Below are 63,410 nucleotides of genomic sequence, written 5' to 3'. Positions count from 1 at the left end.
AGATCTGGGTAACCCAGCGGCAACTGAGTGGTTTCCTGGGGAAACTTTTCAGGCCAGAACTTGCCTGGTTCTTACCCATTTGTTCCAGGACTAGGGCCCTCGCTTGGCCGGCTGCCTGCCTCCTCTCCTGGCTTCCATGACCAGGCCTCTCCAGATTCCACATGCTCATCTCCTGCCCCAATCTCCCATCCAAGTCACAGGTCCATGATGCCAACTGTCACCTGCCTGCGGAACCTTTCCCCTTGACTATTCTACCATCAACTAAACTCTACCTGCCCTACCGAACCTGCTGTGTGCTTGGCTTTCTTCACCACATTGGATCATCATTGACCCTTCCCGTCCCTCACCCCACCCTGATCAGGTGCCAAGCCTTGCCAGTCCCACGTCCCCCACGTCTTCTGCCTCGAGCATCTTCTCTGCACTCAGGAAGCTGGATGGGAGAGGGCTCACAGACACACAGACACACAGACACACACACACACGTACATACACAGACCTGGCTTCCCCTTGCAGGGCGTGCTCTTTCCCTGGTCTGGAGCCCCATCAGTAGGACAGGTGTCTGTGGGCATGACCCTGCCTGGCCCTGTTCCCACATACTCACTCTCTTTACAGGTACCTGAAAACCTACCTGCTGCCTGACAGCTCTCAATGGGACAAAAGGCCAACATGGGTAAAGAAGAGACCTGTGAACGCTATGTACAAAGAAATGCTAAAGGTGAGAAGTGGGCCCCAGTGGCTCTAGCTGAGGAATTGGCTCTCCCCCTGGCTGGGGTCCAGCCCTGTTAGCTGGAGCCAGCCTCCCACTGTCCCCCCACCAGGGAGGTGTCCCAGATGGGCAGGGCGGGTGCCAGCAGCCAGTCCCTCCCAAGGTGGCCTTAGAAAGCGCTGGTCGTCTCCACACAGTCAGGTGTGCTCTGGCCTGACTGCCAGGGTTCCCTTCCCATTTAACAGAGGAGGGGGCTGAGATCCAGAGAGAACAAGGACTGACTGGCTCCAGGCCACCGACACAGCTGGGACGTGTGGGAGCCCTGCTCAACTGGGTGCAGGTTTTCTGGTGCCAAGTCCAGTGGAGGCTTTTCCACCACACCATGGTGCCTCTGAGGGCCACCATAACCTATTATAGGTGATGCTCCATCTCTTTTTCTTCCCACTAGGAGTGGAATTTCCTCTGCCTTCGCAACTGTCTGGTTAGGATTGGCCCTGAGCTGCATCCTCTTTCGTGAAGGGTGACCTGGGGCAAGTCTCTCCCTCCCCTGAATGGGCTTCAGCTTGCCCCTCTGCAAAATGGGGCTGCTCTCCTGATATTAGTGTGCCAGGCACTCCCCTCCAAAGGTGGCTGTGGTTTCCCAAAGTTGCTAAGGACCAGCTGTCAGTGTGAGCTGCCTGCTCTGAGTGCTGGCTGGCTGGCTGGCTGGCTGGCTGGGGGCTGGCTTACTTGGAAGACCAGCCCATTGGCACTGTGGGCCTGCCCTGACAGTAGGGAGCTGAGCCTCCTGGGCTGGCTGTCCCTTGGGCAGCAGCCTCTGGATGCTTGGCATCCAGCCCAGGGTGGCTTTCTTTGTGGTACCTCCACACCCTGCCCCAAAGGGCTCCAGAGGGGGGAGAGCCCCAACCAACCCCCTCCTTTCCCTGGGCTGCCTCAGCATCCCCTTTCCAGGCCTGGGTCCAGCTCCTTCTTTGTCCTTTGACATTGGTCTCTAGTTTGGGGCAGTAGCTTTGGCTTGCACATGCTGGGGGGCCTTTCCCCAGCTGGGGCCTGGCCAGGGAACTTTGCCTTAGAACAAAGGGAAGCAAGGGAGAGTTCAGGAGAACCAACTGACCCTTCCCAGGACTCCACAGCACATGCACCGCCCCTCCCTGCCTGGGTTCTATGGGAACTCTACACCTCCCCTCCCTTGTTTGTGTGGAAAGGAATGGGTTTAGTGAATGGGGGGCAGTGTGGGCATGCAGTTCCAAACCCTGCTTCTTGGTAGAGCCACAGCCATCCTTCAAGCTGCAGGCTTCCCTTCTCTACCCCCAAGCTTGGAGGTGTGGGGGTGGCCTGGGTGGGAGGTGTGCCAGGGCCCCAGCTCAGCCCCTAGCTGTATGGCAACAACCCATCCCTGGCAGGAGGCAGGCCATGGCCTTGTGATGCCATTTCCCTGCCTGGAGAGGCCAAGACACAGAAGATTTATCACACCCAGATGGGAATAGTGGCCTGGCAAGGTCACATGGGTGACTAACGACCTACTGTCAGACTTGGGCCAAGACCCAGACCTCTGGCAGGCTTTCCCCTGCACTGAACTGCCTCACTGCAAAGAATGCTCCCCAGGTAGCCATAGGAGGTGGCAGATGACCCCCACATTTGCCTCTCCCCTCTCCTTGCTCCTTGCTGGCTCTAAGGTCCCTTGGCAATAGCCAACGACTGGTTGGAGCTGGGGAATTGGCACCAGCAGCCCCCACCTGGTGGGTGACAAGGAGGAGTGCTGGTGGGAGAAGTCATCAGTAGTCAAAATGGTCTTGAGGGTGAGTTCCTATCAGCCATCTGGTTGGGAGAATCCTGGGGAAGGCCATCATCCTCACAGCCATCAGCACAACGGAGTTCAAGAAGTCCCTGTTCTGTCTAAGGCAGGACCAGTATAGAAAATCAGGATTAGGAGGGGTTACCCAAGTATTGGAGAGTCCCATTGCACTGAGCCATAAGGTAGAGGGGTTCATTTTGTTTACACTCTTCTGTCTCCTAATGTCCAGAGATTTCAACCATATGCAGGTCCTTCTAGTGTGGACACTAGGGGTGGTTGTTACTGACTTGGTGGTGGATCAATGGAGTCTTCTAGGAAGTTTTGGGGGATCCATCTGAGGAGCCAGGCTGGGCAGAGTAGGAACCATGGTTAGTGACAGGAGAGCAGTCAAAGTTCTCCGTTGTCCTCATCCCCTCCATTTTTTGAGCAGGGAGGCAGAATGTCTCCAAGTCCTTGTATTGAGAAGTTGAGAAGACCATGCTAAAATAACTGGGTTCCCACTTAGAGCTATCTAGGCATTGGTTAATGCCATCACCCAAATGCGGCAAGGTACTAAAGAGGAAGTCCACAAATGTGTTTCTGCCCTTTACAATCCAGATGTCTAAGTCCAAAGATAAACCATATGTTTATCTTTCTGCTGTATACACTGTCTGTGACAGTATATCCTGGCCCTGCCTTAAAGTGGGTGGGTCTCTTGTCTCATGAGGCTTAGGAGGCTTGGGGCAGGTGTGAAGGTTGCTGTTGAATTATCACCTAATACGTCAGAAATTTGGGCTTTCCCTGGACTGATCAAGGTTGACGGTACCAAAGGCCAGAGCAGCAGTTTTCTGGTCCCACAGGTACAGTCTCAGGGTATTGTGTTATGGGGCCTGTGTGGGTCCTGTGGCCATGGCCCACCACCTTACCACCTCTCTCATGTGAGCCCTCGCTTGGAAGCAAGGGCCCATCCCACGGGTGTTTGCTCCAGTGCACGGTGAGAGCCGAATCACTCGTTCATAGCATCAGGGACATTCTGGAGCTTGGGGTCCCTCAGGGCACAGTAGCAGTTGTCCACCACAAGAGCCAGAGCACCAGCAGCAATAATAAGAGAGCAATGGCAATCTAGTCTTTAAAAGGGGGAGCCTGCAGCAGGTATCCGTGGTGTCCTCCATACAGGATGACCAATCCTGCGGACCCCAGAGGCTGTGGGCTATTTGAGCAGAGAGGTGAGCTGTGGCTCTAGAAACTCCTCTAGTCATAAGTGTGGAGGAGTCAGCAGGTACTGGTTGAGTGCCCTCCCTCCCTTGGTACATTGCCCACAGCCTGGTTCCAGGGCCTTCCACTTTGGTATCTGTAAGAGAACCACCAGATCCAGGTTTGTGCCATAACATTTTACTAAAAGGAAGAAAGCTCTCTTTCAAGGGTGAAGTTTCTGGTTGCCATTTCATATAGTTGGGTGGCTATGGAAAGGTGATGAAAAGCGGATCATATGTTCTACATGTCCATCCCTTGGTCCATGGGGGCTAATCAGAAGGGGTATTCATAGCCCTTCTCAGTCTCTGGGACCAGTGGTATCTGAGGGTGGCCATCCTGGTAGGTGGGCCATGGGCCTTTGGGCAAATGAGCAACAATCCAGGGTGTGCCCTCTCAGGTATTCCATTCAAGTATGACACTCCAGGGGGTAAAGAGTGGGCAGAGGCATAGGCCATATGGGTAGGAGTTAGCATAACCAGAGCAGTAGAGACAAGTTTAGTCCATGCAGGCTTCTATGCCCCATTGAATAATTTCAGCAGAAGGTTCTTCAAGAGCTCATTATGGCCCTTGATCAGGCCAGTGGCCTGAGAGCAATAGACTAAGTGAAATGTCCATGTACTAGCCCAGCCCTGAGTGTGCCTTGGTTGCTCTGGATGACCTCTAGAGGGCTGAAAGGCACAACTATGGCAGACTGCAAGGCAGCAGAGGTCAAGGCCTGGGCAGGCCATCAAGAAACAGGTAAAAGTATCTATTGCTGTAAGTACCTATGTGATGGCACCAGAGGACAGAGGGCTGATGTACCCTACCTGCCAATTGCTGTGTGACCAGTCATCAAGCCATATATGGCCTTTGAGGAAATGGCTCCATGGGTGGGAATGAATGCACAGGGGACAACTGATTGCCCCTCAGATGATTAGGTCTGGGGAAGCCAGACCACATTGCCTCAGCCAGAGTTGGTTTGTGGCTAGGTGGCTGGAGGTCTCATGGACTCAGCCCAGGAGAGGTTCTTAGGCCCATTGGGAGCTGATGGGGGCTGATGGGGGCTAATGGTGGTGGTAGAATTAGCAAGGCAATAGGCCTTGGCATTAAACCTAGCCTCTGGCAATTCTCAGTTGGTGTGGGTGGATACATGATACACAGATAGTCTGGAGCTGGTTTTAGTCAGGGCAATCCAAGAAGTTCTTGGGCCCAGATCAAGTGGCCTTGGATGAGTCATGTGCCTTCCACTGGCCAGATCAGATGGTCAATTCATTAGCCAATACCCAAGGGTCTGTATACAAGCAGCAGATCTTTAGGTCCAAGGATGCAGTGTGGTCTGCAGCTAACAGAAAAGCTCAAGCCCATGGTGCTGACTGGCAGGTTTCTTCCAGGCACTGGTGAGTATTTGATACTGGGTGAAATGCAGCTATAACTCATCATTAGGATGGGTCTGTTCCTCAGTAGGACCTGATGGTGAAATAGATCTTGGACAGGGACACTCAATTCATCACGAGCCAATGGGCTCAGGATGGGGCGCTTGGGTGGGGAGAATCTGCTGTGGGATGAGGGGAACTGAGCAACATCTTCACGCAGTCACAATGGGTGGGGTAGGCTTTGTCCCTGTAGTTACCATTGTTGCTTTAAGAAGGAGACATCTAGGGGCAGCTAGGTGGCGCAGTGGATAGAGCACTGGCCCTGAAGTCAAGAGGACCTGAGTTCAAATCCGGCCTCAGATACTAGCTGTGTGACTCCGGGCAAGTCACTTAACCCCAATTGCCTAAAAAAAATAAAAAATAAAAAAAAAGAGAAGGAGACACCTGTAGTCTGGTCCAAATGATGGAGATCATTCTTGCACACACAGGCCATAATTGTAAGCTCTGTACTAATTTGTCCAGGTTCACTGCCTGTCAAGAGCTTGGTCTCAATGAGTACCAGCTGGGCAACCGGCAGCTGGTGCTCAAGGGGAGAGTGGCAGGCTGTGGGTTTAGGCAATCTTTTACTCCAGAAATCCTTGGGGAAGTTGTGGCCATGATGCAATGTTCATAAGGTCTATGAGGTACAGGTGGAGGTTACTGAAGTCTCAACCTTGAACCCATCCCTTCTTGGCACAAGGGGAAGGGCAAAGGAGATGCCCACTATGTGGCATTGAATGGCATCCTGCTTGGGGCCGCAGTGGAAGGTAGATTTTTGTGTGACTTATCTACAGAGATGGGTTATGGGAGTAGTAGTAGCTGTGGAATGTGCTGCCTCTGAAGCCAAAGAGGCCAACCAAATGCCAGGCCTCCTTCACAGTGGTTGCTGGTTGGAGAGCCGAGAGTTTTCATGGACAGGATGAGGGATGTTATGTCATTCTTTTTTAAATTTTTTTAAATTTTTTTTTTAGGCAATTGGGGTTAAGTGACTTGCCCAGGGTCACACAGCTAGTAAGTGTCAAGTGTGGTCTGAGGCCGGATTTGAACTCAGGTCCTCCTGACTTCAGGGCCAGTGCTCTATCCACTGCGCCACCTAGCTGCCCCTATGTTATGCCATTCTTAAGCCTAGTTCTTGACTCTAACTTTTTACACTTTAAAATTTCCCAGTCTCCATAGGTCCTTGAACCTTGAATGGAAACACAATTTACCCATAGTCAGTGAGATAGGACCCCAGGGCTGTTGTAACCTCTTGTGTGGGGCGCTGGATCCACATAGTGGATCCATATAGTCCACTGGCCAGTGAAAAAGTTCCAAGTCCTGTCTACACAAACCATGAGTAATAGAGGGGGTAATAAAATAACCCATAGGGAGGTGGGTGAAAAGTAGAAAGCAGAGTGGGGCCAGTTGGCATCAGGAATAGTGACAGAAGCAAACATGTTGCCAAGGTGAGTGACAGCATACCAGCTCTGCCCTGTCCTGGCCTGAATGTCTGCAGTAAGAGCAGTGATGTCTGGAGGGGCATGATGCCCGAAGGAGAGGAACCAAAGAGTTCAGTGAGCAATGGTCCACAGTGAGTTACCACTCTTGCCCACCAGCTTTGAAGATGGTCCAACCAGGAGTCCAAGAGGGAAATGGTGCATACTAATACAACTGAGTCTAAGAGGGTCTTCATGACTGGATGCAAAACCTCAGTCCCTTGCTGCAGGTGGCGTTGGGGAATGTCAGTCACCCACTGGAGAGTGAGCAGGTCCACCAAATCCCAGCAGGCCTTTCTCACGACTCGGGAAAAGTTCTTTTTCCCCCTCATTTTATTTTTTTCTCATTTTATTTGCTTTTAGTTCCCAACATTCACTTCTATAAGATTTTGAGTTCTAAATTTTCTCCCCCTCCCTCCACTCCCCCTTCCCCAAGATGGCATGCAATCTGATATAGGCTATACATGTACAATGATATTAAACATATTTCAACATTATCATATTGTAAAGAATAAATTAGAACCAAAGGGAAAAACCACAAGAAAGAAGAAAGGTAAGAAAGAGAGAGGGAGCAAATAGTATGCTTCGATCTGTATTCAAACTCCATAGTTCTTTCTCTGGATGTGGATACCATTTTCCATCATGAGACTTTTGGAGATGTCTTAGATCCTTAAATTGCTGAGAAGAGCTAAGTCTATCAGAGTTAGCCATAGCACAATGTGGCTGTTACTGTGTACAATGTTCTCCTGGTTCTGCTCACTTCATCAGTTCATATAAGTCTTTCCAGGTTTTTTTGAAGTCTGTCTGCTCATCATTTCTTATAGCACATTAGTGTTCCATTACATTCATATACCACAACTTACTCAGCCATTCCCCAATTGATGGGCATCCCCTCAATTTCTAATTCTTTGCCACCATAAAAAGAGCTGCTATAAATATTTTTGTACATGTGGATCCTTTTCCCATTATGATCTCTTTGGGATGCAGACCTAGAAGTGGTATTGCTGGGTCAAAGAGTATGCACAGTTTTAGAGCCCTTTGGGCATAGTTCTAAATTGCTCTCCAGAATGGTTGGATCAATTCACAACTCCACCAACAATGCATTAGTGTTCTAATTTTCCCACATCTTCTCCAACATTTATCTTTTTCCTGTTTTGTCACGTTAGCCAATCTGATAGGTGTGGTGTGGTACCTCAGAGTTGTTTTAATTTGCATTTCTCTAATCAATAGTGATTTAGAGCATTTTTTCATATGATTATAGATAGCTTTAATTTTTTTATCTGAAAACTGCCTGTTCATATCCTTTGACCATTTATCAATTGGAGAATGACTTTATTCTTATAGATTTAACTCAGTTTTCTATATATTTTGGAAATGAGGGCTTTATCAGAGACACTGGCTGTAAAAAGTGTTTCCCAGCTTTCTGTTTCCCTTCTAATCTTGGTTGCATTTACTTTGTTTATACAAAAACTTTTTAATTTAATGTAATCAAAATTATCCATTTTGTAATTCATAATGTTCTCTATCACTTCTTTGGTCATAAATTCTTCCATTCTCCATAGATCTGAAAGGTAAACTATTCCTTGCTCTCCTAGTTTGCTTATAGTATCACTCTTTATGTCTAAATCATGTGCCCATTTTGACCTTATCTTGGTATGTTGTGTAAGATGTTGGCCTATGCCTAATTTCTGCCATATCATTTTCCAGTTTTCCCAACAGTTTTTGTTAAGTAGTGATTTCTTATCCCAGAAGCTGGAGTCTTTGGGTTTATGAAATAATAGATTACCATAGTCATTGACTACTGTGTCTTGTGTACCGAATCTATTCCACTGATCCACCACTCTGTTTCTTAGCCAGTACCAAGTAGTTTTGATGATTGCTGCTTTATAATACAATTTAAGTTCTGGTATGGCTAGGCCACCTTCCCTTGCCTTTCTACTCATTAATTCCCTTGATATTCTTGACCTTTTATTCTTTCAGATGAATTTCGTTATTTTTTCTAGCTCTATAAAATAATTTTTGGTAGTTTGATAGGTATGGCACTAAATAAGTAAATTAATTTAGGTAGGATTGTCATTTTTATTATATTAGTTCGGCCTACCCATGAACAACTGATATTTTTCCAATTATTTAGATCTGACTTTGTGTGAAAAGTGTTTTGTAATTGAGTTCATATAGTTCCTGGGTTTGTCTTGGCAAGTAGGGAAAAGTTCTTAGGCTTGTTCCTAATGATGATTTGCCAGGCAAGGATATCCATATCAATGATGGGGCAGGGGACAGATCTAGGGTATAGTTATACAGGGGGTGGCAGTGATATAGATCACACCCCTCTGCAGGTCTAATTGAGTGACCACTCCTCCTCTCAGCCCTTCAATTCTACTGGGTCATCCTGGGTGGCACTCAGGGTTCCCAGCAATTGTAGTATCACCATGAATTTTTGGATGTTGCACGTGTCCCAGAGAACTTCCAGGAGGAGACCCTCACATCAGAGAACCTCCTAACTAACCCCTGTTGACAGCATGGGGACTGCCACTCCTATAGGTTGGGGGTGGGAAGGTTACAGGGGCCACTTCCTTTAATGAATGTTCAAGCTGCTAGGGGGCCAAAATGAGCCGGGTGTGGATGCCCTTCTCCTGCAGGCACCAGTAGAATTGTGCTTGATTGCTCATCCTGGTCCTCTGGTGGACCTCTGACCCGACTTTGCCCTAGATTTTATTGTGCCAGTCATGGCATCAGCATCATTGTGGGAGGGCCAGGGACCCTGAGAAGTAAAAACCTTGGACGCTATTTCCTCATTGTTCTCAATGAGGTCCAGACAGTCTAAAAGGTACTGGATGGTGTCAGTCTAGGCCATCATGGGGAGGACTCACTGGTACTCTGTAGGATGGCTCGAAGGAAAACCATCCTGGCTTCTTCATGCAGGGCAGCTGACTTGGGCTCTGCCAGCAGACCTCCCATGGAGTTAACTGGTTTCATGATAGCCCTACAACATCATTCCTATTGCTCAAGTCAGAGCATGCTCCTCATCAAGGGTGACCCAAGAGGCTTTTGTACATGCACTGATGGCCAATAGGGTGGGATGGGCCAGGCACCATGCCACAAATGCCCATTGCAGAAGGAAAGGCATACGGTTTCCTCCCCTGGGTGCTGGGCAGACATGGGGAGGAGGGTTGGGGGCTTTTTTTAGGTAAGCTGTTACTTTAGTATCCTGGCCCAGGGCAGATAACTGTGAGAGTTCCCCTGGGCTAAGCTGGAGCCTATCTTTGGTAAGAAACAAATGGGATAGCCAGAGAGCAGCTTTTTCTTCATCTTTTCTTTAACAGGGCCTTGAGTTCTGGCTTGGTCATGGGCCAGTTCTCATGAGTTGCAATAACCTGGGAAGGAGAGGGACCAGTGGCATTATCAGCACCTCACCCACCACCGCACATTACTGGGAAGGCTGTCAGACCTCAGTCATCCAGACACTTCTTCCTCAGAAAGAGGAAGGGCCTCCACCTCCCAATCCTTCTCCTCGGGGCTTGAGATGGTAGTGTACCCTGATTGTTTGTGGGGAGTGAGGAAGGCCCACCAATGGGGGAGGTGGAGGCTTTGGGCCAGGGCCACAGACTTCTGGTAGTCCTGGGAGGCAGTTATTTGAAGGAGGAGCCAGCAGGCAGCCTGGGCACTGGGAAAGTGCCTTTACTTTCCCAGGGTTGCAAGAGGGAATTGGAACAAGATGCTCCTTTTGACATTTTCCCAAGAGAATTCTGGCCAGACTGTACCAGGGATGAGTAGGCAGGCCAGTAGCCAGATGGACTAGCAGAGCAAGGTGGACAATGGGGGAGGCAAAGGGAGCAGCAGCAGGCTGTCTGTTTCACCCAAGCCCCTGCAAATGAGGCCACCCAGAGGTTCTCCACTGTGTGCTCATCTGATAAAAGAGGTGACACATACTTCATTAGCATGCGATGCACCAAGGGACCACCCTTCTCACCCCTAAAGCCATCCTAGACCAGGCTGTCCCCTGTCTTGGTGGGTTCTTTCCAAGGACACAGGGAATTCCTCACACCAGTGTGGGAAATCATCACTGCACAGAGCCCTGCGTTACATTGCCTTTCACACTATACCCAGATCTTAGGAAAACCCATTGCCAGCAAATCAAGCCCAAAAGACGGCCAAACCACTCTGGCTCACGAACTGTGAGCTGTAACTTTCTTTGGGATTCCTAGTGAGGAGCCCCTGAAGAGCCTAGGCCCAAGAGACCTCTCTGCTTGCACCAAGCGGGTGACTGTGGCGGGTGGGTGACTGTGAGCTGCACATTCTTACCCTTGTCAGTTCCATTTGTCAGGTGTTTCTGGGTTCCTCCCTGGGGTCTGATTGGCAGCTGTAGGAATTTTCCACGTTGGAGAGGATGACCACTGACAGAAGTGAGGAGCCCATCATCATCCCAGATTCCTTGGAATTGTCCAGGCTACCCCATGTGATGATTCCTGGCCTCATCTATGGTGGGCCAGGAGTAATGACACACCTGGTTGACCAGTAGCAGCCCTGACACAGGCAATGGAGTTAGGCCTCAGCAAAGTGCCTGTCTGCATAGCAGATGGGATCAGGCCCAGAGATGGAGGTACGGTCACGATCTAGCAATAGCTCCTCCCAAGCACTGGGGATGGGGGGATGGGAGGGGAGGAGGCTGTGCCCTAGCAGAAGGGGCCCAGAGTCATGCTTACATATAAGGGGAAAGAGTCCCACCTCAGTAGTGGCAGTACCACAATGCTACTGCCCAGGGTGGGCAGGGGTGAGTAGGGGTGGGTGGAGCAGTGGCAACATGGACCCATGGGCAACTCTCTACCTAGGCACAGGGAGGTAGAGGTAGGTCCTAGAAGTAGTGCCAACAGTGATGCCATCCTGGCACGGGGGCAGTGGTAGTGCAGGCCTGAGGCAACACTCCACCCCATCATGAGTAGGGGGATTGGAAGAGAGGTGGGAGAGTGAGGCCCACACACAAGGGAATAACACTTCCTCCAGCATAAGAGGACAAAGTAAGGACTGGCATGGGAAGATGAGGGGGGGTGAGGATAGAGTCAGGCCTAAGCAGTGATGGCACAACAGCACTCAGACCTATACCAGCTCTCTGTCCCAGCATAGGGGGCAGGGTTAGGCTCCCAGCATAGGCCAATAGGAAGGAAGGAAGCTGGAAGGAAGGAAGGAAGGAAGGAAGGAAAGAAGGAAGGAAGGAAGGAAGGAGGGAGGGAGGGAGGAAGGAAGAAGTGAAGGAAAGAAAAGGAGAGGGAGAAAGAAAGAAAGGAAGGAAGGTAATGAAGGAAGAAAGGAAGGAAAAAGAAATAAATGAAAGAAGAGAGGAAGGGAAGAAGGGAAGAAGGAAAGGAAGGAAAGAAAGAAGAGTGGGAGGGTATGAAGAAGGAAGGAAACAAGCCTTTATATAGCACCTACTTTAAAATTCTCATCTCATTTGATCCTTACAACAACCCTGGGAGGTAGGAGCTGTTATGACACCACATTTTATAGGTAAGTAAACTGAGGCAGAGATTAAATGGCTTGCCCAGAGTCACATAGCTAATTGGGTTGAATTAGAACTCGGGTCTTCCTGACTCCAGGCCCAGCACTCTATCCACTGGACTGCCTAGCTACCTCTAGTCAGATTTGGCATAGGGCAGGTAATGCTTGGCCTAGCATAGGGGAACAGAGCTCAGTAGCCACAATTTTCCTGTCTTGTGATAGGATGGCCGTCACAGCACTTAGAAAGTCACACGGGGTAACGATTGACCCTGGAAGAGTAGGCAATCGGTCAGGTGCCAGCAATAGTAGCAGTGGGTCCCAGGGGCAGAGGCAGCGTACTGGCCTCAACAGCAATGATAGCCCAGTGGGTACAGAGTGGGCAGAGTGCCCCAGTATAGTGGGCACTGGCATGAACAGTGGCAAAGGCTGTCCCACTGTAGCCCTTTGCTTACAGTAATCTAGAGATTATTGGCCCCTCTACATTACTGCTAGTAATAATAATAATAGCTACCATTTCTATTGTGCTTACTCTGTGCCAGGCATTGTGCTAAGTACTTTACAATTATCTCATTTGAGCCTCACAACAACCCTGAGGGGTAGAGGCTGTTATTATCTCTGTTTCATAGATGAAGAAACTGAGGCAAATGGGTTGGAGTGCTCAGAGTGACACAGCTATTAAATGTCTGAGGCTGGATTTGAACTCAGGTCTCCCTGACTTGAGGCCCAGTGCTCTATCCAGTGGGCCACCTAGCTGGCCCTAGTACCATACCTAGTGGTCATTGGATAAGTCTTCCCCAGGGAAGGCTTGGAGGACCAAGGGGTGGCATTTTAGGGAGGTGGCTTGTTCTCTGGAAACAAAGGGAAAATGATGAGCAGGATAGTTTTAAATAAATCTGAGAAGTCTTCTATGAACTGATGAAAGTGTCTATCCAGCCTCCAACAAAAGAAGTAGGGCGTTCATTCAGACATTTCTATTTAGAAAAATTTTTGGTATTTCCCTCCTTTCCCCCCCCGGCTCCCTGCCATGAGATTCCCAAGGAGAGAGACATCCTGGCTGATGAAACAAGGAGCACTATGAAGGTTGTAGTTCTCCCTGATTCACGAAGGCAGAAATGCCTTCATCTTCTTTCACTCATTTCACTTCATTCACTCATTTCAGTCGTGTCCGACTCTCCACGATTCTATTTGGGATTTTCTTGGCACAGATACTGGAGTGGTTTGTCATTTCCTTCTCCAGCTCATTTTACAGATGAGGAAACTGAGGCAAACAGGGTTAAATAACTTGCCCAGAGTCACACAGCTAGTCAGTGTCTGAGGCCAGATTTGAACTCAGGAAGATGTTTTCCTGACTCCAGACCAGCAGACTATCCATTGCAACACCACCTATCTGCCCCAATACATATGTACATAGTCTGGCAAAACAAATTCCCACATTAGCCATGTCTGAAAACATATGTCTTTCTCTGTCAGGAGGTGAGTGGTATGTTTCATCTTCATCCTTTTAACTTTATCACTGCCTGGATCAGAGTTCCAAAATCTTTCAAAGTTGTTTGTCTTTTCAGTATTACTGCTATTGTCTAAATTGTTCTGGTTCTGCAAACCGCTCTGCATCAGTTGATAGAAGACTTCTCAGGTTTTTTTTTTGAAGTCATCCTGCTCATCATTTCTTATAGCACAATCATATACCACAACTTGTTCAGCCATTCCTCAATTGTCACCATGATTGTCACCATGAAAAGAATTGATATATATGTATATATATACATATATATACATATACACACAGAGAGATATATATACACATATATATACATATACACACAGATATATATATATATAGTACATACAAGTCCTTTTCTTTTATTTTTTTGGATTATAGGCTTAGTATTATATAGTTGGATCAAAAGATATGCACAGTTTGATAACTTTCTGCGGATAATTCCAAATTGCTTTCCAGAATGTCTGGACCAATTTATAGCTTCATCAACAGTGCATGAGTGTACCTGTTTTCCCATAGCCCCTTCAACATTTATAATTTTCTTCTTTTGGCATCTTGGTCAGTCTGATAGATATGAAATTGAATCTCAAAGTTTCTTTAATTTGTATTTCTCTAGTTATTAGTAATTTGAAGTATTTTAAATTTAGCATTTGTGAGGGAAACTGAGGAAGATCTTCCCCAGCCCCTCATGAAACCGCCTCATGACCTGACACAAAGAATGTAAATTGGAGTTATGCATGGCTGAGGTTACCATGGAAACAGAACATTAAGTAACCAACAAACTATGTTACCTGGGAAAGCAATTCTTATCTCAAGGAACATTTTTCTTGAAAGAAGTGTTTAACTGTCCAAGGACTTGATCCCTCCTTGGACATTTACCCAACGAACAGGTATTTGGGGCTCTGAACAAGCTCCCACCTTTGTTAGAATGTGTGCGTATCCAGGACCTGAGCTCACCAAGGATACATACACAAACCAGTATATTAAGATTGTTTTTGCCTAGTTTATGTAGATATAAAAGGGGCAACTGAAAGGGGATTTTTTAGAGTACTTTAATGTCAGAGATAGGGACACCCGAATCTCTGTTGGTGTTCAAGGCGCGTGCACAGCCCTTGATGAGTAGGAGCAGGATGCTGCTCCTTTGGCCTCCTGACTAGACCTCTTGATCATCTCCAGTCTCCCCGGTCTTGTAGGTATTTGAGCTCGCCTGGTCAGGGAGTGTGTATCCTTTTTTTTCTTATTCTTCCGTTCCTTGATTTTGATTATTACTTATTGCATTGAATGTTATTCTTACCTTTATATGCTTGTGTTGTGTTAATCATTATTAATCATTGTACAATAAATGTGATTGTTAAATTTATACTAAGTACGTGTCATTATATCTTGAGATCTGAACCTAAAGTGAAAGTACTTTGCAGTCCATAAGGCTTTCGATTACAGCATTTTTTCATTAAGGGCTTAGATTTCTTCCATTGAGGGCTGCCTGTTCATATCCTTCGACCATTTATCTATTGGGGAACAGCTCTTAATCTTATGAATTTGAATCAGTTCCTAATATATCTTAGAAATGAAACCTTTATCAGAGACATGTGCTACAAAGATTTTCCCCCACCTACCTGTTTCACTTCTAATTTTAACTATATTAGATTTGTTTGTGCAAAAACTTAATTTATATAATCAAAATAGTTCACTTTATTTTGTGTGTTCCTATCACTTTTGTCATGAACTCCTCTTTTATTCATACATCTGAAAGGTAATTTCTTCCTTGTTCCTGTAATTTGTTTATGATGTGATTTAAGTCATGTGTTAATTTAGAGCTTATCTTGGTAGCTTATCTAAATCAAATTTCTACTAGATGGCTGTCCAGTTTTCCTAAAAGTTTTTGCCAAATAGTGAGTTCTTTCCCAAGTAGCTGGGGTCTTTGGATTTACTGAACACTATGCTACTGTATTTGTTTTCTTACATGCATTATATATATATATATATATATATATATATATATATATATATATATATGTTACACACATAAATCTGTTCCGCTTTTTGACCTCTATGTTAACTAGTCCCAAATTGTCTTAATGATTACTGCTTTGTAGTACTGTTTGAGATCTGGTATTGAGAAGTCACCTTCCCACTTTTTTCTATTATTACTCTTGAGAATCTCGACCATATGAATTTCATTATTTTTCCAGCTCTATGAAATATTCTTTTGGGAGTTTGAGTGGTATAAGACTCAATAAGTAAATCAATTAAGGTGGTATAATTTTGATGATATTAGGTGGACCTCATGAGCAACTAATGTTTCACCAATTATTTAAGCTTGTCTTTATTTATGCAAAAAATGTTTTATAGATACATTTTTATTCATATAGTTTTGGGGTAAATCTTGGAAGAAACTTTTCCAAGTATTTTATAATTTCTGTAGTTATGTTGAATTGAATTTCTCTTTCTAGTTCATCTTTCTGGTTTTGTTGGTCATATATAAGATGCTGATGATTTATATGGAATTATCTTTTATTCTGCAACTTTGCTAAAGTTTTTATTTCAATCAATTTTTAATTGACTTTCTAAGGTTCTCCACGTATATCATCATAGTATCCGCAAAAAGCAATAATTTTGTTTCTCCTCCTTGCTTATGTTTATTCCCTCATATTTCTTTTTTCTTATCTTGTTATGGTTAGCATTTCTAGCACTATGTGAAATGATATTGGTAATAATGAGCATCCTTGTTTTATCCCTAATCTTATTGAGAAAGCTTCTAACTTTTCTGTATTATAACGTATATGAAGATGATGGGGAAGAAGCATTAGAGTCTAGCTTTCCCACCATACATCTTCAACAAAAATATGGAAAATGTACCTTACTGAATTTTGATCAGGAAGGTCAAGAAAAAGTCATAGTAAGTCATTTTTCTAGCCCAGGGTAGCTTAGGGAGATAGAGAGGTTTGTGGGCAGATATTGGGGACAGAGGCTAGATATGAGCAGTGGAGATCATTCTAGCACCTAGGAACAGAAAGAAGGTCAAGAAGGGCACCAGAGTAGAAAGTGCCAGGGCACAAAGACATCCCAGGGTATCTCTGAGTAAACACTCTGTATGGGAATGTGGGCCATTTGTCATCTTTGTTGCCCACTACTTAGGGCTGAGTCACAGGTGCAGGTTGGAGAGAAGCAGTTGTAAACATTGGCCCAAGCTCTGGATTGAACATGGAACAAGTTCCAGGAAGCAAACAATAGTTGTATGGGTAGTACAGGAGCAGAACAAAGTACCCCAGACCAAACGGGAGTTAGAAGTTCAGTTTCTCTGAACATGCAGAGCCGCCTAGCAGGCTAAAGTCCTGGAGAAGAAGTAATGTCTTGCTTATTTATTTGTATCCCCAGAACTTGGCACAATTTTTCATATAGAGTTAATAAATGCTTTTTCATTCATTCATACCATCCTTTGTTAAACTCTATCTCAGTTTCCTCTGCTGTAATAAATAGCATTCACCTCCCCGGATAGTTGTGAGGATCAAATGAGATAATATTTGTAAAGCCCTCAGCACAGTGCCTGGTACATAGTAGGTGCTTAATAAACGCTTGTTTTCTTCCTTCTTATCTATACTTCTTAGTTTCCTCTGCTAGATCTTTGTCTAGGCTCTGTCCTGGGCCTTTTTCGCTTCTCCCTCTACATATACTGTCTTGTTTGGTGATTTCATCAGCTCCTCTGGTTTCAATTGTCATGTCTATTCAGATGATTTCCAAGTCGGTTTATCCAGCCCTGACTACCTTTTGGACTCCTTGAATTGGACATCTCATATGTCTTTCAAACTCAACATGTCCAAAACAGAATTTTCTCCACAAACTGTCCTCTCTCCCAAACTTCCCCATTACTGTCAAGGTCTTCATCACGCTTCCAGTTAACTGTACCTGAAAACTGGGTGTCATCCTTGACTATCCACTTGCATTCAACCCTCATTAATAGTCTCTTGCCCCAAACTCTGCTGATCTCTAGTCTTACATTTCTGTCATTCAGACGTTTTGAACTGGATGTCCAGCAGACAAACCTAACAAACAGTTATGTCCAAAACAGAATTCATTTTCTTTCCCCCTAAATCCTCCCCCTGTCCTACCTTCCTTATTACTGGAGAAGGCAACACCATCCTCTCCATGCCTCAGGCTCCCAACTTTGGAGTCATCCGGAACTACTCACTCTCTCTCATCCCTCATATCCAAGCTGTTGCTAAGGCTTGTTGACTTCACCTTTGCAACATCTTTTGAATACACCCCCTTCTCTCTTCTGACACCACTACCCCACCCTAGTACAGGCCCTCATCACCTCATACCTGAACTACTGCAGTAGCTGCTGGTGGGTCTGCCTGACTCAGGTCTCTCCTCACTCTAATCCATCTTCCATTCAGCCACCCAAAGGATCTCAAAACAAAGGTCTGATCATGTCACTCCCCTACTCAATCAACTCCAGTGGCTCCCTATGGTCTCTAAGGAGCAAGATCCTCTGGCTTTTAAGGCCTTTCATCACCTAGCCACTACTTCACCTACCTTTCCAATCACCTTACATCTTACTCTTCTCCATGCATTCTTCGGTGCAGCCACACTGGTCTCTCGACTGTTCCATCTTCAGACTCCATTCTCTTTCACTGGATCTCTTTCATGCCTGGACTCCTCTCCCTCCTCACCTCTCTCCCTTTGCTCTCCTGGATTCCTTCAAGACTCAACTCTAATCTTTCCCTGTGTAGAAGGCCTTTTTTGGTCCCTGACTGCCAGTGATCTAGGTTTCTCCTTTTACCTGGTATATGTCACATTTGCAGTGGTTTGCATGTTATATCTCCCATTAGAATGTGAACTCCTTGAGGCCACAGGTTTTGTTTTTGCCTTTATTTTTATCCCTAGCACTTAGCACAGTGCCTGGCACACAGTAAATACTTAATAAATGTTTGCAAAATGATTGGAAACTAACTGTATGAACTGACATTTCCTCTGTTAACTCTTGAAGAGTACTTAGCTAGACTTGCCTCTAGTCATGAGGGGAATAGAGATAACTAATAACAAGGTTGTGACTGAGACATGAAATACTTTTCTAGCTTATCCCCATTACATATAATGCTTGCTGATGGTTTTTGATGGATGCTCTCTATCATTTTAAGGAAGACTTCATTTGCTCCTATCCTCTCTAGTATTTTTAATAGGAATGGGTGTTGTACTTTGTCAGAAGCTTTTTCTGCATCTATTGAGATGATCATGTGGTTTCTGTTAGTTTTGTTGTTGATATGGTCAATTATGCTGATAGTTTTCCTAATATTGAACCAGCCCTGCATTCCTGGTATAAATCCCACCTGGTCATAGCGTATTATCCTTGAGATAAGTTGTTGTAATCTCTTTGCTAATATTTTATTTAAAATTTTTGCATCTGTATTGATTAGGGAGATTGGTCTATAATTTTCTTTCTCTGTTTTGGCTGTTCCTGGTTTAGGTATCAGCACCATATTTGTATCATAAAAAGAATTTGATAGGACTCCTTCTTCACCTATTTTCCCAAATAATTTATATAGTATTGGGATTAGTTGTTCTTGAAATGTTTGATAGAATTCACTTGTAAATCTGTCTGGCCCTGGAGATGTTTCCTTAGGGAGTTCACTGATGGCTTGTTCAATTTCTTTTTCTGAAATGGGGTTAAGTATTTTATTTGCTCTTACATTAATCTGGACAATTTATATTTTTGTAAATATTCATCTATTTCACTAAGATTGTCAAATTTATTGCCATACAGTTGGGCAAAATAGCTCTTCATTATTGTTTTGATTTCTTCTTTATTGGTGGTGAATTCAATCTTTTCATTTTTGATGCTGATAATTTGGTTTTCTTCTTTCTTTTTTTAATCAAATTAACCAAAGGTTTATCTATTTTATTGTTTTTTCATAAAACCAGCTCTTAGTTTTATTTATTAGTTCAATAGTTTTCTTAATTTCAATTTTATTAATCTCTCCTTTGGTTTTCAGAATTTCTAATTTGGTATTTAATTGGAGATTTTTAATTTGTTCTTTTTCTAGCTTTTTTAGTTGCATGCCCAATTCATTAATCTCTTCTTTCTCTATTTTATTCATGTGAGCATTTAGAGACATAAAGCTTCCCCTATGGACCACTTTTGCTGCATCCCGTAAGTTTTGATATGTGGTCTTATTATTGTCATTCTCTTGGATGAAGTTATTGTTTGTTTCTATGGTTTGTTGTTTGACTCATTCATTCTTTATGATTAGATTATTTAGTTTCCAATTAATTTTTAGTCTATCTTCCCATGACCCTTTATTACATATAATTTTTATTGCATCATGATCTGAAATGGTGCATTTAATATTTCTGCCTTTCTGCATTGGATTGTGAGGTTTTTATGCCCTAGTACATGGTCAATTTTTGTGTAGGTGCCATGTACCTGCCAAGAAAAGGTATATTCCTTTCTGTCCCCATTCAGTTTTCTCCAGAGGTCAGCCATATTTAGCTTTTCTAAAATTCTATTCATCTCCTTAACTTCTTTCTTGTTTATTTTGTGGTTAGATTTATCTAATTCTGAGAGGGAGAGGTTGAGGTCCCCCTCTGTCTATTTCTTCCTGTATCTCCCTGAACTTCTCCTCTGAGAATTTGGATGCTATACCACTTGGTGCATATATGTTTAGTAATGATATTACTTCATTGTCTATGGTACCTTTTAGCAGGATATAGTTTCCTTCCTTATCTCTTTTAATTAAATCTATTTTTGCTTTTGCTTTGTCTGAGATCAGGATTGCTACCCCTGCTTTTTTTTTTTTTACTTCAGCTGAAGCATAATATATTCTGCTCCAGCCTTTTACCTTTACTCTGTGTGTATCTCTCTGCTTCAAATGTGTTTCTTGTAGGATTATGGTTCTTACTCCACTCTGCTATCTGTTTCTGTTTTATGGGGAGTTCATCCCATTCACATTCACAGTTACAATTACATAGTAATGTGTCTTCCCCTCCATTGTATTCCCCCCTCACCATCACCCATTTATGCTTTTCTCCCTCCTTTCTCCCTTTTCCTCCTCAGTAGAGTTTACCACCAACTCCTTCTATTAGCCCCTTTCCTTTTCTTCCCCTTTACCCTTTCTACCTCTTTCCTCCCTTCTAGTCACCTCCCTCCCTTTTTTTTCCCTTTCCTCTCCTACTTTCTATAGGGTCAGTTAGATTTCTATACCTAACTGATTATATTATTCCCTCTTTGAACCAAATCTGATGAGAGTAAGGTTCAAACAATGCTCATCTCCTTCCCTTCTTTCCCTCTGCTGTATTATTTTTGTGCCTTTTCATGTGATGTAATTTACCCTTATCTTCCTACTCCTTCCTCTTTTCCCTTTTTAAACACTTAATTAGATTTTTTTTTTACCATCACATCAAAGTCAACTTATACCCTCACCCTCTGTCTAAGCATAATCCTATTAAATGTCATAATAACATTACAGTTCTCAAGAGTTACAAGTGTCATCTTCCCTTGTTAGGGATGTAAACAGTTTGCCCTTATTAATAAAATGTTGTTTTTTTCTGTCCTGTTTACCTTTTTATGCCTCTCTTGAGTCTTGTATTTGAAGATCAAATTTTCTGCTCTGGTCTTTTCATCAGGAAGGTTTGGAATTCCCCTATTTCTTTGAATATCCATCTCCTCCCTTGAAAGATTATGCTCATTTTCACTGGGTAGTTGATCCTTGGTTGTAATCCAACATCTTTTGCCTTACAGAATATCATATTCCACACCCTCCGATCTTTTAATGTAGAAGCTGCAAGGTTCTGCATAATCCTTACTGTGGCTTCATGATATTTAAATTGTTTCTTCCTGGCTGCTTGCAGTATCTCCTCTCTGATCTGGTAGTTTTGTAATTTGGCTACAATATTCCTTGGCATTTTCAATTTGGGATCTCTTTCAGGAGGTGATCGGTGGATTCTTTCAATGACTATTTTACCCTCTGGTTCTAGGACCTCGGGGCAATTTCTTTTGATGATTTCCTGAAGGATGTTGTCCTGGCCCTTTTTTTCATCATGGTTTTCAGGTAGACCAATAATTTTTAAATTGTCTCTCCTGGATCTATTTTCCAGGTCAGTTGTTTTGCCGATGAGGTATTTTACATTTTCTTCTATTTTTTCATTCTTTTGTTTCTGTTTGATTGACTCTTGATCTCTCAGAGTCATCAGCTTCGGCTTGTTCCATTCTAATTTTTAACAAATTGTTTTCTTCTATTAGATTTTGTACCTCCTTTTCCATTTGACCTATTTACTTTTTAAGGAGTTTTTCTCTTCAGTGAGTTTTTGTGCTTCCTTTTCTACTTGTCCCATCCTACTTTTTAAGGACTTGCTTTCTATGGTTAATTTTTGTCCTTCTTTTTCCGAGCTATTGACTCTCTCTTGCATACCTCTCATTTCTTTTCCCAATTTTTCTTCTACCTCTCTTATTTGACTTTTAAAATCCTTCTTGAGCTTTTTGGGCTTCGGACCAGTTCATATTCCCTTTTGAGGTTTCAGATGTGAGTATGTTGACAATGTTGTCCTCTTCTCAACTTGTACCTTGATCTTCCCTTTCCCAATAATAAGAATCTGTGGTCATTGTCTGCTTCTGCTTTTTGTGCCTGGTGTTTGCCTATTTCCTGACTTAAAAAAAAAGTTGAGCTCTCTTGCTGGAGTGAAGGGAATACTTACCCAAGCTTCTTTTCCTGCTCACCCCAGGCCTTGCACAGAGATATTTTGCTGCTGGTAGATGCCTGTCAGCCTGGAGTTTTGCCTCCTGGAGATGTGCTTCCCAGAGTTGTGTTGGGGCACCAGGTGATTTGGCTGCTGGAGAACATTGCTGTAGTGGTTTTTTGAGCTAGTGTCTACCAGTTCCCCTGCCTGTATTGAGGCTCTCAGGGAGTCCTGGTGCCTTGCCTGCTCCACCACCCTGGGTCTTAGGATCTCCCCCTAGTATGCTGAGGTGGGGTTTGCCTCTGGCTTGTTGGGATGCCTCCCATCCTGTACTGCTTCCCCCTCCGCCAGAGCAAGAGGGGCCTTTCCCTTTAATCTCCCAAGCTTCCTGGGCTACAACACTGTAGTGCCCTGTCTTTTTGCTGGCTTGGGGTTTTCCCTGGGTCAATATTTTCTGGGCTTTCAGAGGCCAATAAGGGAGGGTAAGAGCAACTTACTTCTTACTCTGCCATTTTGGTTCCCCGAAGCAGAACCATGAAATACTTTTCTTAAGCTTTCTGATTAGAATAGAAGGTTAGGAAATATATTTATCTCCTGTGTTCCACCCTGCTGCCTCAATTAACATAATCACAGGAAGCCCAGAATTAACTTTAAGGTGAAATTAAGTTTAATAGTGGTCACACATTCTGTAAACAAGATGCCCCTAGACCCTTGAATCCCTTTATGCGGTGTAAAACCTCTTTGATTATGTCAAGAATTCATGACTGTGCAGAGAGCCCGGCCAAGCCTCTAAGACCTTGAAATAGCTGGAGGAATTTCAGTGTTTTCCCAATTTGAGACTTGGAGTTGGAAATGGAAGAGGAGCTAGGTTCCTGAGAAGAAATGGTTCTTTTGGAGTGGGAGGGGCTCAGGAAAGAGTCCTAAGAGTAACTGGACCTGTAGGAAACAATGCATCCAGCCTGAAGCAGAGAAAAACACTGAGGCCAGGCAAGGATGTGGAAAGACAGTCATGTGAGAAGATACAGCTTTTGAGAGTGTGACCCCTCATTGTGGAGAGAAGTGCAAGCTATGAACTCAATAATTAGACAGACCCTGGGAGTGTTTCCCTTGGCCACTCAGCTGAGCGGCCAAGAGAAGCTATATAAAAACAAAGAGAGAGAGGACTTTTAGTACTAGGAGTTGTGAGTTACCCTTTGCTACCTGCTACATGTGTGCCTCACTATAACTATATTCAAATCTGAGCCCACTCTTCCCATGGACATGGGGTATATTTGTGAAAGAGAGTGTTCCAGGCTTTTGAGGGAAATAGTTGGTACCAGTTCTTCTAAACCAATCAATTCAGTGCCTAATGTAATAGGTGCTCAATAAATGGTTGTTAATTGATTGATTCAACTTTCTGTTGCTTTATTACTAACAGTGGGGGCAAGTTTGCCATCTACCCAGGAGCCTTAGAAAAATAATAGCACTTGATAGACATCCGTTGCCTATGGGGAATCTAAGACATTCTGTACTCAGATTCCAGGGAGAATAAAGCAAATTTGCTATGTTGTGGAGCTACAGAGGGAGACATTTTGATCCTGAAACTGAGAAAGGGGAAGGGGAAGGGATCTGGAGAACTCACCAGAAAGTACATTAGGAGCTAACAAAGAGAGCCTTGCCTGCCTGGAAATAGAGGCCAAAAGTTAAATCTGGAATCTATAACTCTATTGAGTATCTGTGATTTATACCTGGAAGTTACTTACACATTGTGGTAAATGGGTCTGCACTCTTAAAATGACTATGCCAAAGTTTGAGTCAGTGTTAAACCTAATTCCAAGGTGATCTGGTTGATTCTAATCTGGGATACTTAACCATTTTTGTTTCCCAGACCCCTTTTGTAATCTGGTGAAGCCCGTAGATCCCTTCTCAGAATAATGCTTTTAAATACCTAGAATAAAAGACCTAGGAAGGAAACAAATTACATCGAAACAAACTTATGAATTAAAAAAAAAAAAAAACAAGGTTCTGAACCCCAGGTTAAGAACCTCTGGCCTAGACCTAAAGTTTTCTTCAAACTCTAGTAGGTCCTACCAAGCTGTAAAGGCCCAGCAAAATTCATCCAAGTCCCAGCCTAAGTTCAGAGAGATTTATTGGCAGAAATTGAGATAAGTGATCATTTGAGAATGGGGCAAAGGCATGAGAACTTATGAAGACTATCTATTGGATAAGGTTGGATGGAAAGATTGGGATCCACATGGATGGATGCTCTTTACTAACCAAATGACAGCTCTTTTGAAGTAGTGTAGTGTGCATAGGAGTGGGGAGGAGAATGGTGGTAAATATTAGTCCCAAGGTCTGGAATGACCAGAGGCAATTGAAGGAAGCTTTCTGATTGAGGGAGTCCCTGCCATTTTCTCTGGTCATCCAAAATAGGATCAGGAAGGCTGGGCAAGCCCCTACAGGGGTCCTCAGGGACCTCGGCACAGGTATGGGCTAGGTAACCCTAGTTTAACCACACAGCTGCCTATCTCAATAGGTGCTAGAAACAAGCTTCTCAGAGTAGAAAATACAAAATTGTTTTTTATTCATGATATTATAAAACAGGAAAAGTGACCAATAACAATATAAGAAGGAGAATACATGTTTTAGTACAAAAAAAAATCTCAGGACTCAGGATTTGTCTCAGGACTCATGGATTTGTCTGTGAGTACCACATGCTGGTGTTTGACTTAAAGCATGGACCAGAGGTGATTTCACTGGCTTAAGAAACTCTGAGAGGAAAGCACACCAATTTGGTACCTTCTCTGCAATTTATTGAGTTGCCAATGTTACAAATTGAAGTAACTTTCCTAGAGTCATACAACAAGTATGTGTCACAGGCTGAACTCAAACCCAGGTCTTTTGGCTCCAAGGCCAGTTCTCTGTCCACCAGGCCAATGCTACCTCTCAGTGATATTTAATTCTTGAAAAATAGCTAATATTTATATAGCACTTTAAGGTTTGTATCATCTGTTGACATGTATGTACAATATTGACAGTTCATTTGGATGATCATTTAAGTCCTGTTTTTTTTAACTTTGCAGGATCACTTGAATACACTCCCTTGTCTCCTCTGACACGGCCCCCTTCCTGATGTTGGCCTCACACCTAGACTATTGCAATAGCTGCTGGGGGGGGGGGGGTCTACCTGCCTCAAGTCTCTCCCCATTTCAGTCCATCTTCCATTCAGCCACCAAAGGGATCTTCCTAAATCGCAAGTCGGACCATGTCACCTCACTATTCAGTCAACTCCAATGGCTCCCTGTCACCTCCAGGATGAAATACAAAACCCTCTGTTTGGCATCAAAGCCCTTCATAACCCAGGCCCCTCCTCCCTTTCCAGTCTTCTCACACCTTATTCCTTGGTGTCCCCTCCCCACTCCCGCCCTGGCCCCAATCTGCTCTTTGATCCAATGTGACATTAAAGCCGCCTTGCTATTCTTCAAATAAGACCCTCTCTGAACTATCTCCCAACTCTGAATGTCTTCATTGGCTGCCCCTCATGCCTGGAATATTTTCACTCCTTATCTCCATTGCTGGACTTCCCTGGTTTCCTTTGAGTCTCAGCTGAAGCCCCACCTTCTGCAAGATGTCTTTCCTGCTCTCCCTTAATTCCAGTGTCTTTCCTCTGCTACTGATCTCGAAAGCAAAAACTGTATTTTTGCTGTATTCCCAGCACTTAGCACAGTGTCTGGTGCATAGTAGGCACTTAATATATGCTTGTTGCTTTGACTTGACTAGTTTTCCTCAAATATATGAATAGAGAAATACCACACTTGATACATGCACACAGAGCAATTTAGAGCAATTTAGCCCTATATCTCCTGGTGTATCCTTTTTTTTTCCTTTTCTTTTTTTTTTTGGCAATTGGGGTTAAGTGATTTGCTCAGGGTCACACACAGCTAGTAAGTATCAAGTGTTTGGTCTGAGGTGGGATTTGAACTCAGGTCCTCCTGACTTCAGGGCCAGTGCTCTATCCACTGCGCCACCTAGCTGCCCCATGGTATATCTTTTAAATGTAGGACTTTTGTCCTTCTTTAAGGAAAATTCAAAGTCACATGGGGTCTAGAGATTCCCGCCCCCTCCAGCCCCATTCCATCCTTCTTGAGTATAGGTACTTCTGTAGGCAAAGGTAAGTTGCAGGGGAGGGGAGGTATCATAACCTATTCTTCTAAAAGAAAGAAAAATAATTAGTAACTATATTGTATTGGGAATAGAAATTTTCAAGTTAGTGACTTCAATCAATGAGTACATTTTATAACAGAATATGTCTGCATCTCAGGTTTTTATAACTTTGCTTTGGTTTATCTATCATTGAAAGATGGTTAATAAATCCTTAATGATTTAGTAGCAGTTTAATGTAGTGACAGGCATCATAGTCTAATCATCTGGAATCATGAGGAGTATTAATGTTCCCAGGCATGGAGGAATGCTTCAGAGTGGGTTGGCTTTCATTATTTTACTGGCCATCTTTGGAAAATTTGTTTTTGTTTCTCAAAAATGCTCATTTCCTCATTTAATTAGTAAAATAAAGAATAATCTCTCTCTCTCTCCCTCTCCCTCTCTGTATATGTATGTGAAAAAGAGGCAGTAACAACAAAAGCACTGATTAACTCCATAATTAACACTTTTGTTCAATCTAAAGCCAGAGATCATGTCTTTCACTATAAAGGATTCATAAAATAGTAGTAGTTACCTTACACCCTTTCTTATGCCCTGGAATTTGTAACCTACATAACTCTACCACCAAACCCTCTTGCCTGTCTATTCATTCCCGATTTGTTATTCCTAGACAAGGCTGGGGCAATGCTCTGAGAAACTGATGTCATGCTGCTTTCAGGTGGTAATAATTTGGGGCAATGTCCTTAGGGAAAACACCAATAGTGTTACTGACTTCTGAGGTAGCTGACTAGTGTTACTGACCATTCAGACAGCTTGGAGCCCTGGGCCTGGAATCGGGAAGACCTGAATTCAAACCCAGCCTCAGAAACTTCAAAGCTGGGTGCCTCTGGGCAAGTCATTTCACCTCTGCCTCAGTATCCTCAACTGTAAAATAGGGATCATAACTTCACCCACCCCCCAGGGTTGTTGTGGGTATCAAATGAGATAATAATTGTGAATTGCCTAATACAGTTCCTGGCACATAGTAGGTGCCACATAAATGCTTATTGCCTTCCTTGACTCAAGTGGGATGAACTGTTAGATGGGGGGGGGCGGGAATACAGTTTTTTTTTCAGGTTCAGAATCTGGGCCTGTCAATGCCTTGCTTGTAGAAAATTGAACTCTTGACAAAGTCCCACTTAAATGATTTCATCCAGTAGCTTGGGCTGAAGCTGTTAAAGGCTGGGGTACCAAGTTCAACAGACAATTTAGACTCCAGTTCTGCTGAGATTTACATAAGGCATTTTAGGGATTCAAGAATCAAATGGGTTTGCCATCAGGATGCTGGAAGCTTGAAGCTTGTGAAAGCCTGAAGGCCAGATAGAATATGCAAATGCACTATAGGTATTGCTGGGTAGATAGAAAGCTCAGAGTTCTCTTTCAAACTACGTGTTTTGCTAGCATTTCTAGCAGAAGTAGGGATGTGATGCAAAAGGTAGCTTGCATGGGCATTGGTCACTTTGGAACATGCACCCTTATTTTTTAACTCATTTTTTTAGCCACAGATGCATAAGTGCTTTCAATCTCCTTATCTGCAGGGCATGTGTGGCTGAACTCCTCTCGGGCATAGGCATTTTCCAGATAGCGCCAGACTCCTGAGAATTCAGCAGGGATGTCAAAGTCCCGGTATTTCTTGGCAACCACCTAGAGGACCAAGTAAAAGAGAAGGAAAAAAGCTGTTGATATTTGAAGCCATATACATGGCAATGGTAGTAAAAAGTGACCATAATGGGCATTTTTCAGTAGATATGGCCTCCTAAGCCATGGCGCGCTATACCTTGGTGCTGTTATTATTGTTTCTCACCTTGATGATGTGCAGTTTAGGGAGCAGGTTGCAGTCTGCCAGGGTCAGCTGATCTCCATCCAGGAACATCCTTTTGGAGACCACTACTTCTTCTGTACTGTCCTGATCAATTTCCTCTGGAAGGGGGGTTGTCAGATAGATGTCTAGACGCTTAAATTCCCTCAGCAAAGCTTTCTCCAGATCTGAATCATTCAATGAAGTCACAGGTTTATTTTTAGATGCTTGACTGTCATTGTCAAATGCCTCTCAGCATGCTTATTTTCCCATGTTTTTACCTAAGATATCCCACATGCTAGACCTTGTTGATGGCTTCAAAGTCCACTCAGTCATTCTACTTTGGAATCAATTATGAGACATAGGAGACACTGGCAGAGGACTGCCCAAGCATGGCATGCCCACATCAAAGAAGGTGCTGTGCTCTGAGCAAAGCAGAATTGCAAGTAGCAAAAGGAAATGTATGGTGTGCAAATTTGGAGCCATCTCCACTCCAAAATGTTCATGTGGACTATTTATGCCTGACCTGTGGTAGAGCCTTCCAAGCTCAAATTGGTCTGATCAACCACTGTCGGACACACTGAAACTTGACCCCAACATCGTGATGTCATTTTGGCCCTCTTCAAGATCTGAGGACAACCAACCAACTGATTTCCTTTATTCATTTAACCAACAGATATTTATTTAGTACCTGCCTGCTATGGGCTAGGCCTTGTACTTGATGCTGGTTTAGCTAGAAGGGTAGGTAGGGGTAGGATGGATAGAACTCCAGGCTTGGAGGCAGTTAGGAAATCTGACATCCAGTCCAGCCTCAGACTCTTACTAGGCTGTGTGTCCCTGGGCAAGTCACTTCATCTCTGCCTGCCTCAGTTTCCTCAACTTTAAAGTGAGGATATTAACAGCACCTATCCCGCAGGGTTGTTGTGAGGATCAAATGAGACTGTAATTATATAGCACTTAGCACAGTGTAAGTGCTATATAAATGTTAGCTATTATTATTGTTAGAGAGTGGAATACCATAGGCTGCCATATGGACTGGACTGGATTGGATTAATCAATTGATTGGTTCATACTTTCTCTTTTCCTTGTTGTATGGGTAAGATGAAAATTTGGGGAGGACAGGAAGGATTAAAGGAGAGTACACAGGTCACCACAAACCAAATGTGTTTTTAATCATGAGGACAGGGTTACAAGGGATCTTTGCCCTATGAAGATTTTCTTTCCATTCTTTGGGGATGGGTTGGCACATGGAAGGGAGGTGATGAGAGAAAGAAAATGAGGGCACTGCTTATCGAGGGTGAGTCAATAAATGTAGGAGCTGGTTAGTGGACAAGAAGATGAATGTGTTTCACTTCCCATTCTAGATGGTTGACCTAACTAACACTGCTCAAAATTGCTCAGCAGCATTACCCCCTCTTCTCTCCTTCCTGCCCACCCCCCCATCTCTCTTTGTCTCTGTCAGACTCTCTGTCTCTGTCTGTCTCTGTCTTTGTCTCTGTCTGTCTCTTTCCTTCCCTCTTGCCCCAGAATGCTAGGTAGTGATTCCTTGTCCTTTCTAAAGTTGATCCTTAGTAACCTGTAACCGTGATAAGTTCTTTCTCACTTTCTTTAGGACACTGTCCTTGGACCTCTCTTCCTCTCCTTCTTTTCTGTCCTTTGGAAATCTCGACTATGTCTATGGCTTCAACTAGCACTCCTATGCCAATGATTTCCAGGTCAATATCTGCAGTCCTGACCTTGCTTCTGAGCCGCAGAGTCACATTTTTAATTGCCCATAGGACCTCTCCACTTAACTTTCTTGCCAGCAAGTATCTTAAAGTTGTGGTTCAGAGAGAGCTTGTTATTGTCCTTAGACCCGCAGCTTTTGATTTCATTATTTGTAGTGCCACCATTCACCTAGTCTCCCATTCTCTAAATCTTAGGGTTATCCATGGCTTTTCCCTTCCTCTCATCTCTCAAATATAATTAATTACCAAGTCCTGTTGATTCCACTTTTACAGTATCTCTCCTTCTCTTCTTTCTCCCTCTCCCCCTCCTCCCACTGCTCCTCCTCTTCTTCTTCCTCCTCCCACTGCTCCTCCTTCTCTTCCTCTTCCTCCTCCTCTTTCTCTTCTTCCTTCTCCCCAACTGCTCTTCCTCTTATTCCTCCTTCTTGCCCTTCTCCTACTCTTCCCCCTCCCCCTCCTCCCATTGCTCCTGCTCTTCCTCCTCCTCCTCCTCATTCCTCCTCTCCCTCCTTCTGTTGCTCCTCTTCTTCTTCTTCTTCTTCCTCCTCTTCCTTTTCTTCCCCCTCTTCCTCCCCTCCATTCTAATCTCAGTACAGTACAGGCCTTCATCACCACCTTGTCTGGACTATGACTATCACAGTAACCACCTTAAAATCTTCATGTCTCCCTTCTCTACTCTCTCCAATCCATTTTTCATATACCTGCCAACTAATCTTCCTTCTGGGCAGGTCTGCTTATGTCCCTCCTCTGCTAAACATCTTCAGTGTCTCCCTATCACCTACCCAGTAAAGTTCCAACTCCTCTGCCTGGTGTTCCAGATGTTTTCTAATCTGCCATCTCTCTCTACCTTACCATTCTTATTGTATAGTAAGTACTCTTATCCATGGACCCTGAGCTCAAGTAAAATTGGAGTATTCTTGTCTTGAACTCACTATCTGCTTTCCTAATTCTATGCCTTTGCTTATAGAATTTTCTATGCCTAGAGTGTCCTCTCTTCCCTCACCTCCATCCTTTGCCTATTGAATCTCTACTGCTCCCATAAAACTCATCTGAAATGTCCATTCTTTGAGGAAGCCTTCTCAAATCTGCCGGACCCCTAGAACTCACATAGCATTTTGTTCGGGCCTCTCTAATGCCATGTATGATTGTGTAATACAGTTGTCCATGTTAGGAGCATATCTCCCTACTGACTCCACGGGAATGTCTTATTGACAATTGGTGTCTCCTGCCCAGTAAGGGCTTGGGTGACCTCTGCTGCTATTAGTACTGCAGGTCTGGTGTTACTGACTCAAGTGGGATGAGCAGGAGGATGAGGGCAAGAACAGTTTTCCTTCAGGTTCAGAAGTTGGGTTCACCAATGTCCTTAGCTTGAAAAAAAATGATCTCTTGACAGAAATTCAGTTATAAAACTATGAGTATCAATGAGTAATGTCAGAGAGAGGGGAGATAAAAGGCTAAGCTCCATTGTAAACCATGTCCAAAGAAACACATAAGTGTTACCTTCTCTGGGACTTGGTTCCATCTCTTGTAAAATGAAGCTGGATTGGGTAACCTCTAATGTTCCTTCCAACTTGAAATATATTATTCTATTTTTGTTATTTGAACTGAGACATAGGGAAATAATTATCACAGAAGAAGGATTCCATTCTACATATATGCTATAGTGATTAGTACCCTAGAATCTAAGAGGCAGCTAGGTGGCACAGTAGATAAGAGTGCTGGAACCAGAGTCAGGAAGACCTGAGTTCAAATCTAGCTTTAGACACCTGATAGCTGTGTGATCCTGGGCAAGTCACTTAACCCTATTTGCCTCAGTTTCTCATCTGTAAAATGAGCTGGAGAAGGATACAGCAAACCACTCTGGTATCTTTGCCCAAAACAAAACAAAACAAAACAAAATAAAACCCAAATTGGGTCATGAAGAGTTGGACATGATTGAAAAAATGACTAAACAATAACAAATCCCCTAGAATCTAAGATGGCAGATAGAAAATGTGTCTTACGTTTATTGGTATCCTTTTGTGTATTCTTAATGTATGCAGAAAACTTGGCAAAGATGTCGGACCCCACATCAAAGGACTCCATATACTTGGGACTCAAACGTGGATACCTTAGGAGAAAAAAAGATATGCCCCCAAATAGGCTTTAGTCAAATTATCAACTTTATCCCCCTGGGTTTTGGAGGAACACTGAAGCAAAACAACCAATATATCTATCGGTTGTTAATCACAACTCCTAGAGTCCATGTCCTACTGGGACAGATGAAGGAATCACCAAGGAATGTGTCCTTCTATTTCTTGGGCCACTATGCAAATGGACTTTGTAAATCTATATCTGCAGTTAGGCCTGCTACAACCCCTTTGCTTCCAATTCAGTCTGGTTCTCCAGATCTGAAGAAGGCATTTCCCTTATAGAATTGATGTCATACACGGGAGTTAAGTCCCCAAGCCAGCCCACCTCATTCTCTGAAATGAGAAAGAAGGAAGAGAGGATAGATCAAGATAGAGAGGTCTCAAGGTATACAGGAAGGGGAAAGATGGTCATTATCTCAGCAGAGCAAAGGGGGACATAATCTAAAAGAGATAGGTAGAATAGGGGCTGAGAGAGGAAAAAGTTTGGAGTACTCAGTTGGGAGACAGTGTGATAGGGAATGAATCCAAGATGAATAAAAGGATCAGTCAGCACTCATGAGGTCTCAGCTGAGATTAGACGGCACATATACGTAGTGAACAATTTCCTGATTTTCTCCAGTATGCTCAAAAACTCCAAAGGCACACAGAAAGTATTCAGTATTCATAAAGTATTCAGACCCAGAGTTGTAGTTTTCCAGCATGGGAACCCACAGTGAAAGGACATGGGGGAGGACAACACCTTGTGGAAATGGCAGATTTACAAGGGCCAAACTGGGCTGGGAAGGCAGTGAAGCCAAAGAAGGGTGATGGACTAGGAAAAGAAATTCAAGATGGGGGGACTTGGGGTGCCACAAAGGCCAGGGGCAGGCTCCCTCCCAGGAGTGAGGAGGTGGGACAGGATCAGAGATGGGCATCTAAGCATTCAGGATCTTCAAGGTGAAGCAGTTTCAGGTGGTGACTCAGATCTTGAGTGTGATCTACCCTGTAGGTAGTTAAGGTAGAATCCATCTACGGCAGGGCTTCTTAACATGGGGTCTGTGAAATTGCTTTTTTATACATATTTTGATAACTGCATTTTGCTATAATTGGTTTCCCTTAAAATCCCAATTATTTTATTTATTTTATTCATTAGTTTTTTTTTATTTTTTTTATTTTGTTTTTATTTATTTATTTATTTAAAAATAGAGAAGGCATCCATAGGCTTCCCAGACTGCCTGCCAAACGGGTCCATAACACAGGAAAAGTTATGAACCACTGAACTAGAGGAAATGGGAGGTGAGGGTGTTAGAAGGTTGGGGAAGAGAGGCAGGCCATAACCAGGTGCTAAGGTCAACCAGGATGAAAGGAGAATATCTCAGAGGCGAGGGGAACTAGAACTCAAAGCCAGTTTGGGTGTTCACCTGCAAGGGAGGGAAACTGAGGCAGTTCATTTCAAAAGTAATGGTAACAGGAAGATAATCCTTCAAAGGAGACAGCCTAAAGCTATGAATGTGGGTGTGGAAAGATGAGTGAGCAACTGGAGGGTCCCATGCAGAAAGGATGCCTGCCCATGTGGTGTGTTTAGGGCAAAGCCAAGTTTGACAGAAGGGTCTGGCCGTAGACAAGGGTCTATCACAGGAAGAGTATCCCTTCCTCATGTTATAAAAACATAAGACACTCAGATGAAAGTAGGTCTGCCCCATCTCACTGTGACCACTGGGCTCATTATAAATACCCTATGTGACCCCGCTTTTACTTCCAAGATCAAGTATAAAATCTTCTCCAGATAAGACAAATCGGCACAATTAGTATCATTTCCCACTCTTCGGGAAAATGAGCAAGTGGTTATTTACAAGAATATCAAGAGAATAAAAGAGACGTCTGGCCCTTAAACTCCATAGCCCTAGAAGTGAGTGAGTCAGAGGTTTTGAGGGGTGAACAAACGGAAGAGTAAATTCAATTGATCCACTTATGGCAGGGAAGGACGGGAAAAATTCTGTACCTTGGAGGAGCCAGGACCTGCTCTAGAAACTCCTCGATTTTAATGAAGTCTGTCTTCAGTTCCTTGTTAAACAACAAGAAAGGAGGACTGGTTCCCGGGGCTAGTTCTTTCAGTTCTATAGGTTTCCTAGAGGGATTGGAAAGAGAGGGTTATTTGCCAAAAGGGTCAGACTCACCTGGGTGCATGCAGTGGCAAAATTCTTCCTGCAGTGGGAACCAGATGAAAATGTAATTGGGAAATGTTAAACAAAATAAATAAAAATGCAATGAAACACTGTTGTTGTTTAATCGTGTTGGACTCTCTGTGACCTCATTTGGGATTTTCTTGGCAAAGATACCAGAGTGGTTTGCCATTTTCTTCTCCAGCTCATTTTACACATTTACAATTCACAGAGGAAACTGAGGCAAAGAGGGTTAAGTGACTTGCCCAGGATCACAACAGCTACTAAGTGTCTGAGGCCAGATTTGAACTTAGGTCTTCCTGACTCCAGGCCCAGCACTCTATCTACCACACCACCAATAGATCATGTTAATTCGTGATTTTCTAAGTCAATATGAGACCTGCAGGGATCCATTTCTATTTGAGTTTGATACCACTGATTTAGACACTAGAGAAGCCACCTACACATTACCTAAGGAGATTACAGAATAAACTGTGAGAGCAACAAATGAGAAGGTCTACCTACTCAGGGCTAATAGAAGGTCAAGGACTTCCACCAAATAAAGAAAACTGATGATCACTTTATACTTTTTGATAGTTGTTCATAAATTATTCTGTCCCTTTACCTCTCCTTTTGGTCAATTTTACTCTTTGTGTACATCTGTCAGCAGGCAGATAACCAGCCAGTTGGTCAAGTACCTATTAAGTACTTTCTATGTACCACTGCTGGAGCTACAAAGCAAGTCAGAACCAGTCCATGCCCCCAAGGAGCTCACAGTCTAATGGGGGAGACAACATGCAAACCTGTACAAACAAGCTAGATAACGGATTAATTGGAAATAATCAAGATGGAAGGCACTAGAATGAAGAGCAATTGAGAAAGGCTTCCTGTAAAAGGTGGGACTTGAAGGAAGCCAGGGGAGCTGAGAGGCAGAGATGAAGAGGGAGAGTGTTCTAGTTTGGGGGACAGAGAGAGAAAATGCCCAGAGTTAGGAGACAGGGTGTTTGTTTGAAGAATAAGGACGGCGTTGCTGGATCATAGAGTGCCTGCAAAGGAGTATGGTCTAAGAAGACTGGCAAAATAGGAAAAGGCCAAGGTGTAAAGGGCTTTAAAAGCTAAAGGGAAGATTTCAATAGCAGGGTAACATAGTCAGACCTGAGCTGTAAGAACATCACAGATCGGATACTTCACTCACCTAGGGTGAGCACAAGTGGGGAGTCAAGGATGACATTGAGCCTGGATGATTGAGAGGATGGGTGGTGCCTTTGATAGCAATCTGCTAGTTGAGAAGAGAGGAGGCTTTGGGGGGAAAGATAATGAGTTCTTTTTTGGACATAAGGAGTATGAGATGCCTTTGGGACATTCAGGCAAATGAAGATGCAAACCCAGGGATCAAGAAATAGGTTATGGTTGGATTAAAAAGACCTAGAAATCATCAGCATAGAAATGATAATTGAATCCATGGGGAGCTGATGAGATCACCAAGTGATAAGAGTATAGAGGGAGAAGAGAAGAGGGCCTAGAACAGAGGCTCAGAGTTAGTGGGCATGATCTGCATGAAAATTCAGTAAAGGGAACTGACAAGGAGTGGTCAGCAAAGTAGACAGAAAACCAGAAGAGAGTTAGTGTCCTGAAAACCTAGAGAGGAGGGAGTATGTATAAGGAGAAGGTGACCCACAGTGCCCAAGGCTGCAGAGAGGTCAAAGAGAATGAGGATGGAGAAAAGGCCATTGGTTTGATAACTTTGGAAAGATGATAGTGGCCTCATCATTCACTATCTTAAGTGAATGATGAGGCCAGACTACAGAGGGTTTAGAAAAGAGTGAGAGAAGTGGAGGCATCAAATGTGGAAAGCTTTGTCAAAGAAACATAGGACAATAGCTAGCAGAAATGGTTGAATCAAATGAGAATTTTTTTTAAGGATAAGGGAGACATGTGAGTGCTTGTAGGCAGCATGGAAGCAACCGATAGGTAGGGAGAAGTTGAAGATAAAACATTGGGAATGATAAGAAGGGCAGTCTACAGGAAAAAACAGGAGGGGATGGGATCATAGCTGTACTTAGAAGGACTGGCCTGGGCAAGAAGAAGGGCCAGAGACTAGACACCAGAATGGAGGAGGAAATAATGGAAGAAGACATATGAGTTATAGGAGATGATAAAGAGGAGAAAATGGGGAACCCATTGACTGGCCTCAGTTTTGGTTTTTTTTTGGTGGAGTATGATTCTAGGTCTTCAAGTGAGAGAATGGTGCAATGGGAGGCTTGAGGAATAGCAAGAAGGTTTGGAATAGCTGCTGTGGGTGTCCTGGCAAGCACAGGTTCCCCAAGACTTCCTGTGAAGGCTGAAGGGCAGTCATCCTGTCATCTGTGCCAGGGTCATCATCAGTGATCAAATTAAGTGATTTGAGAGGATTGCCTTGCTGCAATGAATGCCCAGTTATGATTAGATAACACAAATTCATAGTGGACCTTAGTCAGTAAATGGAATTTGGGAGATGATCCATCTTCTTTTCTCTGGGATTTAATTGAATTCAAAAAATATTTCTTGGGAGATAGTAAGATGAAAAACAATTATTTTAAAATTCCTCAAGGAATGTATAATCTATTAGGGGAATGTGACATGCACATGAATAACCAGAATACAAATGAGAAAGTGCATGGGAGAAGTCAAACCATGAGGGATGTGGATGGAGTCAGGGAGGTATAACTTAATATCTAGCCAAATAACCCAATACCATGGCTATCAGGAAGAGCCTACTCCAAATCCTGAGCCAGACACTTGGATGGGTTGTGTCACCCTGGGCAAAGGGTTAGTCTTTCTTTGAACCTCAACTGTCTCATCTATAAAATGAGGGTAATGAGAGTGCCTATTCCACAGGGTGGCTGTGATTACCAAATGAGATAATGCATGTGTAATCTGTGCCACCTTTCTATTTTTTCTTTATTTAATATTTTATTTTCCCCCCAATTACTGGGTTACCTTTTCAAATGACTATTTTCCTCTTGGCTTGGGCCAAAGTAGATTTGAAGAGAGAACCTGCCAAAATAGTATGTGATGATCCTGGCACACCATCCCCCTCAAAAGGGGTCTTGGGGAGCCTTGATGAAGCAATGCATAGAAATGGATAAAATGATAGGCCAGAGGACTATGAGGCCTGTACTCTGGTATAGGAGGTGAAAAGCCCTAAGCTCCTGCCCTGGGCACACAAGGTGAATTTGTACTTAAAAGGTATTCCAACTGTCCTTGGAGAGTAAATGTGGATGCTAGTGGCCTTGAGACAAGGAGGGCCTCCCTGTACAGAGACCTTAGAGCGGGGGGGCTGCTAGCCACTTGCTATAGAGGGGGCTTATGGTCAGAGATGGCCACTGGATCCCTCCCAATTCTGTAATTCTGGGGGAGGATTTAGAGGACAGAAACTAACTGGCCTCCAGATTCTAATGAGAATAATGAATAATGACAAGAATTGCAATTCAGATAGCAAAGTGCTTTACATGCATGATTTCATTTCATCCTCATAACAGCCCTGTAAATGGCACACTAATAAGTGTGTACTTATCTCCCTTTCTAGATCAATTAAGCAATCGGTCAACACCTACTATGAGAAGGCACTGGACTAAGTAAGCACTAGGGATAGACACACAATTCCTACTCATAAGGTACTTACAGGCCAAAGAAGAGACAAGGACATATACAAATGGATATAGCATAAATAGAAAGTAAACCAATATGTTACATGCAGACACACACACACACACACACACACACACACACATTAAGTACAAGGTGGTTTGGGAGGAAGGGCACTAACAGCTGGGGGAATCAAGAAAGGCTTCTTGCAGAAGATGGTGCCCAAGACCCATCTTAAAGGAATAAAGGGACTCTCTGGGGCAGTGGTAAGGAGACATGGGAAATAGCCAGGACCAAGGTAGAGAGCTTGGAGGTGGGGTGTCATGCATGAGTGAGAAACAGTGTCTTAATGGCAGATCATGGGAAAGGAAGGCTGGGAAAATGGGCTGGGGTCAGGCTGCAAAGGGTTGTAAATGCTAAATAGAGGTGATTCTATTTGATCCTAGAGGCAATAGGGAACCACTGGAGTTGGGTAAGCAGAAGAGTCACATGGTCAGATCTACATTTAAGGAAAATGACTTTGGCAGCAGAATGTAGGATAGACTGGGATGGTGAGAGACTTGAGGTGAGGAGAACTATTAGGAAGCTGTTGTGATGATTGAGGTGAGAGGTAATGAGGATTTAAACTAAGGTCGTAGCTGCGTGAGTGGAGAGAAGGCTCTGGATGCAAGAGATATGTTGTGATGGTAGACATGTCAAGGCTTGGCAACTGATCAGATATGGGGTGGTGAGGGCAACTCAGAAGCTGAGGAGAATGCCAACTATAAGAACCTGAGGCACTGGAAAGATTGGCAGAGATTAGGCAGTAATTAGGCAGAGAGAGGGAAAGATAACAAGTTCCGTTTTAGACCTGTTGAGTTGTCCTCAGATAAGGAAGCTGAGACAGACTTTAGGTGACATGCTCAGGGTCACACAGCTAGGAAGTTTCTGAGGCTGGATTTGAACCCAGGTCTTCCTGACTACCAGTCCAGTTCTTTGTTTCCAATGCTACACTGCCTATGGAGGCTGATGGAGTCTTCACAGATCTTGTTTCCCAGGTTTCTAGGCTTACCTGCAACTGGGAAAGACCAGTGACATCAGCTTGGGGTGGGATGGAAACTTCAATAACTGAACATGTTTCTTCATGTGCCTCATATTGTGCACTAGTGTCTAATGTAGGGGGTGAGGGCCGACCTGTGATTTTATTGGTGTAGGGATTTTCCTAAGTGCATACTCCTTTAACATAGTGCTGGGCATGGCATAAGTACATAACAGAAGTAGCTTGTTATAGAGAGTTCCCTGGGACACTGAGGGCTTAAGTGATTAGGCCAGGGTCCTTGTGTCAGAGGTAGGATTTGAATCCAGGTACTCCTGGCTTTAGGCAGCTGGGTAGTGAAGTTGCTAGAGTGCTGGGCTTGGAGTCAAGAAGACCTGAGTTCAAATCCAGCCTCAGAAACTTCCCAGCTATGTGACCTTGGACAAGTCACTTAACCTCTGTTTGCCACTGGAGAAGGAAATGGCAAACCACTCCAGTTTCTTTGCCAAGAAAACCCTATGGATATAGGTCCACGGGGTCATGAAGCATCAGACCCAACTGAAAAACTGGCTCCAAGTGCTCTATCCCACACTCAATGCTCCCTTTCAACATCTATCTTGTAGTAAAAGATCTTTTTGAAATGACCTAATGTGAAGTGACGCTCTAGGTTCCACCAAAAGCGAAGGTCACATAACATGCTAGATTATCACCAGTTGAACCTGAGAAGTCCTATGGTGGCATGATATGCCATTCTCCCAGTCTTGTCATAACTGGGCCAAGCACAGGGTCGAGGCAGTCCTTCACTTCTGTCTCGGTCAATCTTGGGCCCCATTATCAAACAGGTCCTGCTTTCTCTCACCTGGTCATGTCAACAGTTGTCACATTGAACTTGACTCCTTTCAACCAGAGGACCATGAAGAGGCGCTGGCAAAAGGGACAATTTCCAATGCTCTCCCCATCAAAACCAGCCTGTCAAGGGATGAAAAAGGAAACATAAGACATCTTTAGCTGAAAGTGGAGAAAAAAGCAACTCCACAATCTTGTTTTCATATTTAAAATAGAGAGTGTAGCAAGTTAATCCCAAAAGTTTAGCTAAATCAATGAGCGCTTATTAAGTGGTTTACTGTGTACCCAGCCTGTGCTAATCAGTGGGGATCCAAAGAAGGGCAAAAATGGCTCCCAACTTGGAGGAGCTCACATTCTAATTGGGGAGACAACATGCAGACACATATATACAAATAAGATGGAGATAGGGTAAATGAAAGGTAATCTGGGAGGCGAATGGAAGGGCGGACAGGGGAGGGAAGAGGAGAAGATCTGAGCTGAGTGGAAGCCAGGGAAGCCAGGAGGTGGAGGTGAGGAGAGGGAGCATGGCAGGAATGGGGGATAGTCAGTGAAGAGCGACAGAGACAGAGAGTATCACATGTGAGTGGAGTATGACGTAGGAGAGGGCCGGGTTATGAAGAGATTCCAAAGCCAAACAGAGGATTGTATATTTGGTCCTAGAGCAAAGAGGGAAACTGGAGTTTATTGAGGAGAGCAGCCTACTCAGACCAACACTTTGGCAGCCGAGGAAGATGGGCTGCAGGAGAAAAAGGCTTGAGGCAGGGAAGGCCAGCAGCAGCAGTTTGGGCAGAAGGTGACGAGGGCATGAATCAGAGTGGTGGCAGTGTTAGAGCACCTAGATGAGAGCTAGTACAAAGGTAGACATGCCAGGCATTGCCAAGTGATTGGCTATGTGGGATGAGTGCAAGTGAGGAACAGAGGATGTTAGCAAGGTTGTCAGCCTGGGTGACTGGGAGATTGGTGGTAGTCTTGGCAGTAATAGAAAGGTTCAGAAGAGCGGAGGGTTTGGGGGGAAAGATAGAATTCTGTTCCAGACATGTTGGGTTTAAGATGACTACAGGACATTCTGTTTGAGATGTTTGAAAGGCATTTGGAGATGTGAGATTGGAGGTCAGGAAAGATGGTATAGCTTATAAAGGAAGGAAGTCATTTTCATAGAGATGATGGGAGCTGAGATCACCAAGCAAGGTAATCTAGAGGAAGAGGGCCAGGTCAGACCTTTGGGAGATACTTAGAGTTACTGGACACGACCTAGCTGAAGATCCAGCAAAGGAGACAGAGGAGTGGTCAGACAGGTAGAAGGAGAACCAGGAGAGAGAGAGAGAGAGAGAGAGAGAGAGAGAGAGAGAGAGAGAGAGAGAGCAGTGTCAGAGAGAAGCTTGAGAGTATCCAAGAGAAGAGAGTGATCGATAGTGTCAAAGGCTGCAGAGAAGTCAAGAGGGAGAACTGAGAAAAGGTCATTAACTTTAGCAATTGAGATGATTAGTAACCCTGAAGAGAGCAGTTTTGATTGAATGACATCAGATGCCAGATGCATCAGTGGTTTAGGCCACTTTTTGTCTTGCCTAGCTTCCTGGGCAGCTTTATTACCTAGTCATTTGACAGCTAGACTTGATTGGTGGGGTTACAATACAAATATTTGGTAGGCCCTACTGGGACTGTCCTTTTAGAAAATAATTCATGCTTGTGTATATATTCTGCTGCATTTCAGTGTGTTGTAGAGGAAGCAGAATGCCTTCAGTAGGGAGAGGGGATGGATGACCATGGCCTCTAGTTCCACAAACCTACTCGTAGGCTCTCCTAGCCAGCCATTTTCATGCATACGTAGGGTATGTGTGTGTTACCACGTAGGTTATATGTGTACACATGGGTTGGTCTAAATGTGGCTCAAAGGGAGCCATTAATAGATATTTCTGGAGTCTCCCTTCTCCAAGGGAGTTTTGCTACCTGTCAAGCAGGGAGCAAGAGATTGGGGCCATGAAGTTGACCACTTCCCTCAGAGAGGGAAGGCTGGGCTAAAAATAATATCTGTCACCTAGTCCCATTATATTGCTAGTCTAAGGGAAATAATTTTTTTTTTTAGGAAAATAATTTTTTTAGGTTCGAAGTATGCTCCTGTGGCCGTTATCCCTTGATGAGGAGTGCCCTAAACCAGAGGTGTCAAACACAAGGTTCATGGCCTGAATGTAGCCCGCAACACTCCCCAGTACAGTCTGAACCAGATCAAAATGGAATTGGGAAATATTTTTAAAAAACAAAAATACAATAAAATGTAGATAACATTACATTTTAAAACTAAGTTGAAATGTGGCCCACGGGGATCTTTTTCTTTTAACCAATTAGTGGCTCCCATTTCTATCTGAGTTTGACAGCATTGCCCTAAGCCCTGTCTGAAGGCTTGACCCCCTTTCCACCAATGCTAGTCACACAAAGACTATTACATAGAGCGAATAGCAAATAAACACATTTCTCCAACCTCATAGCAAAAAGTCAGAGAAGTTATACTAATTCGAATATACCAGACAATACCCAGAATGAGTTCTTCCACTGGGAATGAGATAGCTCATCCAGGGGGAAATTCCCCTGTCACTAATGTACCCCATTAGTGCCAGGAATAGGCACGTGATCGAGGTGCCAGCTCCTCTATGTGCCTCTATGGTCTTTCTCTCCCTCCAGGTACTTCTCTCTGAAGAGATCTTGGAAGCACATGTGACCCATCTTGAAGCTGGAAGCCAAAACAAGAATTTCTTCTCTCCCAAGCTCACTCTCAACAACTCTACAATAGGCTTGAGCCCTGGGTTACACTCATGTTGTCTTCCCTGACAGAATGTAAGCCTCTTTGAGAAAAGCGCTTGCTATATACTAGGTCTTTAATAAATGCTCCTTGATTGACTCATTGATACCTGATGAGTGGGCATCCAGCTTTTCCTTGCATATCATAGCATTTAGGGCTGGACAGATCTGAGAAGTCATCTAGTCCTAGCCCCTTATTCTGTAGGTGAGGAAACTGAGGCCAAGAGAGGTTAAGTGACTTGTCAGAGGGCATGCAGATAGGCAGCAGCAGAGCTAGGATTTGAATCCAGGTTCTCCCTGTTACAAAAGCAAGGTTTTGTTTTGTTTTTTTTCCTATTGTATCAAGCTACCTCCCAATATGTACCTATATCTTTCAATAAATAGCATTAGGATATGTGACTTGGTATTTCCTCCCTACGGACAGACCATATAACCATTCGCTCAGCAATCTTTTGCTATAAAAGGGAGCAAATAGGGGAGACTAATTACCTCTCCCACCTCTGAAAATTAGCACCTTGAACCCAGAACATTGTTCCCAGGTTCTTCTCCTAAGGCGATTCTCTGTACTTCCATGAATTTACACATACTCTTCCCTCAATCCCTGGCCCACCCCTCCATATACCCAAATGTCTTCATTCCTCCTCCCCCCAAATGCCACACTTGCTTGAAATCATAGCACTGAGTTGGCTGCCTCCTCAAAGCCTTTCCAGTCTGCTGGCCAACTTTCATTTGGTCCTTGCCATTGCTGGCTAGTCCTTTCGAAATCTCTCATTGATTGCCTGGCACACCATCCAATTGTGGCTACTGGTCCATCGCCAGATTTCTCTGTGGAATTGCCTAATCGCTTCCCCATCTCCATCGATGTCAGTCAGACTCGAGCTTTACTGAGACGTTCTCAGGGACCTTAAGCTCACACACTCCCCAGGGCCCATTGTGTCTTTAGTCTCTCCCTCTTTTTTCACATCCTTATTCCCTTCTGCCTACATTCAGAGGAACCTTTTCTTAAAAACAACAACAACAACAGCGACAACAGCAACAACAGCAGCAGTAGCAACAACACACCAAACCCTGCACTTAATGCTGCTTCCCTCTCTTGTTACTTTTCTATTCTTTCTCCTTATGAAAATGACACTCCCTCTCTTGGTCTGTAAGGAGAGAAAATTGTAAGGAGAGAACATTGACTCTAACCTCATTTCCCAGAGCTTAGCACCCTACTGTTAAGAGAATGGCAGATTTGGGGCTACAAAAGGATGTACCAGCAGATGGGAAGTGATCAGATGCAAAGGACATGAAAGCAGTTGGTGCCACCAAAGGCATATAGCCATGAAAACACTACAGCTTGATTCTGGGTACTTGGGCCAAGGTAGGCCTCTCCAGCTGCTATGGGACTGATTCTACTCCAGCCCAAGATGGCAGCAGATAAATGGAAGATGTGTGCGATGTGTTTGGTGCATTCAAAGGAAAACACCTGCCCCATATTGCTTCTCTGGAGAGTAGAGGTATCAGTAAGCCTCTGGAGCTTGGAGGTATCGCCTTTTTTTTTTCTTCTTTTTTAAATCTCTGGAAAGAGATAGAAAAAAGCCAAATAACATCTTTGTGGTATCTGACCATCTTACCAGGTATTCAGAGGCAGACCTAACCAGCAACCAGAACCTTTCTACATTGACCAAAGTGTGGGAGAAGAATTTTGCCGTATGTCACTTCCCAACCAGGATCCATTCTAATGAAGGTCAAGATTTTGGAGGTAGTTGTTCAGGGAAGTGGAGTTGCCAAAGATACCTCACCATCCACAAGGAGCCCCCGCCCCACGCCCCCTGCCCCCATTGAGACTGAGTAGGCTAGCACCCTCCTAACCATGTTGGGTGCCCTGAGGCCTAAGCAGAAGACTCAGCCTGGGGTACCGCTTACGTGGGCATTAGTCTATGCTCTAGAACTGTGATCAAAATAAATTTACTCAGTGTTATTAAAAGGAAACAATTTAATAAAAACACACACTGTTATTTGCCAGGGCAGCAATGCTTGGTCAGAAGGAAATCCTGCAGAGCAGTGGGAACAATGCCAAATCTCAGGAACACCAACCCCATACACGCTGGGCTTTTTCCTGCCTCAGGAGATGAAGAAGCCTTAGGACCAACCCCATTTGTAAGCTGACCTGGTCCCTTTAAGGAGAAAGCAGCCCAGGCCCCAGAAGCATTGGATATATCTCCCATACCTGCTGATGTTCGGGCTAAACCCACATTTGTCAGTTACTTGGTGTTTTGGAGTCTCATAGTATAGAGGACAGTTCCTCACTATTCTGTTTCATGAAATATCTTTGTTTTGAGTTTATGTCTTCCAGAGCAACACCCCCACCCCCACCTCCCAGTTTGTTATGGTAGAAAAGAAGCATTGGCTAGGGCCTCCCAAACCACACTTTTCAACAGACACAGAGTTGAGGTATACCTCAAACCTCAGTCTCACTCTCAGGGGCCCACATTTGAAGGGAGCCTGGGCTATACTTGCTTTAGGCCTGGTTCACCAGCCACCTTCTCCAGGACTCCTTTCCAAACCGTGGTCCCTTGTCACTACTTGCCAGTTCTTCTTTTAATCTCTCATTGATTGCCTGGCACACTACCCTACAGTGGTTACTGGATGGCTGCCAACCTTCTCTTCTCCAAGTTCCTAATCTCTCCACCCTCTCATCCCTCCTCTGCCATCTAGACTTGGGCTTTACTGAGAGGTTCTCAGGAGCTCTGACCTCACACATTCTATTCCTCCTATCTTCAGCTTGCTTCCTTCTTTTCTACCTTATTCCCTTCCACCTACAAACACTCAGATCTCTCCTGGCCTGGGGAAAAAAAAAACAGGACAAAACAAAACAAAAAAACAAACAAACCAAAAAAAGCACCAACCCACAACAAACCCTGCACTCGATGCTCTATCCCCCTCCTTACTAAGGAATTATAATCGGGCTGGGGTGAGGGGGACTAATTGGCACTTGTTTTATCACTGTTTAAGGAATTTTTATTACAGCAAGAATTTTATAATTCAAATTATGTTTCCTTGCTCAGCTATCAATTCTGTTACCTAAAACAGCAGTGATATTCTGAGCTTTTCTACAATAAAGAATTACAAAGTTAAAGACAGGAATGCTTCAGTTCCTCATCTGTCAAATGAGCTGGAGAAGGAAACGACAAACCACTCCAGTACCTTTGCCAAGAAAACCCCAAATGGGGTCACAAAGAGTTGGACACGACTGAAACGACGGAACAACAACAACAACTGTGCTGAAAATTCCCCACCCCCACCCCCACCCCCCACCCCATCTATTAAACATTAATTTGTTTTTAAATTTTACTATTTTTTGGGTTTCTTTTCTTTTTTTTTCCTTTTTTTTTCTTTTAAATCAATAAGTAATCTAGGACTAGCATTTAAGTTTGCTAGACCTGGCATCTGCTTGGTACATCAAGTTCAAAGTTTCCTTCCCATTTTTCTTTAGTTTGCAATGTTTTTTTTTTCCCCCACAATAGACATTTTTCTTCAGACGAAGCTGGGGTTCCATTTCTCATCCCTCATCTTTTCTTTTAAACAGCGGGCACATCGGCAGCACTGTTCACGGCTTTCTGGGCAGCCTCTTTCGCCTGGTGAGCTTGCAGCACCGCCACAGCTTCATCGACCTTAGAGCGCAGAGACTCAGGAGACTCCAGCATGTGAAGAAGCTCGGAGTTGTCGATTTCTAGCAACATGCCCGTGATTTTTCCGGCCAGAGTAGGGTGCATGGCCTGAATGAGTGGAAACAGGCGTTCACCCAGCATCTGCTTCTGCTCTTGTGGAGGGGCAGATGCCAACATAGAAGCAGTTAAAGGTTCCTGACCTTGCACGTGAACGGCAGGCTGCTGCATGGTGACCTGCGGTTGAGCATTAAGATGCTGTTGAGGATTGCGAACACCAGCAGCATATTTATACTGTGGAACCGAGCGGACAGCAGGAGTACCTGCGGCAGCCGCCCCCGCTGGACGTGGACCCATGGTCTGAGTCGAGGTGTTGGCCACACGTGCGGACACCACTCTCGGCACCTGTGAAGAAGCTGGTCTCAGGGTACTGAATGGCGGCCTGGGAGCCGCTGGGCGGATAGCACCGGGCATGTTCTGGAATGGATGAGGTCTGGCGCCCTGGGGGGTCCAGCGAGGACTCGGTCTGAGAGGAGAGATTTGGCTAGCAGGATAGTAGGCAGCGCGGTTCTGAGTCTGAGGAATAGCTGCCATGAAGTAACCTGAAGGAGGCTGATAAGGGTTGATCACAGGGTTGGGCACAGCTCTGACACTGGCCATTCTCTGCATGTACTGGTTTGTGAGGTGAGCCTGCCGCTCCTCTTTGCGCTGGGCTAAAGCTATATACAAGGGCTTGGTGGCCACGATCCTGCCATTCATTTCAGTGACAGCTTTGGTGGCTTCCTCCGGCGAAGAGAAACACACAAAGCCAAAGCCTTTGCTGCGGCCCCCTTCCATCATCACCTTTGCGCTGGTGATTGTACCAAATGGGGAGAACTCTTTCCGCAGACGCTCGTCATCGATCCCATCATCGAGATTTTTCACATACAGGTTTACCCCCTGGTACCTGGTGATCCTGTCCTGCTTCATCTGTTCAAATTTGCGCTTGAGTTCAGTCTGGCGCTCCACTTTCTTCTGAGCCCGGCCCACATAGATTTTTTTCCCATTCAGTTCTTTCCCATTCATCTCATCTACAGCCTTTTGGGCATCTTCATGCCTCTCAAAATTCACAAAGCCAAACCCTTTGGACGTGCCACTTTCATCAGTCATTACCTTGACGCTCAAAGCGGGTCCAAACTTACCAAAGAGCCTCTTAAGTCTCAGATCGTCCATGTCCTCGCCAAAATTCTTGATGTACACGTTGGTGAACTCTTTGGCTCTGGCCCCGAGCTCCGCCTCTCTCTCCTTGCGGGATTTGAAGCGCCCCACGAAGACCTTGCGGTCATTGAGCAGCATCCCATTCATTTTGTCAATGGCCCTCTCGGCAGCCTCTCGGGTCTCAAAGTGTACAAATCCATAGCCCTTGGACCCATTTTCATCACATACCACCTTGCAGGACAGGATGTTGCCGAAGGCGGAGAAGGTATCGAACAAAGCCTTGTTGTCGATGGACTTGTCTAGGTTTTTGATGAAGATGTTGCCCACGCCGCTTTTGCGGAGGGAGGGGTCCCTCTGGGACCACATGATGCGCACCGGCTTGCCCTTGATGACATCGAAATTCATGGTCTCCAGGGCTCGTTCGGCGTCGGCCGGCTGCTGGAAGTTGACATAGGCGTAGCCCAAGGAGCGCCGGGTGATCATGTCCCTACAGACACGGATGGAGAGGATGGGCCCGGCCGGGCTGAACTTCTCGTACAGCATCGCCTCGCTCACCTCGGGGTGCAGGTCCCCCACGTACAGCGAGGCCGTGGGGTAGCTGGGGGCGCTGGGATGCATCTCGCCGCCGCCGCTGCCTCCCGACGAGGAGGAAGGAGGAGGAAGAAGAGGAGGAGGAGGAAGAGGAGGGCCACAGACTACTGCCGCCGCCGCCGCCGCCTCCGCGAGCTTTCCGGCAAGAGGAAAGAAACGGGTGGGGGGGCCGCAGTCTGGAGCCGGGGTGGGGGCTGGGCGGGGGGAGGGGAGGGGAGAGAGGGCGAGCGCGGAGGGACAAAAATCTACCGGAATCGGAATCGAAATCGAAATCGAAAACGGCTCCACGGCGGCGCAGCAGAGGGGGCGGCGGCAGAGGGGGCGGCGACAGGGCCAGGGGCGGCTCGCTCGCTCCTTCTCTCGCTCCCTCCGCTGGGGGCGGGGGCGCTGAGGCGGCCTCGGGAGCTGGGGAGGTGGCCGTGGTCCTGGCCGGGTCCCGGGGCCCGGGGACCGGGGGGCCTGGCGCGGGCGAGGGGCTCGCCCTCGGTGGTGCATTCCTAGGGGAGGGGGGACCACAGACAAGATGCTCGGGGGCGGGGGGGGGGGGCGCCTCGGGTTTTGACGAAGATGCTCTGTCATTTTTGGTCCATAGTAAACGTGGGCTTGGACCCGAGCACACAGCCGCACTCCCAGCACTCGCCGCCAGGCTTGTCGAGCGGCCTGATGGGCGCCCGGTGAATGGGTGCTGACCGCGATCAATTCCCAAACAGATTTTTTTTTTTTTACCTTTACTTTACATTAAATTTTTTTAAAAAAATTACTGTGATGCAGTGTACTAAGCCCTGGGCCAGGAGTCAGGAAGACCCGAGGTCAAATCCAGCCTCAGACTAACTGTGTGGCCCTGGGGAAGTCACTTCACCTGTCTGCCTCATTTTCCTCGATTGTGAAATAGGGATAATAATAGTACCCACCTCCCAGGATCAAATGGGAAAATACTTGTAAAGTGCTGAGTGCTTGGCACATAGTAGGTGATGTATGAATGTTTATTTCCTTCCTTCCTTCCTTCCTCCCTTCCTTTCCTCCCTCCCTCCTTCCCTTCCCTTCCATTTCCTTCCTTCCTTCCTTCCTTCCTTCCTTCCTTCCTTCCTTCCTTCCTTCCTTCCAGCTATGTGACCCTGGGCAAGTCACTTAACCTCTGTTTGCTCATCTGTAAAATGGGGAAAATGATAGCACCTGCCTCATAAGATTTTTGTAAATAATAAATGGCATGACCTATGTACAGCACTTTGCAAACCTTAAAGCACCACATAAACATTGTTGTTTTTCAGTCATATCCAACTCTCTGTGACCCATTTGTGGTTTTCTTGGCAAAGATACTGGAGTGGTTTGCCATTTCCTTCTCCTCCTTATTTTACAGATGAGGAAACTGAAGCAAACAGGATGAAGTGACTTGCCCAGGGTCACACAGCTAGTAAGTGTCCAAGGCCAGATTTGAACTCAGGAAGATGAATCTTCCTGACTCCAGGCCCAACACTCTATCCACTGTGCCACCTAGCTGTCCATATAAACACTAGTCATAGTTGTCAGCGTAGTCATCATCATCATCATCATCATCATCATTCCTCTAAAGCAGGATCAGATTTGCAAGTTTGTGACCCCAAGTATATGTGAACATAGAATACTTGCTTTAGGCTGTAAATTTACAGAGCAAACTTAATTATTCAGAATGCCAGTGTTCCAAGGTTACCATGGGAGAGTATGGCCACAACTGATCATCCTCCGGGGTCTGTAGTCTGAAAACCATCCTATAGGCATAGCTGTGAAGTCTCCAGAGGGGAAAGGAAGAAAGGATAGGTGTGCTGCCCTTGTCCATCATGCTTTAGAGGTGTCATGAGGCCCTCAGATATGGCATCTGCCCAGCCCTCAGTGAGAAGAAGAGAAGGACTAGTTAGACTGCCACTACCACCTGTTGCCCATCCTAGGACACCTCAGGTCCAACCAGATGCTGTCCATGGAGTGCTAGGTGGTGCAGGGGACGGAGAGACAGAGTGATGCCTCCCCCAGTTGTCTATGCAAGGGGGCCCCCAGGCTTCCTGAATCTCTTTCTTATGGATCCAGGTGGTGGAGGGGATGATGTGGCTGAGGCCATGCTACCCTCTATGGTCTATCACAGGTGGCCTCAGGGCTTCCCTGAGAATTTTCACAATGCCTTGGTTGGTGCAGGAGATGAAAGAGATAGAATAGCTACACATTTTTTTTTCCTTTTTTGGTGAGGCAATTGGGGTTAAGTGACTTACCCAGGGTCACACAGTTAGTAAGTGTCAAATGTCTGAGGCTGGGTTTGAACTCAGGTCCTTCTGACTCCAAGGCCAGAGCTCTATCCACTGCATCACCTAGCTGCCCCTAATAGCTACACATTTAAGGACATCTCAGATACTCCCTGATAATCTTCATGGACTTTTGCTTGGTGCATGAACCTGAATTTTTTGCCCATCCAAGGTGGTCTCAAGGCCTCTGTGGTCTCCAGGGAGATCAACCAATAAGCCATCACGAAGGCCTCAGACCATTCCTGAGAATCTACTGGCAGCTTTAGTTGAGGTTACAGAAGGAAGATCTGGTGCAATGACCCACCCCAGGAGGTCTCCCATCCTCCCTGAGAACCTCCTGGCAGTTTTGGGTAGGGAAGGAGAAGAGAGAGCTACCCCACTGTTGCAAGCAAGGCTATCTCAGGGCACCCCTGAGGGGAGATGGAGGGGTTTGAGAGGATCTGTCCTCCTATGTGCCCTCAGGGTCACTGCGACTGGGGCCATAGAGACCCCCTGCCCTCACCTCCTAACTCTTTACTAGGTGGCCTCAAGGTTCACTCCAACAGCCTCAAGTGGAGAGTCCAGCAGGGGAGGGGCTGGAGGATCTGAAAGGTCACTCTTTCAAATGGGGAGAGCATAGTTCATTAACTTGAATGCTACGCATTAAAATGTTGAAAGAGTAAAAATGTTCTGCCTTCTGCCCCATCAAAAAATGGGAAGGGGGGAAGGCTTGTCAGATTTTTATTAGTCTTTCTACACTCCAAAGTCTTCCTGCAGCCTCCTCCATCTCCCTGCACCCTGCTTCTCCCCCTGCCACCTCCTCTTCCCTTCCCACGTGCTCCCAGTCTCTGCCCCCTGATCCCCATCAGGCTGCAGGGGACACAGCCTCCTGGGCTACAGAACTTGGGGATTTGGCTGCTCCAACGGCTAGTTTGGGGTGGGAAACCCTGGCCCCCCGGTCTCGACTCACTGCCTCCATCTTCATCCTTCACTGAGCCCTCCTTTCTTTCTGGCTCCCACCACACTCCAGATGGGCAGGGGCTGGGGGGGAGTGCCTGCCTGCCCAGGACTAAAGGAAGCACTAAGGCAACAAACTGGGGACCTGAGGAGTGTCTGGTGCGGCCACCACCTGGCCCGGGTTTGACTACAGGCCCAGAGTCAGGTGCAGAGAGGCCATCTTAGCTGCATGTGTTGGGGAAGGAGACTCCCATGAAGGGAGGTCAAGATCTGGGTACCCCAGCAGCAACTAATCGGTTGTCTGGGGAAACTTCTTAGGCCAGAACAAACCAGCTGGTTATCCTGACAATGAATCAGGAACAGAGGAGGTGGGAGCAGGGTGGTCTGGGAAGGCTGGCAGGACCAGGACATCCAAAGGGCCCTATCATTTCAGCTGGGAGGACATGTACTTGTCTGTATTTACAGACTCTAAAATGAGAGGAGGATTCCTCTACTCCTTTGATGGGAGCTTTCCCCAAAGCCAGGCAAAAAGAAAAGAGCAGAAGCACTGCAATGCAGGTTTCAACATCAAAACATCAAACAACACATAAAGTGGGCAGCATGGCCAGCCCCACTGGGCAGCACCAGGTGCCGCTTCCATCCAGCAGCAGCTCCAGCTCCCACTGGTCCCAAGGCTAAGACCTTTCACCACTCCTGCCTCTGAATAGAAAAATGAGTGGTAAACCTCCATCAAATTTTAACTAAGTAACGAATTTTATAACCAAAAAAAACTAAGGGACCCAAAAGTCCAATTAAAGCATCAGTAGATAGGCTCTCTAATTGGATAATAAATATATTGAAAGAGGTGCTTTCTTAAGATTGGAGCTCAATTCTTAGTCATATTTTTAGTGGATTTTCCACTATCAACTCAGATTGCATATTCCTCAATGAAATCCCTAATCTTCTCACTTCCCCTGTGCTGACCTGATGAGGTTTGGGGAGAGATGAGAGCCACCCCTCTCCACCAGGCTGCAGCCTTCTGGGGTATAGAACTTGGGTATTTGACTGCACAAAGGTCTAGTTTGGGGTGGGAAACACTGGCACCCCAGTTTATATATCCAGACTCTGGGGATGCCTCTGCCCACCTCTTCTCCCACACTCCCACACATCAAGTTAGTTGTTTTTGCTGAGGCAGCAGTCAGACCTAGAGTCAGTGACATTGCCCCCCACTCCCTTCCCCCACACGCTCCAGCCCAGTGCAGCAGCAAGGTTCCTTCTCACAGGGCAGCCCAACTCAGGGGCTGAGGTTCAGATGAGGACTAGAGGATGGATAAAGAGCTGGGTAAAAGGCTACAGAATCCTGACAAATTCCAGGCCCCAAATCAAGAGAAGAATTCCCATGTTGGCCCAGGGCTGTGAGAGAGAACCCGGTGACCTCCTGTCAAGCACTGCCACGGTCTTCTCCCACTTTCTCAGACGTGGCCAGCTTCCCATCCTTATAGAGGCAGCCCTGGAAAATGTGCAGCAGAAGCCAAAAAAACCCAAACCAGCTATGCTGCCTCCTCTCTGACCCAAACCTCTACCAATAGCTGGTCCTCAGGCCTGCCAACCTTCTAGATCCTGTAATAATCTCCCAAGAAAGTGCCAGCCTCCATTCTCTTGCCCTTTGAATCATCACACCCAGTTCTTCTCTGCTCCAAAGCGTTCAAGGCTGCCTCAAGCTTTCCCTCAAACTACTCCCACTCTGCTTGCCTTCTGTGGGGAGACTTGATTCCTGACATTCCCCTTGCTGGGAAATGCCTCCTCCATCTTTTCAGGTCTCTCACCTCTTTCCAATTTGGTTGGTCACAAGGTGATGAAGTATTAGACCACAGCAGCTCTTGAAGAATGCTTGCTAAGTCATGGAAGTCATGGAAGGGTTTTGCTCTATATGTTTTTCAATTCACACCTCCCTCCATGAGTTGTGGAATAAACACTGAGACCTTGTGAGAGCCCAAAAGCTCCCTGAAGACAAAGAGAACTTTGACCTCAGGCAAGTCACCATTTTGGGCGTCAGTATCCTTACAGGTAGATAAGCCTTACTAACATATAGAATGTTCAAACTAAGAGAGGACTGAGAGATCATCCACTCCACCCTTTTCATTTTACAGATAGAAAACTGGGATAACTGAACCCCTGGAACTGGTGAGATCTGAGAACTTATCTGTTCCTCTCCAGCAGACTGCCCTCTATCATCTCCACTCTTTTATTACTCTTTTTTTATTTGTTTTTTTTGGCGAGGCAATTGGGGTTAAGTGACTTGGGCTTTTATTACTCTCCAACAACTCTTTATCTACTGCCGCCTTCTCTGATGCCTACAGCCCCACCTAAATCTCCCCAGCCTTAAAAATCCCTCATTTGATTCCCACTACTTATCGTCCGCCATCTCTCCTCTTTTTTATCTCCTTTAGAAAGCCTTCTATACTTGCTGCCTTCACTTCTTCTCACTCCAGCTTCTGACCTCATCATTCAACTGGAGCTGCTCTCTCCAAAGTTACTACCAATTTCTTAATTGCCAAATCCAATGACCTTTTCTCAATCCTCATCCTTCTTGACCTCTCCACAGCCTCTGACCCTGTCCATTCACTTTTCTCCTGGATTCTCTCTCTTCTTTAGTTTTTGTGACACTGCTTTCTTCTGGTTCTCCTACCTGTCTAACCAATAAATCCCCAATCTCTTTCACTGCATTTTCCTCCAGGTAATACCTGCTAACCCTGGGTGTCTCCCAAGGGTCTGTCCTGGGAGTTTTTTCTCTATATATATTATTTCACTTGGTCATCTCATCACCAAAGGACAGCTAGGTGGCCAAGTGGATAGAGCATGGGCTTGGAAACAGAAAGATTCATCTTCATGAGTTCAAAGCTAACCTCAGATACTTACTAGCTTTGTGATCCTGGGCAAGTCACTTCATTCACCCTGTTTGCCTGAGTTAGAGAATGCCCAGAGCCAAGAGGACAAGGAGGTCAATGTTACTGGATCAGAGAGTACATGCTGGAGAATAAGGTGTAAGAAGACTGGAAAGGGAGGAGGGGGCTGCTTTATAAAGAGCTTTGAATACCACACAGAGTATTTTCTTTTTGGATCCTGGAGGCAATAGAGACCCACTGGAGGCCTTTCCATAGAAAGCCTTTCTTGGTCCCCTCCCCTTCCCAACCCAGTGCCTTGCCCTAAAATGATCTGCAATTATTCCTGCCTATAGATTGTTTATACATATTTGCTTGTTGTCTCCCCCATAAACTGAGCCCCTCAAGAACTGAGATTGTTTTTTGCCTTTCTTTGTACCCCCAGCATTTATCACAGTGCCTGACACATGCCTAATAAATGCGTGTTGACTGACTGGTCCAGACCCTTCATCTGACAGAGGAGGACACTGATCAGAGAGGATTTAGAGGTGGAAGCAAGTCCATTTGACAGCTAAGGCCCAGAGAGGGGAAGTGACTTACCTAAGGTCACACAGGGAGTGACAGAGCAGGGGTTCCAATTGAGCTCCTCTGCCTCCCCCAGATACAGGGCCACTTTCACCTTTCCAGCTTTCACCTGTTCTATGATTCTAAACTGTCCCAGTCTTGAGCTTCTAAATAGCCTCTCAGATGCCCAGACCTCTCAGCTCCATTTCTATGGAAGAGGACAGACTAGCCCTTTGTCCTTTAGCTCTTTCTCAACCAGAATACACAGCATTACAAATGCTCTGGAACTCCTGGATTTCTTGTAAGATTTTGCTCCATGTCTCTTTCTCCCTAGATGGGACGGAGCAGTGTCCTCTCAGCTTTGGTTGCTTTTTTCTGTGGGGGGGGGGGGGGGGGGGGACGGGGGAGGACGGGAGGAAACCTCCTCAGTCTCTTTGGCAGCAAGCTTTCTTTTGTGATGCCTGTATAGGGAAGTCAGAGTACACAGTAGATCCATCTTGAACTGGAGGGAGTAAACAGAGCCCTAACATGGGAAGTGGGGGAGGGAATGGAATTTGACAGCGGACATAACAGGAAGGGAGGGCACCCTTTGGGCACAAGAGAATATTCAAGGGGGTGGTGTGAGGAGGAGGGAGAACATAGCCAAGTTTTCTGGGAAAACCCAATTTTATTATTTTTTTTTGTTGATGTGTTGATTTAAAGGGCCACGACACAAATTCCCAACCTGATTGGTGAAACACCTCCCAAGTGTTCCCTGGAAAATTGGCCAGAAGGGAAGGAGAGAAAAGGAATTGGAGGCAGTTTTTATTCCATGTGCCTGAAAAAATGGTCCCCTCTACCTTACCAAATCTAGACCCTGGACCCTGAAATCCAAGAAGCTGTGACTGGTGTACTTTTGAGTTGATGTTGCTACAAAAACCCTCAGATGACTCAAAATAGAAAAAGAAATGTAGAGACAGGAGAGGCTCCCAGGCCTGCAACCCACTTGATGGGTAGCTAAAATGGATTCATTTTGAAAAAACCTTTATGAAATACCTACTGTGTGAGCTAGTTGCTGGGGATGGATGGCCAGTCAAGGTGGCTGTCCTGAACTATTTCCCCAATCATGCTACTCCTCAGAGCCCCAAGAGGCCAGATCAAGGCATCACACATTGCCAGGGCATAGAGGAGGCTGCCCCTCTGTTCACAAAATCAACAATGGAAGTGTATAAACAGCCAAATCTTAGTCTTTGGGTGCCTGGGAGTTACAGAGAACTGATAAAGTCCAAAGAAGAACATGGGCGGGAAAAGCTGACTAGAGAACACGGAAAGGTTTTGAAACCTTTGGTCCTCCAGACTCAGAGTAGGGCTGCCTCAGACAAATCACTTTACTTGCCAGCCTTGAAAGTGGAGATGATCTTATAAGCTCCAGCTTCTGCAGGTTGGTGCAAGGGTCAAATAAGATCATGTTGGGAAAGCATACTGCTGCCTGTGCTCCAGAAATGGCAACTCTTAGCTGCCCATTTTACAGAGGAAGTTATGTGACGCACAATTTGAAAGTCAAGGGAAGGATTTTTTTTAAATGGCTGAAGGCAAGGGGGCGCTAGTTAATATTGAACAAAAAAGGGCCAACATAGAAGTTTCATCTGCATTAAGAACATTTTCTCTATCACTTTCTAAAGTCTAGATAATCACCACACCAAGAATTCAAACCCTGAAAATCAGACAATAACTATTGGGAACCTGTGTAAGCAGGCTCTAGCATGTCCCCGACAGGAGAGCTGAGTGTTTGCAGGTAGACAGGAAGGAGCCAGTGGAAAGGGAGAAGGTGAAGATGAAAGACAGAACAGGAATAAATGTCCAGCTGGAGGCAGGAAGACATGAATCATGATGGAGCAAAAAGAGCCCAAGCCAGGTCATCTGCTGGAGCCAAGGAAGGAAAGCTGGGAGAGAGCTCATGAAGAAACTGAGACTGTTGAGCCTGAAGAAATGTCAAGGGGTGATGGGAGAGTTGCCTTGTTTTGGTTGGCCCTAGAGGAAAGAACTACCTAGTACCAATAGGTGGACAGTAGTACCAAGATGTACCCTGGGACAGCTAGGTGGCGTTGCAGTGGATAGGGTCCTGGGCCTGGAGTCAGGAAAACCTGAATTCAAATTTGGCCTCAGACACTTACTAGCTGGGTGACCCTGGGCAACTCACTTAACCCTGTTTGCCTCAGTTTCCTCATCTGTAAAATGAGCTGGAGAAGGAAATGGCATACCACTTCAGTATCTTTGCCAAGAAAACCCCAATGGGATCATGGAGAGTCAGACATGACTGAAAAACGACTGAGCAATACCACCACCAAGATGGAGTTAAAGGGAAACAGATTTCAGTTCAACTTAAGGGAGAGCTACTTGGTAACTAGAGCTTTCTAACAATGGAATGGAATGGTCTGCCTTTACAAGGTAGTGAACTCCTCCTGATTGAAAGTGTCTCAGCAATTGCCTTGCCCCAGCACCAGCTGTTTTCAACAAACAAATCACTATTCCTTCCAGAGACAAATATGTTAGACTCTTGGGCCAGGAGGAAATCTGTTAGCCTGCCTCTACTTAGAACACAGTACAGAATGTGACAAGTTCTGAGGGTGGCTTAAACCTATCAATCAGCAATCTTTGATCAAGCGCTTGGTGCCGGGCACTGAGCTTTATGGTTGGGACACAGTGACTCTTGGGCTATCTCAGCTATTACCCAAACCAAGAGGAAGCTTCCAGGTAGTCAGGCAGCCCATCTGTTTAATTGTTTTGACCATCTTAGAAGTTGTGTTGCTATGGGATCCCCTCTGACTTTTAGGTTGAGAAGCACTTAGGTGTTTACTTCAAGTGTTCTTCACATAGCTAACTGGACAACACCTTGAGGTTGACCTGTTATCTGGCCCCTCTCATCTACCTCATGGCATAGAGCTTCTTTTGCTTAACAATGGTGTGGGTTAATAGCACCGGAAAGGAGTGCAGAGGTCAGGCTTTTGTTATGAAGCCTGAGGACCCTAGAATTGTTGCTGTTGTTAATGGAATACTTTCCTTCAAGACAGAGAGGTGTGGAGAGAGGTATTATTAGGTCCAAGCAATGTGGTATGGGGATAGAATGAGGGACTAGGGGTTTGAATCCTGCTGAATTTGGACCCATTCTTGCTGTGCGACCCTGGGTAGGTCACTTCACCTCTGAGTCTTTTTTTTTTTCCTTCTATAATATGGGGATAAAAGCACTTATTCCAACAGGGTGGGTCAGATTAGCTAATGTATGTAAACCTTAAGGCACTAGTTCAACATCAGCTATTATTAGTATCCCCATATTCTAGAGGAAGAAACCAAGGGCTGGAGAATGAAAGGGACTTGCCAGGATCCCCCACCTAATAAGTGGCAGAGGTGGGACTTTTGCTCATTCTACCAATGACCGATTCTTTTATGACACAGATAGAAAGTGTCAGAGTCATTTAGGACTTCAGCTGAGCCATGTAGAATGCTGGAAATAAGCAAGAGAAGATAGAGAAAGCTTGACTTGATTGCTTCCTTGTTCAGTGCCTGGCATGTCACTGGGGCTGAAGGGGCTTTCCAAAGGAAACTCCAAGATCGAGCCCAAAGTGGAAGTAGCCTCTCCCTGAGCTGGCCTGAGCTTGTCTTGGCCATCTCCTCCACTCTCAGCCCAGCTGGCTCCAGCCTCTCTGCCCATCCTTCTGATCTGCCTGGCTGCTTAGTTCTAGAATCAGTGCTCTTCCCCTGCCTATGGTGGACAACTCGGGCTCATCTCACTCGATAATAACAGCAACTGAGAGATCTAGAACAACAGAAAGTTTACAAGTTGTGATTATCCCATCCCACAACCACCCCCAAGGAAAGTATCTGCTATAGGCATTTTAATCCCTATTTATTCCTAGTATCCCAGTGAAGCATCTGGGGGTGCCACAGTACACAGAGTGCTGAGCCTGGAGTCAGCAGACCTGAGTTCAAATGTGGCTTCAGACACTGACTAGCTGTATGACCCTGGGCAAGTCACTTCACCACTGCCTGCCTCCGTTTCCCCATCTATAGAATTGGCATAATAATAGCTCCTACCTCCCAGGATTGTTGTGAGGACCAAGTGCTTAGCACAGGGCCTGGCACATAGTAGGTGCTGTATAAATGTGTATTTCCTTCCTTCCTTCCTATTTTATAGAAAAGGAAATAGAAAATCAGAGGGGAAGTAACTTGCCTAGAGTTACACAGATAATGATCACAGGAGGTGAAATTTGAGCCTAGATCTTCCTGATTGGCAGCCCAACATTTGTTCATTCTTGCTACCTTGGAGTGAAGACAAATTACCCAGATTGCTTTCTGGAACTCCAAAGAGTCATGCTTTGAGAACTGTCCATCTTCCCAGCAAAAAAGATGGCCTCCTGATGCCCCCTGCTAAAACGTCTTCTTCCTGCTACCTTCCACCAGCACCCCACCCCACCCCACCCTCCCTCGGAAAATTGGTCACCAGGCAAACTCACCTTGACAAAGAGCTCAATCTCAGGCTCCTGTTTGGCGCTGGGTCCCCAGCCTGCCATCTTAGCTTGCCTTCTGAACTGCCAGCTGTGTGCAGCCCACCCCCACCAAAGCACAGAACCCCAGTCTGATGCCCAGAAAGCAGTCAACCTCCTCTCAGTAGGCTCTGGCTGGGAAGGGCTAGAACTAGGGGCAGACCCTTTTATCAAGATATGGGGTGACTAAACTTGAAACACTTAGGGGAAGTTCTTGAATTCATATTCCTTCTTCCTGTTGACTTTAAACTTTTGAATCAAGGAGGGGCCAAAGGGGGCGTGTATGGTAGAAGGGAGTGGTTGTTCCTAACCAGAGAGGTCTCAGAGCCATGACTCAGCATCAGAGAGAAAACACACACACACACACACACACACTCATGAACAGATTCAGCACACCCCCACAGCCCTGCTTTTATCTGTCAAGTGGGCCAAATGCTATCCTGAAACCTCCCTCTGAGGCCTGGGCTCCAAGCCCAGAAAAGGACCTCTCCTTTCTGTTACTATAACCTGACATCACCCAAAAGCCCTTACAGGAAACAGACCACCGGAGTCCTGGATTTTCTCAGTCAGAAAGGAAGGTCATTTACTGAATTGTCCTGTCCTAAAGAGGAAGAAAATATATATCCTTTCTCCAATCTCCCTGTCCCTTTCCCCACCCCGCCATTTCAACACATACCACACACATAACAGTGTCTGTCCTTGAGGAGCCCCATTGTTGGCAGACAGGGAAAAGAAGTGGGGCAGGGAGCAGAAACGGAAGGGTCACTTCCCAGCCTGCTTGCAAATTTCACTTCTCTCCCAATGCTTGCCAACCAACTGAGTTGGTCAGATTTTAACTAATTAGGGGAGTGGTGGGGGAGGTATGATAGTCAACACTGATCCAGAAGAAGCTCCCAGGCTTAACTGAGCTAAAAAACTAGAGATGGAAAAGCAGAGATTCTAATAAGGGCAAGAGAGATCAAGAAAAGTAATCAGAGATCAATTTCCCCCAGCTTGGAGTCAGAGAATCTGATTTCAAATCCTACTTCTGGCACTCAATAGCTCTTTGACTTTGTGCACATCATTGAACCACATCTGTGGAATGGGTACCCAGCAGTTAGAGTGCTTGACTTGAAATTAGGAAGACCTGAGTTGAAATCCTGCCTTCAACACTGTTCTGTATCCCTAAGCAAATCACTTCACCTCTGTCTGTCACCGGTAAAATGGGGATAATAATATCCTCCCTACCTCACAGAGCTACTGAAAGGATTAAATCAGGATAAATAGGTCAAACATCTGGCAAACCTTAAAGCACCATGAAAATACTGGTTATTAGCTAACATTTATATAGCACCTACTATGTGCCAAGCACTATACTAAACACTTTACAAATATTATCTCATTTGGTCCCCACAACAACGCTGGGAGTTGCATGCTGTTATGATTCCTATTTGATAGATGAGAAACTGAGGCAGACAGAGGTGAAGTGACCTGCCCAGGGTCACATAGCTATCAAGCATCTGAGGCTGGATATGAGCTCAGGTCTTCCTGACTTCAGACCCAGCACTCTTATTTTTATTCAATTCAATCAGTATTTGCTATGTGCTAGGCAAAGAAATTTTTCCTGCTCTCAAGAAGCTTGGGTGGGGTAGTAGTGGGGAGTAAAAATATGTAAAATAATGGATCTCTCTTTTTCTCTCCACACACACACTCACACACACACATATATGTGCTTAAGGTTTACCAAATGCATAGACTAGAGAATCTTTTTTGGCCCTAAGGCTATGAATGATACCATGACCACCTCCTCTAGGAGGCCTCCTTTTCTCTTCAGTATGAAGCCAAATTCCCAGTGTCAGAAACCCTTGCATGTTAAAAACAATCAGCAGCTGGTCTGGTATGTACCCATTGTCTTCCTTTATTTTCTCCCATATATATGTATTTATGTATGTATGTACATAGATATATATATATATATATGAAATCAACAAAAATCCTCCTCTCCCTCCCCAACCTTCCCATTCCAATTGAAAATGAAAAATAAACAAAACCCTTGTTACAAAAATGTATAGTCAAACAAAACACATTTCTGCATTGTCCTTGTCCAAAAAAAAAAAAAAGAGTCCCATTCTATATTCCCAGTTCTTCACCTCTCTATCAGGATGTGGGTAGCATGTTTCATCATCAATCTTCTGGAGTTGCAGTTGGTGATTCTGCTGATGAGTTTCTCATTCTTTCAATGTTGTTTATCTTGTTATCATTATATGATTTTTTTTTCTTCTGGTTCTGCTCACTTCACAGTTCATGCAAGTGTTCCCAGGTTTTTCTGAAACCATCCCCTTCATCATTTCTTATAGTACAATAGTATTCCATCACATTCATATACCATAACTTGTTCAGCCATTCCCCAGTTGATAGGTACCTCCTCAAATTCCTGTTCTTTGCCACTACATAAGGAACTGCTATAAATATTTTTGTATACCCTTGGAGTTTGTTTTGCTTAGAAATAAGCCTTCCTGTAATGTGCCTCAAAATATTGGGGTGTATGGGTGTTCAGAGAAGACTAATACCTCTGGTGTGAGGGCTGCCAAGCCCTTTTTGGGGCTACTTTCCACCTTTGGTGTCCATCTGCCACCTAACTCTCACCTGTGTCTCCAAGAAGCTGTAGGATGTGCAGCAGCTATACCCTGGCAAAACCTTCTTGGCAGAAAGGCTAAACCCAGTTGAGAGCAACCTAGGGGCCTCAAAACCTTCAGTGAGTTAGGGGGGTGTCTACCTTAAGCATGTGAAGGCTTCCTCAAGTGGAGTAGGCAAATTTGTTCCAACAGGCCATGAAGGTGGCAGAAGCAAGTGCTGTGGAGAGCTTAGAGCTTGGTTAAACATCAAAGACACTAAGGTCATCCACTGCACCCTGGACCATCACCAGTCATCTTGACTTTTGTCCTGCCACTGGACTTTGACGACTCTGGAAGAGAGAGCGGGGCCAATGATTTTGGGCAACTCTGCTTCACTTAAATCCAATTTATGCTCAAGTCAAAAGCCATCACCCATGCCATTTTATGATTTTTATGTGCTTCAAAGTCCTGTAGCAACAAGCAAGTGACAAGACAGCAAGTGCTGACACACTGGGAACTATAGTCACAACCCTGCACACAGGAGGCCCAGGCCATTAGGGTTGTCATCTCACTGGATGAACTGAAGCAGCAGGGACATTCGGCAGCCCCCCGGGTGTCTGAGCAGCCTTTTTAAGGACCGCACTGCTCAACTCCTGGTGTGAGGAAGGGGCTAGAAAAGGTGCCCTAAAAATTGTCTGCTTACCCAACCCTGGCCTGCTTACCACGGTAGTCAGTGATCCTACCTTGAGATCAAAACACAAAAAATGTACAAAACTTTTGTGAAGATTCAGTAGACCTGAAAGACAATGAGATATCACATTTAAATGGCAGCCATGTGTGAAACAAGGTTGGTAATATGAAGGCCAGCTTGCCAAAGTCAGAGCTGGATACACATTTTTCTAGAGTGGCCACAGTGAAGGGGAACACTGTGAAGCTGGCGTAGGTTTCACAATCAAAACTAATCTAGTCAACAAGCTTGCATGCCTCCCAAAAGGAGTGAATGACAGGCTCATGACAATATGATCGCCACTTACAGGAAAACACCATGCCACCAGCATCAGTGTGTATGCTCCCACCATGGCTAACCCTGATGAGGTCTAAGAAAAATTTTATGAAGACCTGGAGACTCCCAACATCAATGTGCTGAAAGAAGATAAACTTATAATTCTGGGTGACTTTAATGCTAGAGTAAGCACATACTACCAGACATAGCAGAGAGTCAGAAACAGCAACAGCAATGGTCACTTACTACTGAAGATTTGTACATCTCGTGACCTTCTCATCACCAGCACTGTCTTCCATTTACCTAAATGCAATAAAACTTTGTGGATGCACCCTTGCAGCAAACACTGGCATTTAATGGACTATGTCATTGTAAGGAGAAGAGACAGACAGGATGTGAGAGTGACGATGGTGATGTGTGGTGCAGAGTGCTGGACTAATCATAGACTTATCCTCTCCAAGCTAAATATTCTCATTCAACAAAAGCAGAGGCCTCAAGGCAAGACAACTACCAGAAGTCTTAATGTCAACCGATTAGAATGCTTCTTCAAGTGGGAACAGTTTATTGCTAACTTGGAGGGAAAGCTGAGCCAACACATGGTTGGCAACAGTGGAGCAGAAAAGGAGTGGGCAGCTTTCAGAGATTTGGTGTACAGCACTACATTTGCTCATCTAGGCCAGAACATTCATAAACATCAAGACTGGT

The 63,410-nt window shown here is 45.1% G+C and overlaps 1 protein-coding gene and 1 pseudogene across 1 annotated transcript; both read right to left on the bottom strand.

The window, feature by feature from the left end:
* Positions 1 to 27,668: 27,668 nt before the first annotated feature.
* Positions 27,669 to 59,330, bottom strand: CLIC2 (chloride intracellular channel 2). Its single transcript, XM_027877688.1, has 6 exons — positions 59,079 to 59,330; positions 39,743 to 39,852; positions 34,082 to 34,207; positions 31,972 to 32,078; positions 28,248 to 28,429; positions 27,669 to 28,087 (listed from the first exon to the last, which is right to left on the bottom strand). The coding sequence occupies exons 1-6, from the start codon at positions 59,133 to 59,135 to the stop codon at positions 27,926 to 27,928; spliced, it is 744 nt and encodes a 247-aa protein (XP_027733489.1). The 5' UTR covers positions 59,136 to 59,330; the 3' UTR covers positions 27,669 to 27,925.
* LOC114054479 lies at positions 45,875 to 48,067 on the bottom strand (annotated as a pseudogene).
* Positions 59,331 to 63,410: the final 4,080 nt, after the last annotated feature.

Source organism: Vombatus ursinus, unplaced genomic scaffold (assembly GCF_900497805.2).
Source record: "Vombatus ursinus unplaced genomic scaffold, bare-nosed wombat genome assembly UNPS02004276.1, whole genome shotgun sequence".
NCBI lineage: Eukaryota > Metazoa > Chordata > Mammalia > Diprotodontia > Vombatidae > Vombatus > Vombatus ursinus.
Note: the sequence above shows the minus strand (reverse complement) of the source record. Positions and strands in the feature narration are given on the sequence as shown.

Coding starts and splice junctions, on each gene's coding strand:
- CLIC2 (XM_027877688.1), bottom strand. CDS start 59,135: ATGGCAGGCTGGGGACCCAGCGCCAAACAGGAGCCTGAGATTGAGCTC. Junction 32,079..34,081: donor CAGGTCCTGGCTCCTCCAAG/GTACAGAATTTT, acceptor TTTTCTCCTAAG/GTATCCACGTTTGAGTCCCA. Junction 28,088..28,247: donor CTAAACTGCACATCATCAAG/GTGAGAAACAAT, acceptor TTGGTCCTCTAG/GTGGTTGCCAAGAAATACCG.